At 39.9% G+C, this 72089-nt stretch overlaps 1 protein-coding gene and 1 long non-coding RNA gene across 3 annotated transcripts in view; both read left to right on the plus strand.

The window, feature by feature from the left end:
- Positions 1–34285: 34285 nt before the first annotated feature.
- On the plus strand, positions 34286–57235 carry Gm31130. Of its 2 annotated transcripts, none has more exons than XR_382857.3 (5): positions 34286–34405; positions 36265–36323; positions 48423–48513; positions 50771–50931; positions 56907–57235. It is a non-coding gene; the product is annotated as a predicted gene, 31130 (long non-coding RNA). The 2 variants fall into 2 exon arrangements; XR_873897.2 differs by having other exon boundaries at positions 50771–50866.
- An 11088-nt stretch (positions 57236–68323) lies between these two features.
- The window catches only part of Htr1a (5-hydroxytryptamine (serotonin) receptor 1A), a 4441-nt gene continuing 675 nt past the window's right edge, over positions 68324–72089 (plus strand). The window contains exon 1 of the mRNA NM_008308.4: positions 68324–72089. This exon is cut by the window's right edge and continues 675 nt beyond it. Coding sequence (NP_032334.2) covers positions 68885–70150 — 1266 coding nt within the window. The 5' untranslated portion in view covers positions 68324–68884 and the 3' untranslated portion in view covers positions 70151–72089.

Below are 72089 nucleotides of genomic sequence, written 5' to 3' on the forward strand. Positions count from 1 at the left end.
ACCAAGCAGAGCAGAACAGCAGCTGGCCTGGAGATTGCTCTGTGCTCCCACTTTAGAAGTTTGCAGGGCACATAGGCAATTTTTGATCTCTACGTCATTGAGCATGGTCATTCTATACTCTGTGGTAACATGCATAACAGAATCCTATTCAGTCATAAGGTAAACAAGCCCCTTCATCTAAAAGAGCATGGATGGAAACAGTGGCTCTTTTGTTAAGTGAAATGAAGTCGGGCATCATACCAGATAAGACACTATGAAAAACTCACGAGTGCATAAGCTTAGCAAGATTTCCCACTACTGGGCTGTGCAGGACTCAGAAGTATTTATCATAAAGAGGAAATTTATCATAAAGAGGAAATTCAGTTAAAAACTCTTACCCTGTCATTATCATCTACTATCTTGGTTTCTCTGGGACTGCTTTCTGGGTCCAGGCTCTTAGTATGAAGGTATGGAAAATTGACTATCAAGGCAACTGGGCTTACAAGTGCTGAACAGATAAATACTCTGTTCTGAAAATGAAGAAGAACTCTCAAAAACATTAGTTCATAAGAGAAATACATATATATTTATATTTTTAAATATATAAGAACCGCTTAGGCACCGTGGCAGACAAACAGATCCATCTTAAATAGTCCCAAACAGTTTTCTTCCTATTGTCATTGTTCCTTCAACTCTCTCTTGGCCAAAAAATGACTCGATGCTCCTGACTCTGAGGTGTCCCAGGTGCTGGGGCTCTCTGTGTGGATGACCAAACCTGATGCACATTTTCATATTAACTAAAATATATTTTGTTTTGCAGGGTGACAGTTCTTTTTTTTTTTTCCTGATAACATCTGCTAGTAAGTCTCTGTGTATATCATATAAAACTATTCTAGGCAATAATTTCATAGAGCTTTTAATCATTCAATTACAGTAGCTTTAGACATTTCCCCCTGAAAATGCTAACCAAAATTAATCTCATTCAAATATCCCTCTAATCTGAGAGAATAATTTTAAGGGAAGAATAATACCCCACCTCCCACCCTGAACATTCATCTACCAAACCAGCCAATACACCAATGTGTATAAATTATAGATCATCGTGTCCAGGTTTTATAAAGCAGGCTATGCTGTAAACTGAATTGTATCCCTCTTAAATAGTCCCAAACAGTTTTCTTCCTATTGTCATTTCCAACATTTGGATCCAAGCAGGATGGTTGTTTTTTGAGGTGTAGCCAAGTTTTACACAAAGATCCCATACAAAATCAAGCTCCTCAAATCTGAGAACTTATCTTCAGTGGTCCACCTGAATTGTTGGTTGTTAACTGTCAGTAGTATATTAAACAAATGTATACGCGTGATGGATCTGGGGCTGAGCCTGAGGCTCTGTTCGTAGACTGCATGCCTAGCAGGTCTAAAACCCGAGAAATCATCCTTGGGCAAGTTTTAGATCATCTTGGGTTCGATGGGACACTACATTTAAAAAAAAAAAAGATATGCCAATATTTACTGTGAAAAAAAAATCTGATCCCACAGATGAGAAATGCCAGTGTGATCAGGGTTTTCTCTGAAACGAGTTGAAATTTAAATGTAAAACTTTAGCTATTCCCCAGAAGTGCACTGTATTGTGGAAGGTATGAAGTGTGGTTTATTGAATTTCTATGTTCCTTTTTAATGTATTTATTATTAATTATAAAAAACCAACTGTATTTCATAAGTTTCCTTAAGGATACACACACACACACACACACACACACACACACACAGTTGTTCAGTTTAGGTCAATAACTGCCGCTTGTATCTCAGGAGGGAACCCGTTTCCTGAATGAGCAGTGTGGTATATTTGTCATGTGTGCTTACATCATTCCTGCAGAGGAGAACAAGCCACATTCTGTCCCTCATCTTTTGTGATATTACCCCCACCTGCTGGCACCTCATGGGATTGACCCTCAGGCTGCTGGCAGGAAGCACCCTGTTGTTTCTGGGGCTTTTTGCTCACCTCCTGGACTTTCTTATTTGATTCCCTGTGACACACTCAGCCAGACATTAATGGAACATGATTGTTTTAATTTTATCACTGGCTAATATTGTGTGCCTTCTTGTTTATAGTAGAAAAAGAAAGTGTCTTGCTATATTACCCACGCTGCCCCAGAACTCCTCCTGGGCTCAGGCAGCCCTCCTGTCTCAGCCTTCAGAGCAGCTAGGACTGTAGGTCCAAAGAGCATGCCTGGATTCTTTCAAAAGAAATTCTTGGGTTTGTCTCTCTTTCTCTGTTTCTCCCACTGCCATCTGTTTCTCCCCCTATCATTTCTCTTTCCAGAATGACTGACGGGCCAACTTCTTGTTTCCAAATCCGATAATCATCATTCAAGCCTTATTTAATGTGAATTACTTGAAAAAGTCAAGTGCTATCATCTTAAGCTACAAGCACAGTGCTGGGTATAGTGAGGTATTAAATAGTGGCCTTTAGCTAGCTATTGTAATTGTAAAGATAATTTTAAATAACATTTATGATGCTGAACGTATGCCTCTCACTCGGGAACATGGTGATTTTCAACCTAACGTACCCTTTTACTATTGCACGTTGCCACATACTCCGTAGGTAGCCTATCTCTCTATTGATTTTGCCCTGTGTTGGCAGAGGCACGTTAGTGTGATGTGGGTGCTATTCATCTCATTTGGCTTTTCTTGCTTGGGCTTCTGATGGGCACTAAACAAATAAATAAATAATTGCTCAAATCACTATAATGAACATCTACCTTTCTAAGAATTCACACATACATATTTCCTATGTACAGTCATATTTTCTGTTCCTAACTCATTTTGAGTTGATTTCTCTGGGTGGAGTGAAATAAAGGTTCAGTTTCATTCTTCCATTTGTGGATACTAGTTTTCCAACAGCCATTTATGCAAAGGTCAATTGATGGTCTATGTGTGAAGTCTAATCTATTGCAGGTGTCAGTTTGTCTGTCTGTATACCAGTGGCACATTGTTCTAAAGACTGTAGATAACAATAACATATTTGGAAATTAGAATGTGAGATGCATCCAGTTCTATCCTTTATCAAGAATGATTTGGGGCAATTTTTTTGTGATTCTATATGAATTTCACTCCTTTCTTTCCTATTCCTGTAAAAACTGCCCTTGAGATTTTTGATAGAGGTTACGTCTATAGGTTCCTTTGGCTAAATTGGCCTTTTATCTTCTGATGTGTAAAAAATAAATGCAGTTTGTTTGTTTTTATTATTTTTACTTCTTTTGTCAAGATTTGTAGATTTTATTCTCAGAGTTCAACTTTCATAGTTAAACTGATTCCTAGGTCTCTCTCCCCTTTCCCTCTCTCCCTCTCCCTCCCCCTCTCCTCCTCCTCTCCTCTCCTCTCCTCCCCCACCTCTCTCTTCTTAGCATACTTGATATTTTCTGCACATAGCCTGTGCCATTTACATTCTGGCACAGTCTAGGACTTCCACTGTGATGTCAAAAGGAACTAAAAACTGGGTATCCTTGGTTTGTTCCTGATCTTGTGTGTGTGTGTGTGTGTGTGTGTGTGTGCACACGCGCGCGCGCGCGCACACGCACACACACACACACACACACACGCTTTGTTTTTCTTCATTGAGCATCTTGCTACTTGTAAATACTTTTTATATGTGGGTTTCCTTATGTTAAAGTCTGTTTCTTTTGTTCCTAACTTGCTGAGAGTTTTTATTATAGAGGGCTATTGTAGTACATCAAATGCTTTTCTGCTTTGATTTGCAGGATTTTTGCACTTTATTTGTTGATACATTTTTTTCCTCATTACTTGCTTTTTATTCTCAATAGCACTTCAGGGCTAATACCATACATTATGATATATAGGCTGGCATTTTATTGAAGATTTTTCCAGTTGTTGTTGTTTTTAAACAGGAATGCTGGCCTTTAATTTCTTTCTTGTAATGGCTTTGGTTTGGGTATGAGAGCAGTGTTGGCTTCATAGTACATCTGCAGATGTTCCTTCTTTATTTCTGGAAGAATCTGAATGGGATTGACTGTTCATTATGTTTGGTGGAGCCTTTCAACAAAGGCACCTGATTCTTGGTTTTGTATGGGGAGTTGTTATTAGTAATTAAATATCATTAGTAGTTGTCAGTCTGTTCAGACTCGTTTTTCTTCATGACTCATTGTTCATAGGCAATGCTTTTGCTGACTCATTCATTTCTGCTAGAAGGTGCAATCTGTGGACATTAGTAGAATGCTTTGTGTGCTTTCTGATTTCTGTAACATCCACTATAATTTCTCCTTTCATATTTCTAATATTAGTTGGTATTGATAAAGATTTGCCACTCTTTTTCTTCTTGAGTGAGGTAACTCACATCCAAAAGATAATAACAGTAATAACAAGAAATGGGAATTGAGAACACAGGATAGCATAGATCCACTACTGAGTGGATATTAGCCAAAAAGTACAGAATACCCCAGGATACAACCTAAAGTCTGTAAGGAGTGTAGCAAGCAGAAATGCCCAAATGAGGAGGTTTCAACCCCACTTAGAATGGGGAAGGAAATAATCATGGGGGGAGGGGAGCAGAAGGAGGGAGGGACCTGGGTGGAAGAGAGGAGAGGGAGAGGAAAAGGAGAATAGGATCAGAATAGGGGTGTGGAAATAGGCGAGAAGCCCAGAGGGCCAAGAGAATAAATGGAAATAAGCATCCTCAGGGAGTGGGAGGTGGGGAGACCCTCTAGAGAGTACCAGAGATCCAGGAAGTGAGACACTCTCAGGACTTATTGGGAGTGACCTTAGCCAAAATCCCCAACATTGGGAAAAGGGAACTTGAAGAGTCCACCTCCAGTAGACAGACAGGGCCTCAAGTGGAAGGACAGGGTTACTAACCCATAGTCAAAATCCTGACCCAGAATTGTTCCTGTTTAAAGGAACTGCAGGGCAAAAATGGAGAAGAGTCTAAAGGAAAGGTGGTACAATGACCAGTCCAACTTGGGATCCATCTCATGGGACACCAAAGCCTGACCTGACACTGCTGTGCTATGATGTGCTTACAGACAGGAGCCTGGCTGGCTGTCCTCTGAGAGGCCCTATGAGCAGCTGACTGAGACAGATGCAGATACTTACACTAAAACATTTGATTTATGTCAAAATATGAGCTTTAAGGTGTGTGTGTGCGTGTGTGGTGTGTGTGAATGAGTGTGTTTGTGTGAGTGTATATGTGTTTGTGTGAGTGTATGAGTGTGTTTGTGTGTGGTGTGTATGAGTGTATGTGTGTGTGTATGGAGTGTGTATGTTTGTATGTGTGTGTTTGTGTGTGTGTGGTGTATGTAAATGTGAGTATGTGTGTGTGGTGTGTGTGAGTGTGTATGTGGTGTGTGTGAGTGTGTGTGTTTGTGTGAGTGTGTGTGGTGTGTATGTGTGTCAGTGTGCGTTTGTGTGAGAATGTGTGTGTGACTGTGTGTGTGTGAGTGTGTATGTGGTGTGTGTGTGTGACTGTGTGTGTGTGAGTGTGTATGTGGTGTGTGTGTGGTGTGTATGTGTGTCAGTGTGTGTGTTTGTGTGAGAATGTGTGTGTGACTCTGTGTGTGTGTGTGTTGAGAAGAACCACAGAAACATCATTCATTCTCCAGACTCCTATCAATTTCTTATCACAGGGCTTAGGAAAAATAATTTAGCAATAACAGTAACTAGCAAGTTCTCTGTGTCTTAGAATACTATCCTCTATTTTTATTTTAATAGGGGATCACCTATTATCTTCTGTCCCCTTCTTGTTCTTACTGTTATTATTGCACTAGGTATTGTTGCACAGTGTTGTTATACTATGGGCCTCATTTTGTCCATTCCCCCTTTACTACTTAATATAAATGTGCTACAAAGAGCTGCGTTTGCTGTCACATGGATCAGATACTAAGTTCTGTCTCATTAAGGTAAATTTAAAAAGTGGGGAAACCAAGAGTTCCTAACTCATAAGCTTGCTAAGAGTCTATGCAGCAATAAAGGTCTGCCTTGAAAACATACATACCGGGAGCGTTATACTGATTGAACAGGTAGCATTTATAAAATATATATGTTATATATATATATATATATATATATATATATATATATACATATATGTGCATATCTATATATCTATCTATCTATCTATCTATCTATCTATCTATCTATGCAATAACAGGGAGGGAGGGAGAGAGGGAGGGAGGGAGGGAGGGAGGGAGGGAGGGAGGGAGAGAGAGAAAGAGAGTGAGAGAGACAGAGACAGAGCATGAATTGAAAGGAAAGCAGGGAGGGGTATATAGGAGGATTTGGAAAGAGGAAAGGGAAGGGAGAAATGTTTCAATTAAATTGTAGTCTCAAAAAGAAAAAAAGGGTAAGTGAACTAAGATCGATCACTCCGGCATGGCACAGGACAGAGACAACATTTAAGGGAGAGGTGTGTTCAAGGAAGCAGGCCATGTTCCACTTCCAAGAAGCCAAATGTCTTTGTACTCTCCTAGGTCTCAACAGATTGGAAAGGATGGGTTGCATATCTACTCTGTTTTGAAAGAAGAGGGTTTTCTTACTTTAAAAAACGTATATGTGTGTGTGTGCGTGTGCGTGTGTCTGTGTGTGTGCACGCATGCAGTGTATGCCAGTGCATGTGTGCTCACACACAGACACACGGTCACTGAATCCTAGTCCAGTCTATTCCATAGGGCTTTCCACGGTTTGCTTTCCTGCAAGTAAGACGCCCAGGAATGATAAGGAGACCCTATAATGCTGAACTTTAAATTAAGGTGTGAGCTTCTCACTGACTGAGTCTCTATGGAAACATTGAATACCTGTTTGGTAAAGAATGGAGGGTTCCATTTCCATAGGCATCAATACCATGGAGAAAGACACCTCACAGATACCTGTCTTTTTGGCTGTGAGGTCTCTGCCTTGGCCTTATAAATGCTGCTTATTTTGTTTATCTGTTCTTAGCAGAAATCTTATTCTGGCCTAGACTAATTCTGCTTTTTTACACTAATCTCAGTGGAAAGTAAAATATTTGCACTAATCTCGCCTCCTCATGAGGCTCTTCAGAAAGTCTCCCTCCTGCTGATTTTAATGATGTTAATGTGTGCAGCATCAACACTGATAATTAGTGCTATACATAGAACTCCATAGGAAATGTTTTCCTTACCCAACCCCATGAGCTCCCAGATAATGGGATCTCCTCCAATGAACTTATTGTAATTTTAAAATATATACATTTCCTCCTCCTCCTTCCTCTTCCTGTTCTTGTTTTGAGGGAGAATTCTTCCTTCACCTTTATGAACACTTTGGAAAGAAAAGGTGACAGCATCCCACACCTCTCCTACCTCTCTATGCAAATCACTTGTTCCCTTTACTTGGGGCCCCGGAAGCTTGAAGCACAAAGGACAGCAAAGGACATGCTGTTATGCCTAGCCAAGTTTCATCCTTCCCCTTTCTATAAAGGTGCTCAACGTCCCTCAGCCACACACTCTGAGCTGACCCAGTCAAGAGTCAGGGATGGGAGGGTGGCTGGGAAACTCTCAGTCAGTAGTTATATCATTGAAACAGATGAAGCACAATGTCAACGAAACAAAAACAGGTACCATATTGCATATTTAGGGGAGCACAATTCCTTTTATGGGAAGGAAGCTCTATGGATTCTTCCGGGTTTGTTCTGATTTTATTTATTCCTGCCTTTATCCTTCTCCCCACTGTACCGCATTCCACGTCTCACCCAACCACATCAAGTGAAGGAACACTAGCTCGGTGTTTATTATGTCTACTTGGTTTCTTTCTCATTATGCTTGCTATGTTTGATGGTAATCACTTTGTTTATGGACATGTACATGCATGTGTATTGTGTGTGGGGAGAGGCATTTGATCCTCTTAGACTTGATGTTATAGTCAGTTGAACACTATCCAACATGGGTGCCAGAAATTGAATTCAGGTTGTTTGTAAGAGCAGTATATGGTTTTAACTGCTGAGCCATCTTTCCAGCCCCAACATTCATTTTCTGCTGAATATCGCAAAAATCCATTGCATCTGGAATCTTCTCTCTCCTCCTCCTCATCTTTCTTCTTTTCTCATCACTGTTTCTCCTCTACAGTCTTCATCATCTTTCACACACATCCCCTGGACTTGCTGTTCAGTGAGGTATAACATGATGTTACTATATGGTAACAAACAAAAACAAGTTTGATGTCCACACAGAGTTGCACAGACCAATGTGAGAATCTCAGGTCTCCCAATCTTTGTTTCCTAGAACTCTTCCTTTCTAGAGCAGGAAACCAAAAGAGGAGAAATGAGACTCTCCCATGGTTACCAAGGGTTACAAGAGCTTTAGGTAACAGTTGCACATTCTAGTTGATGGGCAGATTCTCGTTTGGCAAAGGACTGTGAGACTTCACTGCAGAACCCTTCTGGATGATAACCTTCAAATTATCATTGTGGCTTAGAGTAGCTGATGACGTTTTATTGCAGAGGTTCTAACTTGTCAGGAACAAATATTTTTTTTCTCATGGAGAAGACAATAATTAACAGAAGTCAAAATCTTGTTAGAATACTCCACAGAGGCTGCAAGAAACACTGACAGTGTATTGCTCGGGAAGCAGGGGGCTACAGAGACTCTTCCAGGATTGGTGGGTTCAGCTCTGCATTACCCATTGGTGCTGTTTCTTAACTGAGGTTTTCTCAGTAGCCTCAGGGAAGCTGAAATGCCTTCTTCCAATTCTACTTGGAGTCATTAGTAACTCTATCATGGATTTTGCATCTCATTCACGGGGATCACCTATTATCTTCTGTCCCCATCAGCCTGTTAATACTAAAAATGCCCCATTATCGTGCTGGGCATGGAGACAGCCTTAGTGTCTTCCCACTTAGCTTTCAGTCAAGTCGGATGGATATGTTGTGCCTTTTATGAGTATGTTGTGGATAATAGTGCAGGAAATGAACATATCTTTTTTTAATTACCAAGGGATTCTTAATAACTTTCTGATTTATATACACTAAACTCTCTAGATTGCTTGAAACATCCAGGCTATCGTCTTTGTCTTTTGAGGTTCTTCAGAAGAGGAAAATATATTGTGGTTGATAGATAAATCTCATGTGGCTTTGAGTTGATGGTTGGATTTGAGGACACCACTAGAGAGACAGGAATAGTATTATGTAATCTGGTAGGGAATCTGTCTAGCAGTACTGTGAGAACTTGCTAAAATTATGGTTGTGACATTTACAAGTTGCATTTCTGAGGTAAACTACTTTAACCTTTTCCTATTATCAGATGAAGTGCAATGGTAATTATTGGTGAGAGTGTTAGAATTTTTTTTCCCCACAAGACAGGTGAAGGTCTTAACACACGAGTAGCAAACAGTAGTAATATTAGTGGTGTGTTTCAGCAGCTGCAGATCCTATATTATAAGGTTATATGTGTAAGAAGATCAAGGCTCTGGTATTTCTTGGCTATGTTTTCACTTACTATCTCAAAGAATTATGTCTTAAACCCCTTCTCAAAGTTTTTTTTTTATTCTTTGTTAATTTATTACAGTTTTCTGATTGAGATCTCCAGGATCTCATACAAGTGGGCAGCAATACACTTTCAACATATTCACTGATGTTGACAAATGATAAGGCATGCAGGTTGAGAATTCTTATAATCCTTTTCTTAACATACTAATAAAAATTCACAAAATAGTGGAAAATAATTTCTTCCCCAAATCCTTCCACATTCCTAGTGTCTTCAAAATGAACTTGCACAATGTAGATGCAATTTATTTTTCATTTAATTCTGTGAAGAATTTGAATGATTTAATAGGGGAAAAGGAAATAAAAAGAAACTCTTCAATACTGTCAATAATGGAGATCTTAAATATTAACAGGGACAAAAAATGGAATAGAGACTGAAGGAAGGGCCATCTGGGGACTGCCCACCTGGGGATCCACCATGTCTACAGACACCAAACCTGACACTGTTGCCATGGTCAAGAGGCACTTGCGGACGGGAATCTGGTGTGGCCGTTCCTTGGGAGGTCTGTCTAGGAACTGACCAATGCAGATGTGGATGCATGGAGCCAACCGTCAGACTGAGCTCAGAGAACCTGCTGGAGGAGCTGGCAGAAGGACTGGAGGAGTAGACAGGGATTGCAACCCATTGGGAGAACAACGTAGACTGGCCTGACCACCCAGTTCTCCCAGAGACTAGAACACCAACCAAGGAGTGTACAGGGAGGGATCCTTGGCTCCAGATACATATGTAGCAGAGGATGGCCTTGCCTGACAGCAATGGGAGGGAAGGCCCTTGGTCCCGGGAAGGTTTAATACTCCAGCATAGGGGGATGCTGGAGTGCTGGGGCAGGAGAGGGTGGGTGGGTGGGAGAATCCCCTCATATAGGCAAAGGGGGGGAGGGAGGATATGGAATGGGGTTTTGGTGGAGGGGTAACTGGGAAGTGGGATATCATTTGAGATGTAAACGAATGGAATGATGATGATGATGATAAAATAATAATCACCTAGTTCTAAAGGTATAATAGCGACAGTCATACCTTAGCAGTAACCAACAGCTGAAAATTGTACTTAAGAGCCACTAAGTAGGAGGAAATCATGCCCTCTTCTAGGAATCTAGCTAACTGTCCAGGGCTAGTGAAGTCGTGGATCTTTAGAAGAAAACCTACAACCTCCACTTAGCTAGACCAGCATAATGTCTAACTATATTCTAAAACTTATCCTTATGCCCACAGATAAATGTAGCTACCATGCCTCATTAAAGAAGCTTGTCCTTACTACAAACAGGGATTATTGCAGAAGACCATAGTCATGGTTTTAAAGCAGTTAAATGTAGCCATAACGCAGAGAGCACTGGCCCATGATGCCAACCCCAGTGGATAGATCTACAATACAACAAGTGCACGTGAGTCTCAGGAAATGTTGTAGACGAGGAGACAAAAAGATTATAAGAAGTAGAGACATCTGATGTGAGGTTGCACCTCCTAGGAAAGACAGGGAAGCTACAGTCATGATACCTCAATGATATGGCTGCTTAACCTGAACAATGACAGTAAACATGATAATGTGAATGGGAACAACCCTAGATAATGAACTACAGGCAGGGGAGGTCAGACATATTCAGAGAGCTATGGCCAGAGTCAACAGGGCAGGACTATTAATGCGCATAGGAATTCACAGAGACTGAGAAGGCATGCACAGGGACTATATGGAGCCTAGACCTAACTGGGGAAACACACTAACTTTAAGGCTAGGCTGGAATCCCAGCAGCAGAAAAGACACTGAACTCAATGGCATCTTTTGAAGATCCTTGTCTCATAATGGCATGTCAGGGCTTTTTGTTTTATTATTTTACTTTTATTTATGTACCTTAAAAAAAAACCAAAACACTACACATCTTACATATATATTATGGCTTCTGGTTTGATGTTTTTAATGGAATTCCTCAGTGTGCAAACAGGTGTGTCTCTGTTTCTTGTACCTTTTATTGGACTCTTTTCCTTCTGGGTTTTGTTTTGTATTATTCTGATTTGTTTGTTTTGTTTTATCTTAGTATATTTTATTTAGTCTAATATTATCTCTTAGATGCCTGTCTGCTTTATAGAGACAGAAAGGGGGTGGATCTGGATGGGAGAAGAGGTAGGGAGGAATTGGGATGGGCGGATGGAGGGGAATTGTAATCAGGAGATGTTGTATGAAAAAGTCTTATAGTCAATAATAAAAAAGAAGAGATACAGGCAACAAATGACTGCCAGCAAGGGATACTAGCCCACCTTGGGGATGAGCCCCCTGATTGGCTGTCTAATACAATGAGGCCAGCTCTGAAATCATGTGCACCCGAGCTGCACTGAACAGAGAGACTCAGCAGGTTGCATTTCTATATTTACACATGTGCACACACATGTGTAACTATAATCAAAGAAAAGGAGGCCATTACTTTGCAAGGGCGTGTGGGATATGAGAGGGGTTAGGAGGAGGGGGGTATGGGAAGGTTTAGAGAAAAAGGGAGTGAGGAGGTGTGTAATTATAGTTTCATGCTATTAAAATTTTTAACTAGCTAATAGAAACTAAATAATAGAAAGCAGTGAGAGGTGTTGATCCTAGTAGCTTTCATTCTTTGTTGTTTTCCTTCTACAGGGGGATGGGCGTAGCTTTACTTCCTCCATGCACATCTTAGTTATTTAAACAGAGTCATTTCACTGCAGGAAGTTAATTATGCGGGTACAGGAAGGCAAGGCTTCAGTGCTGCAATGCTGCTCTGTAGGGAAAGCTGTAATGCAGTGTTTGGAAGCTGACTCCAGTGTCCACCACAGCAAGCTAGGCTGTTGGCACTGTTTCCCCTGAGCTTGAGGTAAGCCAAACAGCACAACCTCAGGACATGGCATCAGGGGTGAGGACACATACTATGGCCCAAGCCAGTAGCCACAGGCTATGAGGAGCTGACTGGGAGGGTCATAGGAAAAGATTATGGATTCTGGAGGACTAGGTGAGATAATATCTCCCCTTATTGTAGCCAACATTGATACAACTGATGAGATATTTTCGCTCTGGGATAGCAATGCTCATGTTTACGTTTTAGTAATCCAAGACCATTGGTACTTATCTGTAGCATACAAATATAGGCCTTCAGTGACCTGCTTAGCTTCTGTTGAAAAAAAAAGGTTTAATTATATAATGTTAACCCTTATCTTTAAGATTTTTGATAAAGCATCTCAAACAATAATAAAAAGATCAGTTAAGGAGTTTGAATGAAGGCCCTCTCTACGTGGGAAAAGACACTCCAAGAAGCTATTGATTCTCAAATGAAAACTCTAGTTCTAGAGGTAGGTCACCCGGGAGCACCACAGATCATAAAAGCTACTTTAATAGCTATTTGTGGAATGTCAGAACTAAATGATGAGCCTATATTGTTAGAGACACCACATGCTTTGGCTGTAGGATAAGAGGAAAGCAGGTCTGGATTGAGATGAGCAGGCCTTCTCAGCCAGCTGGCTCTGAGAGAGCCAGTGGGCACCATGTAAGGCCATTAGGGAGAATTTTCACAGTAGTCCTTTCCATCTATGGACCTGTGTCCTACATGCCAGGTAAGATGTGCTCAGTGCTGAAATGATAGCGTGCCTGTTATGTGTACTATCGACTGCTATCCAGTTGGATTGAAGACCCACTCCATAGAAAGGAACTCATGTTTTATACTGTAAGCCACGGCAGAGACTGAACAAAGGCTGAGGGTGCCAAAGACCTCAGAGGGGAAGATATATCTATTGTTTTGTTAAACAGTTGTGATGTACTTGTCAGATTTCCTTCTGAACATTTGTATTTTATACCCTTAGAAACATGAAATATCCATTTCAGTGAGAGACCCTGTATCAAGGGAATAAAGCAGAGAGTGTGATAGGACAGGACTCTCCGTGCCTTTCTCTGGCCTCATTGTGTGCACACATGGACACACCAAGGTGTTCACACCTGTACATATACCACATACACATGCCTATACACCTTACACACATACATGGACATCCACATAACCCATACACACACACACACAAACACACACACACACACACACACACACAATGAAATGAATGAACTGGTGAATTATTGTTCCAAATGTTTTTCATAAGGCATTTGAAAAAATACAGAAAGTGGATCTCATGATACAAGAATGACTTCCCAAGTGCTCTAGAGCCCAAGACAAGAATTAGTGCTGCTACATAGTTTGTTAAAATTTAGCTTACCTCACAGACTTTATTAGCACTATTTGTACTGTATTATTTTAAATTAAATTCTATCCTTTTCTAATACTTTCCACTAACACTGAGATTTCTTATTATCTCTGTTCCTCTTGCACTGTTGGAAGGCAACATTGTTAACTGAGCAAGGCACTCTCTTATCCTGACAATTGAATCATGCTAGCTAGCCATGCCAGATGTTTTGGCATTGGCTTGACAATGAAGCGTATCAAGTGATTGAGAGTCTTGCCATACCTGGAGAAGTTATAAGGCAGGATTGCAGTTTCTACTGACATGGGAAAGCAAAGATATTATTGGAATGAAATTCTTCCTAAAGTAAGAGAAACTTGATTGCAGGGCAGACTGATGTCTGTCAATAAGTGATTTTGAAGGGAGGATTGCATTTAACAGCCCAGTTTCTCTTTATTCCAATCCCAGGATACTGGAGGAAACACAAGGCCACATTGCTTACTGTTTAAATTGCACTGATGGTGGTGCTAGTGGACCTACTTGACCAAAGTAGCATCCTCCTCCCATCATGTTCAGGAGCTGCAGAGAGGGACTAGAATCCCCTACCACAGAGGTCCAAACCTTGACAAGCATCACTGCGGCAGAGAGGGAATTCCTGAAGCTCTACAGGTGCAGCAGCAGCAGAGGGAATACATACAGTTCTACTATCACTGTAGAGTTCATCTTTTAACTGTGTGGCCCATAAACGCCTAAGGTAATCAGATAGGTGACACAGTGAGGGACGCTATGTGGCCTTCACTTTATAGGTTGAGAAAAGCATGGAAGGTTAACATTTCTCACATACATGGTGCATTAGAAGAAGACTAAGAGCCCAGCTGTGACCCAGTTTCTTTCAGAACCAAAACCATAAATATTTGCCAAGCACAGATGCTGATAAAGCCTTGTATCAGACAGAGAGGGCACAACAGTTATACACGAAGACCCATTCAACTGACTCTGTTACAAACATGATTGGATTGCAAACTTCAAAAGAATCATTGTGTTTTTCTGAGGATGGAAAATCTCACTCTTCTTCCAATGTGATACTAACACTCCCTAACTGAGAAGTTAGGTTTTATGTTTCAGCCCTGCTCAATGCGAGCATATCTATCTATCTATCTATCTATCTATCTATCTATCTATCTATCTATCTATCTATACATATATATATATACACACACACATATATACATACATATACATATATACACACCACATATATATACATACATATATATAATCCTTGTAACAAAATGTAAAATATTCACTTTCTGACTTCTGAGTTTTGCTTGATTCTCCTCCAGGACACAAATCTCTAAATTCTTGAACTACCACGTGGGAATTCTGGCTATCCTACAGTGACAGCTGCTTTCTTGGAGAGACCAAGGGAAACGCTAGATACATCCATTTCTTTCAGACCATGTCCAAGCCTTGCCACCCTACCCCAATCATGTGACTAGCTAACACTTGGAGGATTCTAGTCCCAGCTGCCTTGTGGCTGCGTGCGTGTGAGACGCCAGGTTAGACCTACTCAGCCGAGCACTTTGAAATGCAGAGACCAAGTATTGATGCTTGACTGGCATATGTGTTAGGATGACTTGTCAGGGAGAGTTGTCACCAATGAATAAAACATAGGCAGAGTAAATGACTCTAGTGGTGACTCCCAAGTTAGAGGGCTGAGAACTCAAGTTGGGAAGAAACATAAGAGGGCAGCCAATAAACTACTCCAGAATTGTGTCTGCCTCTGTAAAGCTGCTAGACAATTCTGAAAAGAATTGTTTATACTATACCCCAAATTTCTACAAGAACCCAAATTCACATTTTGTAATACATAAATATTTTGGGAAGTCACGGGCCCAACTCTTTGTGTGTTCATTCATTGACAACAGACAAAAAACAGTCTGTAATCAATTGTAATTAAAAATCAATTTAAATTTTAAATTTAATTTTAAATTAACTAATTAAAAAAGAGGAAGAAATAGCTGGAGGCTTAAGGTATTTAACTGTTGGGTGCCAGGTGTGGGGGAATAAAGGGAGTGGGGAAAAAAACCAGTGTCCAGCCAGAGTTCAGGTTCTCTGGGTGGGCAGATACTGGAGGACTGCTGCATGCTTTCCACACAGCCCCAGGAGGGTATCTGGCTATGGGAAGCCACGGAACCCCAGCTTGGCAGGAAGTGGACAAGGGGCAGTCTGAGGTCTCTGGGCCTCACGGAGACCAGAGATAACAGGTTCTCAGTCTCAGGCATCCCAGACACTGCTGGAGCTGAGAACAAAATGGGGGATCCAGGGGTGACTCAGTCAGCTCTGGGGCCAAAGGGAGGAGAGGGCAGGGAGAAAGGGGGCGCTAGGTGGTTCCCATGTGGGTGAGAGTCCTTGGTCTAGTCCATGGCTGGAGTGCAGGAAGGCCTTCTGGTGGGAGATTAGATGTGGCTCTTTATGGGAAAGCCTATCCCATCATTCAAGCATGGTGGGCCTTGATGAGCAGAGACGGTCTATGCTTTTAGAGCTTTATTGTAGAAAGGCAGAGAGAAAGAGAGAAGGTAGAAAGAGGGAAACTAGCCATGGCCACATGGGGAAAAGGGGGGAAGGGAGAGAGAGAGAAGGAGGGCTAGAAATGATAGTAAGAAAGGTGAGAGCTTAAGAGAGTGAGGAGGGGCCAAGCAGCTCCTTTTATGGTGGGCTGGGCTATCTTGCTGTTGTCAGGTAACTGTGGAGAGGAGCATATAGCCAGGTAACTGTGGGGATGGAGTCTAGCCAGAATGCCAGAAGTTTTGGGCATTGTCTGCATGATTTAGCCACAGAATTATGGAGTTGGGGGCTCTGTAGTGTCAGGCACCTGACTCTGGGAATGTGGCTCATTGTTCTATCTCTTGTAGAGTTTCTACTGGGTTGGTGGAGCAAGCCTCATTCAACCAAAATAGGCTGTCTTTCACAGCCCCACATTTAACAACTGATGAAATAAATACCTGTAGAAAAATCATGAACACATCTCTTTAAAAGCAGACCCCAGTTGGGCTGTCATCAGTGACCCCACACCTCAGTGGACACTGATGGAGAATAGACTGAATTGTGCGCACTCTCAGCCCTTTTTCATTTTTATGATGAACACCTAGGCAGTAAAAGCTATTATGTTAACAGGCACAGAAACACCTGAAACATAAAACATCACCACCATTGCAAACTGCCAAGAGCAGGACCGAATATGAGATATTTTCAGGCTAACTCTTAAAGAACATTTTACCGAATCAAACAGGAGGTTAAATGACTTTTTTTTTTCTTTTACTATCCTGGAAACCAAATTCCACATCTAAGCATTGAGATTACTGAGGTTAGACTAATGAAAGTGCTGAGCAATCAATCATACTTAATGCACAAGTCAAGGGGCTGGAGAGATGGCTCAGTGGTTAAGAGCACTGACTGCTCTTTCAGAGGTCCTGAGTTCAAATTCCAGCAACCACATGGTGGCTCACAACTATCTGTAATGGGATCCGATGCCCTCTTCTGGTGTGTCTGAAGACAGTCGAGTCACATACATAAGTAATGCACAAATCTCATGTTCTGTAGGAAAGAAATCACCTTTGGTGTCTGTATCAGGCTAGTACTATTAACAGTTGGATTTTGTTTTGGGTTAGAGCTTATATAATCTCTCTCTCTCTCTCTCTCTCTCTCTCTCTCTCTCTCTCTCTCTCTCTCTCTCTCTCTCTCTCTCTCTCTCTCTCTCTCTCTCTCTCTCTCTCTCTCTCTCTCTCTCTCTCTCTCTCTCTCTCTCTCTCTCTCTCTCCAGTCAACTGAAATTAAACAGATCCATGAAAAAAAAAATAAGTCCTTCATTTGTAAACCCACCCCAAGTTAAAAAGTCCCAGGCATTTGCCTAAACAAGTGGTTCTCATCCTTCCTAATGCTGCAAACCTTTAATACAGTTCCTTATGTTGTGGTGACTCCCAACCGTAAAACTGTTGCTACTTAATAACTGTAATTTTGGTACTTCTAGAATTGTGAAAGCAAATATATGCTTTTTGATGGTTTTGGGTGACCATTGTGAAAGGATCTTCTAATCTTATGGAGTCATTGGCACTGGAAAGGACATTCATTTTAGTTGTTCCTGGTACATAAGAAAGAATCAGGGACATTATGTACAGGAATTCCAGGAAGGCCTCCCCTTTCGATAAAGCACGGACTAGTGTGGAGTCCCTGGAGACCAACATTTGTTTTCTTCTTCAGGGAATGAGATAGTGTAATTCCTAAGTGGGAACCAGGTGAATTAATTTCTCTTCTCACAGAAAAAGAACAAAAGGCTAGGAAAGAGGAGGCGTATGCTATTAAATACACATTATCTCGTACAGGGGCACAACCCAATTACGGAATCCTGTGTTTGTAGATTTAAAGTATGTGCTCTCTTCTCATTATGGTGAAAATAATAAAAGTGGAAAAGTTTAGAAACGAGGCGCAGTTGCTGTATGAATGTTAGTGCCAACATGCTGGGAACTTGTAAGAGATGACTTCATATATATTTCATTAAGATGCATGGTTGAAGGCTCTCTGGAGAAGAACATTTCAGAGTTGTTCTTTGCTGTCTGACCAAGGCAGCTTTCTTCTACCAGGTCTCATAACTGCTGGCTTTGATTTCTTCTTCAGGCTCACAGCCTGCTGGACAGGAGCCCTCCCATTTCCAGGTCTGCTGAGTCTTTGTTCACTACAAGCACTGAGAGAACTGAGGACCGAGCTGGACCAACAACACATGCTTTGGTATCTTAAGGCATGGGTTGTTGTATCTTGGCTCGAGTACTTGCCAGATAAGTGACAATGGCCAAGACAACTATTGTCTCAGAGCTGTAGATTCCTAACTTTATCAAAAGCAAGAATAAGCTGCTAGTGGTATCTAGGGAACATCAACAGACTTAAAACTAAAACAGTTTATATAGCTTAATATTTAAACTGATGCTAGATGTTATATCTACTTTTTAAAAATAGTTGCCCTTTTTCTATTAGTCTAAAGTGTTCTTTAGAGAGCGTTTATGAATTTTCCCTGGGTCTATCCTAACTCTTGGCATAACCATTCACCAGTCTTTTGGCTATGATCACGTGTCATAGTACTTGACTCAAAGTAGGTATTTAAAGTGTGAGGTCTAAGACAGCGAGAGCTACAAAGAGAAAGGCTGTTTCAAAAAGCAAACTTCACTTAAAGGCTATCTCCCTATTTATCTGTGTTAACAATAGGAGAGTTAAGAGGATTTTAAATTAAACTTGGGGCTCTTTGGTAAAGATGTTTGAGAAGATTGTTTTTTATTAGTATTATATGATTAATCTGATACCCCTAGTTTCTTGGACCAGATTTCAGGAATGGGTACTGTAGTCGCTTATAGATTATCTTGTGTTTTTCCAATTTTTACATGAAGGTTCAAAGGTAAAATCAGCAGTAATTTTCTAAGTAATTTGGAGGGGGCATAAATGTCTGGACTCATGGCTCACTTTTGTCTCAAGATTTAATGTGAGGCAGGGTTTGGGGAGTCTACCTTCATCTTTAGGTATTATATTTCTTAGTGTTGCCTCTGGAATCACAACATCAGCTTCTGGAAACTCATCAGATTGCAGGAGCTTGGGCTCCACTTGAGACCCACTCTGTCAGAACCACGAGTTGAGGAATCTGTGTTTTGATAAACACTCAAGCTGATTCTGAGCTGTATTGAAATTTGAAAATTCAACTTATAATAGATCACAGATGCTGCCCCAGCAGAAAGAATTGGGTATACCCTATGTTCTTCCTAGTACTTTCCCTAATCTGCTGAACTCAAATTCCTCTCTCCTGTAAGATCAGATGCTCTTGGCCCCTATGACCAGACTTCTTTCTCCTGTAAGCTTAGATGGTCTCCCCTCTATGACCAGAGACTCCCCTTACACCTTCACATCATGTCTATAAATGTGAGGGCTTTCCTCTGTTCTGTGGTTTGCTGTTGAACCTCTTATTTCAGCTTTCCCCTCTGCAAGTAGCCATCCTTACAAAGGAATATCTCTCCTGAAATCCATCTTACTACATCTATCTAGTTGACATGTAAACAATCTGTGTTATTTGAGATAGGAATATATTGATTAAGAAGAGAAAACCGTGACAATAGTCACAGAAGAGATCATGAGGTTTAGAGGAGCTGGAGGCTGAGAGGAAGATTCAAGATGATGCATATTGAAACATATTGATTTTCTTTGTGGGTTTTAATGGTAGATTTTTAAATACTGCAAAATCTATTATTCAAAAAGAAGTCTTTCTAAGTGGAGAAACTGAGTCAAAGAAGAGAATATGTTTCCACAAAAACTGTATTAGCCTGGGACAGCTAAGGTGTTTACATTAGTAAACTCAGAGACTACTTTGAAATAGGAAGTGTGTCACCTCTCTCTGGCAGTGTGCTGGAGGGAGACACAGTATGTAACTGAAATGGGTCACTCTAATGATGGAGCAGAGATAGTGTGGATCCTTGTGTGTGTGCATGTGTGAGGGGGGATTAATGTTCTTAGTGAGGCAGAGTGGAACGGGGACAATACAGGGAATGTGGGGATGGGGAATGGGAAGAAACCCCTCATTATGACATCTGGTCGAAGTCTCAGTGAAGAGTGAAGAATTCCAGCATGATCAAGTTTTTTTTTCATGTGAAGAATGCCTACATAGAGACAAAATTCTTCTTATAGAGATCTCTTTTAAACACAGACATTAAAATAGCCATTACTCATCCCTAAGGCCTAAAAGCATATGGCCTTTCTCCTTTACCATGTGGACCTGCCATGTTTCTGGGAATCACATATATAAGACTACAAACTTTGTTTACAGTAAAAATTTAAGTTTTCCCTCCCTTGGCCTAAGATTCCTTTGAGTCTTATAACCCATGGAAACAGACCCCATTTACTGAAAAAAGAAGAAATAAAAGAAAAATCACCCTATAGATCCCCTAGGATGTGACTCCAGAAGCCACCAAGCCTTATACAATGCATTGTCAACACACTGAGTGTGGGTCTCTCTTGAGAAGCCCAGGATCATATGGTAGTTATGTAAAATCCTTTCTCTGAGTGTCTTTCTATTAATGTTGTTCTTCATTCTACATTAAAAGAGTTTCTCAATGAACTCAAACTCATCCTGAAATTACTTCCTATACTGCAGGCAAGAATCTTGGCCTCACCTGGGCAGAGATCTCTGTAAGAACTACTAAGGTTGTTATAGTCAGCAACATGGACCTGTGATTCTGGCTCAGGCTGTGTCTGATGGTATGGGGACACAGCCATCTGGTTGTTCTGTATATAAGGGTGTTTTGATATTCTCCTCGGTGATATTATCCCATTGGACCAGTTATAAAATCTACTTGTGTTCCTGGCAATGGGGCTGGAGATGGCTTAGCAAACTCCATCATACATTTGAGATGACATTATTGACTATGGCAACTCTAAGCAAAAGCTGTGTTGAATATATGCTGTATTCACTGCCAGGATAGGGAAGGCAAAAATGATAGAAACGAGAGAGTTGTGGCCATTTTAGCTCTAAGCATCTCAAGTAGGACAGCAGATGAGAAATTGTGTGTATTCGAGCAAAATAAGGTGTCACCGTGTCACTGCAGAGATGGACACTTACCCGTCTTTCTTTTCATGCTTGAGTTCATACTGCCCCAGCTAAACACAAGGACATTTAAACGTTGTTTGTCTGCCTCAGACAAATGCACTGCTCTGAATTCCCTGTAATTGTTTCATTGCCTGACTTTCTTCTCCCTGACTAGAAATTTGCTGTTTGTGTTTGGAAAGGAAAGTAGATGCGAGACTATTTCAAAGTATCTGATTTTTTTTTCTGGGTGCCTTAGAGCAAGGTCCCACCTATGTGGCATAACTACATTATTTCTTATACTTTGAGGCAGCACATTTTGGCTCTCCTTGCTTCTGTTCACTTCTCTCCAATGGATTTTGAGTTGCAAATCTTTTTCCATTTGTCCTTATACACTTACCGTTTCACTGAAATGTGAACTTAAAGATTGGTGACTGCAAATGCACTCTTTCTCTACCTTGGAAGAAGACTGAAGGGTTTTTTTTCCATTACTTTTTTCTAACAGAGAACAGCTAACTTAATGTGAGATGTCATACTTACACATTTCTGGGTCTTCCAGTACACTGTGTGGTGTCTGACATTTAGAATGGGTGTAACAGTGAAATGATTTCCTACTGGCCTAACAACTGCTATTATCACATGGCAGAGATTGCCATGGTAACCTACAAAATACTTTTACCTAGTGACCTAGTAATCAGGCAGTGAAACCACACAGCAATACATAGGTTAATGGTTAATAATGCTAACAGCACTATTAATGTTCTCTCATAGAAGCAAATGAGGGAGGGTCACAAGACCAGTCTCTGAGATTCCACCATCTATTCTCCCCTCATGTTAGCTAACATTCATATTATGGCAAGATACTATGTACAGTGCTGAAGATTTGTTCCAAATGGTTATCTATGAGCAAACCAGGCAAGATATACCTTGCTGGTGTAACAGTGGCCAATAAACTAGATAGATAGATAGATAGCACAGGGAACTAATATTTATACTGCAATCTGACAGAAGACTTGGCTAGGAAGTGAGAGACCCTAGGCAGAATCTACTACCATTGTTTTATTAAGTAAATGTAATACTCCAGTCAATGCTTCCTAAAGTTGTGTTTATGTCTATATATTACTACTGATGTCTTCCTTTGTTCAAAGAAACTTTCCTTTCTAGTGAATGGACATACATCATTGGTAAAACTACTAAAAATAAGGGACTATTGCTGTTGTCAAATCTTCAGAAAAGAATCGCACATATATCACTCCTCTGAGGTAAAAGGAACATTGTGCAGAAGAGAAGGCAGAATTTAAGAGCAAGGGAAAAGGGTAAAGTGTTGTAGCAAAATTATTTGCTTTAGGCCTAACTTGACTGGGGTCATTTGAACATGGAGTTTCCCCTGTAAGGTCATACATTTGAACACTGGTCTCCAAGTTGGTGGAGCTGTTTGGAGAATTACAGAGACTATAGCAGGTAACAGCCTTGCTGAAGAAACATTTGCCACTCCCCCAGTCTGTTTTTTCTGCTTCTTGCATTGAATAAAGAAGTGATGTCTTAGCATCCTCCTCCACCCACATGCTTCTATTTTATTGTAAATAACCATCCAAAATAAACTCCCCCTTCCACAAGCCAGTGTTGGTCATAGTATTTTATTACTGTGACAGAAAATAACTGGTACAATGACCATCCACACCATGGAGCACGTTGCTCTTGTGACTCACAAAATGCCTTGGTCCTGTCGTCATGGCAGCGAAACAGGTAAAAGTAGGATGTGGACTTTTGGGAGTGAAAGAGTACAATGTGGAATGTGGAAGATGAGATAGGGGGCCATGGATGAATATAGTTCGAATTCACCATTTAAATTATGAAAGTGTCAAGCAATAATAAAACTATTTTATGAAAAAAGTAAAAATAAAATAGATGAGCACCAGAAAAGACAGGCAACAGTTGGGTCTATTGTAATTGCACCATACTCTTAGCAGTTCCTATAAATGAGAGTGGAGTGGTTAATAAATCTTACCTAAAGTTCCAACCATTCATCTTTCCTACTAACTCCTTTGTCCTTGAGTGACCTTGAGTGGCCCTCAAGTGACCTTGAGGGGTGGAAATTAACTGATACAACTTCTGAGAATCATTATCTATGCTTACTAAGATGGTACTTTTGTTTTGTGGACGCAGGTAATTTTGAATTACTTATACTCCTATATGAAAGCCCGCATTCTTGTTTCTGTAAGTAACCCCCAAAATCTCATCAGCCCTTTAAGCTGGAGTTGGATGGAATTGTTTCTTTGTTCTGCTGCTCGCTAGTGTACTTCTTGGGGTGAATAGATATTGTTCATACCTCTCTAGGAAAATTCATGCCAGGGATGCAATCTCCCAACACTTTACATCCCAGTCTCTGCTCCAGGACTCAATGAGGAGATTAGAAAGGTGTTAGTAATTATTAGGATATGTTTCTTGTTGATGGCTAAGAGAAAGCCAATTGATAGAACGGAGCTAAAGAAGCATAAGTGTTGGATTACTAGAAAGACAGAATAAAGAACATGAAGATAAGACATAAATCCTAAGTGTAAGGTAGGGTTTCTGAGTATCTTCAGTTGAGATAGACTTTCTAAAATAAAAATGACATAAAAATGATACAGATGAACAACTGCATGGTGATATTTAGTTCACCTAAGTGGTCATGTGTAGCCACACATTATATTTCTTAATTACTAAGAGACTGGAACTTTTGCTGGACCTTACAGCTGAGTTACTAATACACCACTGAGTCACTAAAGAGCAAGGCTGCCATCTTACTGGCATTGAATGGCCCATGGAACCAGCTTTTACAACTTAAGCTAAAGCATAGTTATTCTCCTAAGTTCTGTGCTGTTCCATTGCCTTCTCCAGAATAATGCAAATGTCTTCTGATATTTATTTGCTGGAAACAACAAAATAGCAGCTGAAAGCAATCTTACAAGATGAATAGCCACCATAAATGCTGAACACAACATTTAGATATTGCTTGATAAACAAGAGGTTGTAGTACTGTTTGTTATATGAGTCAGTTGAGATCAGATTGAGTCAGTGACTTAAAAAGCTGTTAATGATTTCTGGAAAGTATTGCCTGTTCCTTTCCAATGTGATGATTTCTATGCTGTTCAATAACAGGGAAAACACAGCTCTTTGTTAGAGACAGACACAGTGAAACATTCACAGACTTGGGGATAGATTCATAGTTTAGCCTCTAGGCAGGTACAGACTCAGAGTCACACAAATGGCAGACAGAACAGAAGTTGTAGAGAAGGAGAGCGAAACAGAGAATTCAATCTAGATTTGCTCTTGGGTAAATGACACCAAGGAGAAACACTTTGATTTCCTTCTTTAATATAACACAAATAATTTATTGGTGACTTAGAGTTTGCCATCCATTAATGTGTTAAATCTACACAATCTCAAAATTGAGTTTCCTTTGAGATAAAGAGAAATGAGTTGAACATAAGCTTAGTTATAGCTAGTCAAGAAACGAAATCAGCTGTATGCATGTATACTTGGAGAGGGTAAGATTCTTAGAAATTGTAATTATATTGTATAGTGTTATAGAATAGAATAGTGACCAAGAAAGGCATTTCTCAGATAATGTGTGCAAATTAAGTAGGTAGTGTGGAAATGTGGGCCATATGAAAAAAAAACTTCTTTATGTATTGATATATGTATCTTCTATAATTGAGAGTAAATAGGAAATGAGGTTGGCTCATGTTAAGCTAGGAGAACATTAATATTCCAGGATAGTAGATCCTAAAATCACAGCTATATGGGAGGTTTATCAACAGCACCATCCTAACTCCTTCTCCAGGAGCCATGTTCTCCTGGGCTGTGCATCTTCTGGAAAAGAGTTTTGTGGTGCCTCCTAAGTTGTCAAGTTCCCCAATGAAGTGCCTCTGAAGGACAGGACTCCAGGATCAAACATCTTGCCTGTCATCCTTGTTTTTTTTTTTTTTCCTGCAGATGCTCTATTATTTTCATTGAAAAGCAAATATCAGGTGGATACAGGCTTGGGCAATAGTTTTAGATACAAAGCTCTGCATGGAGTATGGGCAGTCATTACTATTGATGCACAATTACTAAGAGGCCAAAGGAGAGCACTGGAACTCATCTGCAGGCAAGGCAAATAATTGCTTCTGGGGAATTTCTAGGGGGGAAACAATGAAACATTGTAGTCTCAATTATCATATTCTCCTCTTCCTCTCCTCTCTTCTCCTAATCTCATTTCCACCTCCATCCTCACTGTTGAGGATTTGGCCCAGGGCCTCTTACATGTCAAGCATTCACTTTAGTACTGAGCAACACTGCCAAAACTTTTCTCTATTTTTTTTTCAAAATTTTGGTCATGCTAACAGGATAATCCAAGCAAGTAAAACATGCCCATAGGGTCAGGTCCCCAAAAAGCACAAGAGCCCAAACCCTTTTTTGTTTTTAAGATACATTCTAAATTCAGAGTCAGAGCTTTCCCTGACTTCTCCCAAGGTTGGGTCAAACTGATTCTTAGGGACCTTGCTTGAGGCTGGTGGCTGGAACAAGCTGGCTCCCAGAACTTGAGAAGACAGGGAGGCCTAGGTGCATCCAGAGAGGGTGTACGTCTCACATTTTCATAAATGACATCGCTCTTTGACTCAAATTGTAAAGAATGGACTCCTTCCACTACAGGACACCAGACCTTAGAGGATGAGGGACCTACTTTTTGTGCAAATTTATCTTTGATTCTGACCATGATTGCACTGAAAATTTTCTTTCTTTCCAAGCCAGATGTTTATATAATATCTTGTCCAATCTAGTTTTATTTCTAGCTTTTGGATCTTTCTTTCCTGGGATTTCTCTCAGTATTCTTTAAAAAGTAGCATTTTCACATTTACCTCATTGTCTATGAGCTTCATAATTTAGATTTTATTCTTGCTGATCACCCTCCAATGAAGTTGTTAAATAAGATTGCAGTGGTAGCACATTAAAACCCTGTTTGTAACTCAGTGTATTTTCATTTCAGAACCCTTTCCCCTGGTGCTTGAGGCAGTCTTTTATATTCAAGATCCTGCTCACATCTGAACTAATTGGAATTAATTTGATCATAATATGCTTGTGATATGGAAACTTAATTCTTCCACCTCATAAAGTGTGAATGTTTGAGGATGTGTTGTCTAAGGGGATTGAAACTACGTATGGAGTTTAGTAGCTGCAAAACTCCCCTTTTAAAATGGGACAGCTGAGTCAGACTGCCCAAAATTAGCTTGAAGGATCTGAACAAAATAAAATCTGTATAGCAAAGAGACAACAGCTGGGCTGTGGTGGCACACACTTTAATCCCAGCACTTGGGAGGCAGAGGCAGGTGGATTTCTGAGTTCGAGGCCAGCCTGGTCTACAGAATGAGTTCCAGGATACCCAGGGCTATACAGAGAAACCCTGTCTCACCCCCCCCCCCCAAAGAGAGAGAGAGAGAGAGAGAGAGAGAGAGAGAGAGAGAGAGAGAGAGAGAGAGAGAAAGAGACAATTACACTCCCATGTTCAATGCAGCACTATTTAAAATAGTCAAGAAATGAGAAGCTGATGAATGGATAAAGAAAATATAGTAATTATGATTCTACCACATTTTGGTAATATTACTCAATCATACAAAATTAAATATGTAAAAATTAAATGACAATATTTATTATTATGAACACCAGAGAGCTTCATTCTAAATAAAGTAAAAAAGGTACAAAAAGACAAAGTAGTTGAAGGATATTTGATCACACTACAAACCCTAACATTGTATTATTTACTGGAAAAACTGGTTTCTTGTTGTGGTGTGGCTCAGCCCTAGCACACAACTTTAATCTCAGAGCTTTCTATTTGTGTAAAGAAGATTAAATAAAGTGAACTGTTGTAGATCAAGAAACAGAGCAATCAACTACTTATCAGGGAGTGAACACTGGAAAACTCTATTGAGAGTGAGAGAAAGGAGGATGGATAGAGAGATGCACAGGAAGTAGAAGGGAGGGACATTTAGTTTGATGGCTTTTTGAGACATCATGGAGAAGGAAAACTTCTGTGTGGTACTCTCAGCTGTCGAGGAAGGTCAGCTTGGTGTTTCTCTGCCTCTTTTACCCCAGCATCTGGCTCTTGGGTCTTCATTGGTAAAATTGAACAATTGAGATTTTGTTAAAACACACACACACACACACACACACACAGAGTATTGTATTATTTCACATATCTGTGTAATCTAAAAGTGTTATTTTATGGAAATTGAGGCTAGCATAGTGTTTACCGGAGGCTGGAGCAATAAAGGGAACAGAATGAGGGAGAAGAAATTCTCAGTATACAGTTACAGTCAGGCAGGAGCAAGAGGTTCTGGTGTGTGGTTGCCCTATAGTGAGATTAGGGCTGATGATATTGTACTATGAATTTTAAAAAGCTGGACAAAAGGGTTTTGAAAATTCTCATCATTTTTACCATAAGTGTTAAAGGAGACAGATATGCTGAACCTAATTTAAGTATTATATAATGTGTTTATAGACCAACATTATTTGGTACCCCATTTTATGTATAGTTTGTATTGCTTGTGTACCAGTCAAATACATTTAATTAATAAGAAAAAATAATCCAAACAGAAAAGATGGCTTGGACAGGCAAGAAGTCACTTGTTCTGATGTGGGTGGCAACTGTGTAACAGACTATATAAAGACTTTGATAAAGGAGTTGTTCACAGTGGACATGAGTTCACTTCATTGTCCATCTCCCCCTCTTCCCTGCAGTAAATTTCCTTATTGTCATAAGACTACAGTAAGGCCACTACTCAGAAACATTTCCTTGAGAACCAATCGTTACCAGCACAGGTGGAAGGTAGGATTCTGTGGTGATTTGAATATGCTTGGCCCTGGAGCTGGCATTGTTAGGAGGTGTCACCTTGTTGGAGAAAGTGTGTCACTGTGAGGGTGAGCTTTGAGTTCCTCCTTTTAGCTGCCTGGAAGTCGGTCTTCTGTTTGCTTTTAGAGCAAAATGTAGAACTCTCACCTCTTTTTCTAGCTCCATGCCTGCCTGGATGCTGCCATGCTTTCCGACATGATGATAACGGACTGAACCTCAGAACCTACATCTAGCCCCAATTAAATGTTGTCTTTTATATGAGTTTTCTTGGTCATGGTGTCTCTTCACAGCAATAGAGACACAAACTAAGACAGATACTAACAGTGAGGAAGCACAGTAAAGACATTGGATGTTTCTGTAGGAGTTGTGGTGGTAGTAGAGATGGTGTGTGTGTATGTAAGAGAGAGAAAGAGAGAGAGAGAGAGAGAGAGAGAGAGAGAGAGAGAGAGGGAGAGAGAGAGAGAGAGAGAGAGAGAGAGAGAGAATAATTGGAAGCAAGGAGACAGATCATCAAGACATACCTTTTCTTTTTGCCAAACACTGCAAGATTTATTTTCTTTTCATGTACTTACACAATCTAGTCTGAAAGACTGAATACAATACAGTCAGAGAAATTGATGACTGAGCCAGACTTTTCATGGGAAAACTTGATGTTAATCAAAAATGACAAAACATGAAAAGCCTGAGGTACCAATTGCTTTGACTGTCTCAAAGACTAGGACAATTTACATAGAAGAGAATGTACCATAAATAACTGCCTGTCTGCAAGGCAGCTGAATGATTTTGCATTAAAACTCTGAGAGGTGGTCAAAATCACTTCTGGGAAAACTGAGCATTGTTGCTGAAACCTGCAGAGTTTTGTTTTTCAGAAACAGAATGCACGTTAGCATGAAGAACATTGACTGAAACAGGTCTGTCCACTTGATCCCTCACAGAGCAAGGCAAGACAGTAGATTCAAGCTTCTAAATTCTGCCTATTAAATCTGCACCTATACACCGAGAGAGCACTCTAGATCCTACTGCTTCCTCTGGAACTTCAGCTCCTCTTACTTTCTAGTCTGATATATAATTGGAGACGATATAGTGAGTTGCTGTCCCTGTCTTCTTTCTTGCATTCCATATATATATATATATATATAAAACCGAAATTGAACTCTCTGAAGGCTAACTTACAAGTCCATGATAATCATCATAGACTGTTTAACCTCCCTCACCAATTTGATGGGATTAAGAATCCCCTAGGGGACAAGAGCTCTGAACATGTCTGTGATGGCATTTCCAGTGAGATTAAATTGAAAAGGGAGAGCCCCCCTGGATGTGGATGGCATGGCCTCATTACAGGAGCTTGACCTGAAAACATGTGTGAAAGTGGGTGAAGAAGCACTGCTTATTCTGTTTCCCTGGGGGGGGGGTGTGCACCAGAGCAAGCTGCCTTATACCTCAGCACCGTGTCTTCCCTGCCATGGTGGATGGTGCTCACAGACTGAGTGAGAGCCAAGATAAACCCTTTCTTCCGTAAGTAGCTTTTGTCAAGGACTTTTGTCACAGCAACAAGAAAAGGAACCAGATACAGAGGCATTATCTTAGTTGCTTACTATATCCTTTTTTTTTTTTTTTTTTTTTTTTTTTTTTGGTCTGCTGAAAAATGCCCAGACAGGGCGGAGTTCCATCCTAGAAATTAGAAACATAGCACAGTACCGGGGTTGCTATTGATGGAACATCTCAGCAAGTAGCACGCTCATCGTCATACAAGAGGACTGGGAACAAGACAGGGCAGTAGATTTTGGAGGTGACATGAGAATGAATCTTACTCTGAAGAAGGATAAAAGGAGCCAGCTGCCTCGAAGCACAGCAGGCAGCATCTGGTCAAAGAGAAAGAGGAAAACTCATTTCCATCCATGCTTTGAGACCTACTCATCCTTTCCTTCTTCCCGAGAAGCTTTGTCTGCTGTTTGACCTTGGAAAAGAGCTGGTTCCATGAAAGCTTGCCTTGCCTTAGCCAGTTATCTCCCTCCCTCTGGTTGGTAAATAGCATTTACTACCTGCAGACTCCTAGACTCTTGCCACCACACACTTGACTCCTGACCACAGCCCCTGCCAGATCTTCCATTGACCTTCACAGCCTTCCATAGTTGCTTATGCAATCAGTACCCACTTGCTGTACAATGGAGGTTGAATTTCAAGTTTTGTCTTGAGATTTACTCCTGTCTCAACTCCTTTGTCAGAGACCAAATAGCCTATTGTCTATAGAGTGCAAATCAACCCTGGTATTTCTTCTTAAGAAGAGTCATGTGTGCTTAGGTTTAGGGTCTGTGTGACTTCCTCTCTCATCTGCTCTCAAATCTCGCTACTTATTCTCTCCTGTGGTTTAGTCCTGATTGTATAATTCTAGTTGTCTTCTCCCAGTCTTGGTAGTTGTCCCCTTACATTAAAGATAATGGCAACTATTTAGCTTCCTACCTGACTTCCCTTTATGATTTTAGTAGCCATCTCTTCCTTGCTGTATTTTTGGAAGCTGAATGGTTCGTATTGCTTAGTACTTTTGTGTAGTTTGAACTTGGAGCTTGTGGGGCCAACCCTTCACATGGTATATATGCTTCTCCCTTACAGGCTTAGTCGTTTGCATCCATGCTGATTCCGTGAATGCCAGGGTGGGCTTCGCTTTGAATTCCTACATGGAAATGTCTCTTTCCTTCTATTAGTTGAAGTGGTTGTGGCCTGATTCAGATTCTTGAAACCAGTTTGATTCTGTCACTGCTCAGGCACATTAGCATGTTAGCCTCCGAAATGACAGCCACTCTGTGCTCTGCAAGGACAGTGGAAACTCATGAAACATCCAGGGACTGAACAAGGAGCCAAGCTTTAAAACTTGAAAGCAGGAAAATAATGAGCCATCACCTCTCTCTTATTGTAGCCAGCATGGTCTCTCTGTTTTACTTGGGTTCACCATTCTTCACACTGTCTTCCTTTATGAGCCTATTTCGCCTTCATCACTTTGATCTGCCATATATAGGCCTATGGTTGGTTCCTAGTGGCTGAAGTATTCACCTGTGTTCCATGCAGATACACACAAGGAAAGGGTTCTTGTGGTAAGAAAATTACCCTCACCCCCTGCTTCAGCAGGTGCCATTAGTGAGGATAACGTCCAAAGAAACCTGCAGGGGATGAGCCTTCTCCAGACATCTCTAATAAAATTAACTCCAGAATCTGACTACAAAGTGATCAACCTAATGGCCCTGCATGGATAGGTCAATAATACTAATAGAAGCAAACTATAGCAATGTGACAGAAGTTATGTTAAATATCTAAAGCTAAAGGTTTGAACCTTGTCAGGTATGCAGGTTTGGCTAAGAAATATATGCTAAAAAGAGTTAACACATTAATGAAATCTAAAAAGACTGGACTGGAAACTGTGGTAAATTTGATTTGATGACTCAATTAATACTAAAAAATCTCCTGCAGGGACAGATGAGGCCAGGCAGTAGATTTGAATTTATTTGGGAAAAACACTTCTAAGTATTGGAAAGTATGCCCAGGGTGTTGTGTAGTTCTATTAAAATATCATTAAGAAACTAATTAGAGAATTATAATTAGCATCGATTAACTCCCCTTTGTCGGAAGAGCAGAAAAGCATAGCAGATATGATTATGTGGAGATGATTAATAAAGCAGATGAGAGCAGACAAACCTGCAAAAGGGCAACCTTCCTAAGACATCATTTCTTCCAGAGCTCTGTGTCCTCCAAGGGCAATATTTCAACCATCAGGGCTGGAGGGAGAAGACACTTAACTTTCCTGAATGCTTGTCTGGGCGACACTAAGCACTTGGTGAGGATGCCAAGACTGGTGTGGCACAGTAAAGGATGTTCAGCTAGAGGCTAATGGTTCATGCTTGGTTTGTATCCTGATGATTGCTAGGGTGGATGTAGGCATACTGTCTCAGCTTTTTATTCCTTGGTTTCCTCAGCTGTGAGATGTGAGACAGTAATTCCACTGAGAAGTTAGAGTAATCTGAAGGTAGGTAGACTTTAAGTAAGATAGCGAAGCACCATGCCTAACATGGTTTTTAATGTGGTGTTACAGTGGTAAGACATTCCACAAAGTAAAGATGCAGGCAGAAAATAGGATCTGGGGTGAAACACAACACACTGCAGTATATCTGAAATATTCCTCCTGGTATATGCTGATAAAACCTGTGGGTAAAGTTTTATGAATTAAAGAACAAGTGTTTGGAGCTGGAGTCTACAGTAATAAGAAAAAAAAGTCAGGATCTCTCTCTCTCTCTCTCTCTCTCTCTCTCTCTCTCTCTCTCTCTCTCTCTCTCTTTCTCTCTCCTCCCTCCCCCTCCCCTCTCCCCTTCCTCTTCCTCCATCTCCTCATTCCTCCCCTCTTCCCCCTACCTTCCTTCCCCTTCCCCTCCCTTTCCTACCCCACCCCTCCTTCCCTCTCTCCATCCCTCCCTTCCCCTTCTCTCTCTCCCACTTCCATTCCTTCTCCCTCCCTCCTCCTCTCTTTCTGCAGTTGGCAAATATTGCTGTACTGTCCAAGTCTTCACTTCATACGCACTTTATTGTTAGTGTCTACAAGTTCTTAGAGACCCTCTAAGGTATTCTCATTTTGTCATGAACATAATGGTCAACAAACTTTGCCCTTTCTTCCCTGGCTGTGTCATTTAGATTATCCATGATCAAAGTTCAGTGCAGAGTTTAAACATCTCATAGACTATTATGACTCTATCTAGATCTCTTCCCCTCCACATTTTTACTCTCTGACTGCCTGAAAGCTCAAAATAATACTCAGAGTCTACCCTTCTTTGAAGTTTAGTTAAAGCATGGCATTCACTTTCCTATGCCTATGTTCTTTATCTCTTGGCCTCAGATCCCAAATTCTTTTACAGGATCATGATGGGCTTCGAGGAATCCCTATATTGCAAAAGAAATCATAAGCAAAACTGTTTAACTGTAAACCGTAAATGGCATTGCCACTTAATGAACTCTCAACAAGTAATGGCATATTATGTTAAAATATTTTCCTGTATTTCTATCATAACATTCTCATAATCCAGGAATTTCATATGTATACAGTCATTTTTAACACACAGTCTACATATACCCATAAAATATTCTCTACAGTATATTAAATATGTCATACTCAATCTAGGACCACTGATTGCATTTGGTTGATATGGCATTTTATTTTGTTAATAATTTTTTATTTTAGTCTTTTATTTATTCCTCTTTCCTCTTGCCCCACCTGTATTGGACTCCCTCCATTTGTCTGGGTCAAATCCTCCTTCAGTTTTTCCCATTTCTCCCTGGATGCCACCTGTATCTTTTGTCACCAACTCTCCAGAGCTTCTTCCCCACCCCTCCTTCTTCAGTTCTTTCCCACTTTCCTGATTTTTGTGATTACTACAAGTTATATATTCACATTTAAAAATTAGTGACTAAGAAACAAACTAAGAGAGAGCACATGCTGTTTTGTCTTTTCTGGGTCTCAGTTACCTCTCTCACTATCATCATTTCTAGTTCCTACCATCGACCTGACAATTTCATGATTTTGGTGTTCCTTACAGATGAATAAAATTCCATCATCTATATATGTCCCATTCTCATGATCCATTAGTCAGCAGAGGGGCATTTAGACTTTTCCCATTTCCTAGCTGTTGTGAGTAGAGCAGCAAGAAGCATGCTGATCAAGCATCTGGAGGAGATTCTGAGTGCTGGGAGCACATGCCATGGAGGGGCATAGCTGGGTCGGGTGTGTAGGAGATTGGTTTCTTTGTGGTTTAGATTTTTGAGAATTCTTTATTTCCAGAGTAGTTTGCTTGTAAATGAAGACAGAATGAGGGGGTCCTCTACCCCATACAGTGTTCAGAATTTGTCATCAGTAGTTTTCTTTCTTTCTCGTAGCCATTCTCATTGAGGTAAGATCAAATCTCAAAGTAGTTTTACTTTGCATTTCCTTAGTTTTTAAGGATGTTGAGGACTTTTTGAGATATTTCTTGGTCAATTTATTTCTTCTTTTGAGAGCTCTCCAGGTACATAGCCTCCCCCTGCCCTTTTAAAATTATTTTATTTTCTCTTGACTATGGTTTTTTTTCTTTTTTTTTTCTTTTAGATCTTTATATATTCTAGATATTGATCCTCTATCAGTTGTGTACCAGGCAGAAGCATTTTATTTCTACGGTCTCTGCAATGGTACTTTTAAAACCCTTTGAATGATTAGATGAGCCTTCCTTCTGCTTTTCTATTGAAACCCAGCAAGGTAAGAAGACAACTCTACTCTCCTCATACACAAGTGTGACCTTTAGAGCTGTAGTTATAAAGCAGTAAGCAAGAGCATCCAATAAGTTTTATTGTTTTCTTCAGTGGAGTCTGGAAGGGTTTGATTATCTGAGACGGTAAGACAAAGATTCCATTGGGGTGAAGGTTTTCAAATTAATAGATCCTTGAGAGACATTCCGACTAGGCTGGGAAAATGAAAGAAGGGCTTTGGCTTCAGAGCATCTCATCTTCTCCCGAGAGAGTCTTCTCTTTCTCTGGGTGACATGATTGTTTGTGTTAAATCCAGCCATACATGTCATACAACTGTCAAGTAGATCTCCATAAGGAACTAATATTTTCTGTCAATCATGATAATGTGATGGATGAAAATGACCCAAACATATTAGTGTTCACTCAAAGTATAAGTTAGGCATAATAATTTATACTATGAAAAAGTCAGTTCGCTATGCTTTATGGTGTTCTTGGGAGTGTTGAACCTTTACTCTTCTCTTTGATGTTTCAAAGTGTGCTACCATTCTTTCTACTGTTTTACCACTATGTGTTGTAAAGAGATAGTCTCCCATCCTGAATGAAGGGCTCTGAGGAAGACGCTGGGCCTGGCAATGTACTCAAAAGCATCACAGATGAGATCAGCACTACACCGCAGAAAGGCTACTTAAGCTATTATTCAATTACCTTGTCAAAAGAGATTTTGTTGATTGGCAGATAATTCCTAAAGTGAGGTGGTTTTGAGAGCAGTTCTAGGAATTGTCCGTTCCTCTGCAGCCTTCTCTGATATAAGATGTAGGAAACTGAAGTGTTACTGCCGTTTGCTTTTCTTTTATCTTGACCCGACCTTCCCCTTCTGTGCACTGCTGGTCTTATCTCCGTTGCTTTTAGCCCCAGAGTCTCCCTGGAATGAATAGAAAGATGAAGCTGTTCTGATTTGGCTGGATACAGGCAGTGAGCTTTGAGCTTTTTGATTGTTAATGTTAGATTTCATCGAAATCAATGGTACCTTGTTCTTTTTCTTCTGCCTCTGGCTAATAGAGACTGTAACAAATGAAGCACAAGGTGACATTCTTTCCCTTGGACTTTGGGTTAATAGAACACAGCAGGCCATGGTGGCCATGTGGCCAATCTTATAAGATGGAGCTCTAATTTTATTGTGTAGCCTGGTTCCCAATTCTCATTCCACTTGCTACTTTCTTCCAACCTCTCTCTTACCAATATTTACCTGATGTTCCAAGTTATTGTTCTGGGTAGTACCTGTGGTAAGATATAATACAAAAAGCACAGGATAAATTTCCCTCTGGAGATGACGTTCATCTTACTTGAAGATCTTGGACTGAAGTTGGTTAAGTTTAAATTAGTAATGTTAAAATATTATTCAATCTTATAGAAAATAAGAGTACATTAATAGAATGTAAAATTTCCATGATTTTGAAAGATAAGATTTAGTAAACATGTTTTCTTTAAAATTAAACTATTCTATGTTATGTAGTAGTTCAATCATAGGGATAAATAACAGAGCTATAGGCCTTTGTAAGATCTCACAGCAAATAGGGCTATGCTTCTCCAGGCTGTAGATGACATGGAGAGGAGAGTAACTCCTCACTCAGAGGAGCATGACAGTACTCAGAGGAGGCTGGTGAATGGAAAAAAATGGTTGCCAGTCTGAGGAGAATTGTGTGTTAGCATAGCATGTCTCAAAGTTACTGCTTTGGAAAAGATAAAAAAAATCATTTAAATAAAAAATTCTTATATGATTTTTTAAAAATGCAACTTTGCAAGTTAAAGTTCATTTTACCCTGCAAAGAACATGGAGCTAAAGTACTGTATTTTTTTTTTTTTTGAAAGCAAGAAGAAATTTCTTTCCAGTTTGAACTTCCAAGTGGCATCCTACTGGCTCAACTCTGGTAAGGGCACACTTCCATTATGTTATAATGGTTTTCTTGTTCGGTGTTTGGAAGGCTTCAAGTTATGCTTCATTATGCACTGTGGGTTTGAAATGTTCTTTTCCATCCTAAATAGTCGAATAGCATCCAAAGAGACTCAAAAGTTAACATAAACTATGTGGCCTAATGTTTTAAATTTCAGTATGTGATTATAGAATGAAATGTTTCTTTTTCCTTACCACTATGGAACAATGGAGCATAAACATCTAAGATGCTCCTGGATGCACAAGTAGGCCATGTTTAGCTATTCCTGAGAATGTCCCGGCCTAGCCTCAACTCACTGGCTCGTGTTGAGAGTACTGAGTCAGCTGTACATTCCACCCTCCCCCTTTTTTTGGAACGAGGAACAAGCCACCTTTTGTGTACTTCTTTTTTTCCTGCTCCCATACTCCTTTCACAGCTCTCTGGGCAACACTCCCATATGTCCCTGAATTGATGCTGGTCCAGCCACACATCACACGGCTGGCTCCGGTTTTCCAGTTCGTCTCTGAGCTCTCTCCAGCAGCACGCAGATTGCTTGCCAGGTTCATTGCATTTGTCTCTTGTCCCAAGTACCGGGTTAGTGCATGTTCTCTTTTAACTATCAAATTCCCTTGGACATCCCAACCCTCACGGGATACTCCCTCTGTTCCCATTGCCAATGAGAAGTCACCATGACTCGCAACTCCCATTTTAGACTGTTTTATTTCATTATCTGTTTCCCCAGGAAGGGAGTTGATCTGACAGAACCCCCCTTTTAATTTCTCCCTATCTGTCAATCAACATTGAGGTACATATTCCCCTCCCTTCTGTTCTCAAATCCACATGCTTAGGCTAGCCTCCCTTTCATGTTGAAGATGCTAAAAAGCACCAGCTATTTGATGCTATGTTTACTTCCCTGCCAGCACTGCCATTATGTGGAAATTGAAATTGTTCCCTAACATCACTTATCAGTTAGAGTCTGGAGTACGCTGTATTCAGACAGCATTGTGTTTCTTACTTTGGGTCATGATTTCCATTGAGATACTTAGCAGCAAGGTTGTCTGGCCAGCGAGCCTCGGGTATTCTCTGGTCTGTGCATCCTGAGCACCGAGTTTACTATAGCACAGTGCCATCAGGTACAACTTTGTTTTTTTTGTTTTTGCTGTTAGGTGTTTTGGTTTGTTGGTTGGTTGGTTGGTTGGCTTCTTTTGGATCTGTGTAGTCCTAGCAGTCCTGGCACTTGCTATGTTGTCCAGGCAAACTCATAGATATCTGCCTGACTCTGCTTCCCAAGTGCTGGGAATAAAGGTGTGCACCAGGTGTAGCTTTATATGTGAGTGCTAGAGACTAACCTCAGGGCCTCATACTCACACATACTTACACATACTTACACATGCTTACACATACTTACACATAATTACACATACACATGCTTACACATAATTACACATACTTACCCAGAAAGGCTTTGACACACTGAGCTATTTCCCTACGCCCAGGTTTTCCCTCTATTTAACTTTGTAAATATGATATTAAAACTTGTCTTCACATAGAAAGGAAATTGAGGCTCCGGGAGGTTAAACCATCTTTGTCTACGATCACACAGCTAAGTGACTGAGGCAAAATTAGAAGCTACATATATCTTATTTTATTTTAAAATCTGATTTATCTACAATAACAGGAGAACTCTTCTTAGCCACATATGTGTTTGGACTGCATCTTCCCGGCTTTATACACACAAATACAATGAAATTGAACATATTTTCTGACAAATTGGAACACCCTTTTCCATGTAAGTTCTGATTTCTCTTACTAGTGTTCTTTTTCTACTTGTGCCAATGTTAGTCATGTGTTTGGCACATAGCTGGTAAAATTGACCAATGCATCACTTAGGCAGCTGAGTCTGCTGTATTGGTCCTCTGTAGCCCAGCAGCTCTGAGAGTCATGAACTGTCTTCTTAGACAGCTGTTACAAGTAGAAAGATCTGTTCACCTTCATTGTTAGACCCACCTCATGTCTTAGTGTAACTTTTAATGTCAAATTCTAAATATAAAGAATGGTTATACTTAGTTTATGCTTTTCAAACAGTAACAGCAGTTGTTAACTTACTGTGTTGATTTGGCTGATCCAGCTCTAAGAGGAAGCAAGGATGTTAATAACAACCTAGGTAGGAGGCTAACATTACTGGTACCTTCCACATGGAAAATTAACATCTCTTTGTTTCCTTTTAACTTTCTTTTCTTTTCCTTGATTTTATTCCTTTCCTTCTCTTTTTTCCCTTTCAAAGTTGAGCTTTACTATTAAAAGGTGTGATTTTAAAGATTCTTTATTTTAATTTGTACAAATGTTTTATCTAGATGAATGTAATGCATAGCAGGTGTCCATGGAGAAAAAAGATCCTCTGGAACTAGACTTACAAATGTTTGTGAGCCACTAAGTCATCTCTCTGGCCTCAAGGAAAGGTACTAATGTAAGATAAAAGGTTAAAAACAAAACAAAACAAAACAAAACAATGGGATAAAGTGGCAGCCTACAGATTGGGAAAAGATCTTTAATAGCCCTACATCTGACAGATGGCTAGTATCCAAAATATACAAAGAACTCAGGAAGTTAGAGTCCAGAGAACAAAATAACCCTATTAAAAATGGGGTACGGAGCTAAACAAAAAAAAAATCAACTGAAGAATCTTGAATAGCCAAGAAGCACCTAAAGAAATGTTCAACATCCTTAGCCATCAGGGAAATGCAAATCAAAACAACTCCGATATTCCACCTCATACCAGTCAGAATGGTTAAGATCAAAAATTCAGGTGACAGAAGATGCTGGCAAGGATGTGGGGAAAGAGGAACATTCCTCCATTGCTGGTGGGATTGCAAGCTGGTACAACTACCACTAGTCTGGTAGTTCCTCAGAAAATTGGAAATAGTTCTACTTGAGGACCCACCTATACCACTCCTGGACAAAATTCCCAAAAGATGCTCCAACATATACCAAGTAAACATGCTCCACTATGTTCATAGCAGCCTTATTTATAATACCCAGAAGGTGGAAAGAACTCAGATGGCCCTCAACAGAGGAATGGATACAAAAAATGTGATATATTTACAGAATGGAGTACTACTCAGCTACTAAAAATGAGGATTTCATGAATTTTGCAGGCAAATGGATGGAGCTAGAAAATATTATCCTGAGCGAGGTAACCCAGACCCAAAAGAACATACATGGTATGTACTCATTGATAAGTAGATATTAGCTCAAAAGTTTAGAATACCCATGATACAACTCACAGACCATATTAATCTTAACAAGAAGGAAGGCCAAAGAGTGGATGCTTCAAACCCACTTAAAACGGGGAACTAAATAATTGTGGAAAGCAGAGGAAAGGAGGGACCTGGGTGGAGGAGGGAAGAAGGAGAAAAAGGGGGGCCGGATAAAGTATGGGAAGAGACAGGAGAGAAGTCCAGAGGGCCAGGAGAATGAATTGAAATATATAGTGGGAGGGGGACAACTAGAAATCCCAGGCACCAGGGATATGAGAGGTTTCCAGGACCCAGTGGGATAACATTGGCTGTTGAATGTCCAACAGCAGGGAGATAGAACCTGAGGAGATCACCTCCAGTAGAAAGAGATAGACCCCAGTTGAGGGATGGGGCAATCAATTTATCTCAAAATCTTTAATCCAGAATTGTTCCTGTCTAAAGGAAATGTGGGGACAAAAAAATAAAGCACAGACTGAAGGAAAGGCCATTCAGAGACTGCCCTACCTTTGGATCCATCCCATTCACAGACACCAAACACTGACACTACTGCTGATGCCAAGAAGCAGGAGCCTGGTATAGCTGTCTTCTGAGAGGCTCCAACAGCACCTAAGAAAGATGCAGATACTTACAGCCAACCACTGGACTGAGCTTGTGGACCCCAATGGAGGAGTTAGGGGAAGGACTGAAGCAGCTGAAGGGGATTGCAACTGCATAAGAAGAACAATATCAACTACCTAGAGTTGCCAGAGCTCCGAGAGACTAAACCACCAATCAAAGAGTACACATGAGTCAGTCCATGGCTCCTGCTACATATGTAGCAGAAGACTGTCTTGTCTGACATCAGTAAGAGGGAAGGCGCTTGGTCCTGTGGAGGCTTGTTGTCCCAGCAAAGGGGGATCCTAGAGGGGTGAGGTGGGAGTGGGTAGGTGGGTGAGGAAACACCTTTTTAGAGGCAAAGGGGAGGGGAGATGGTCTGGGGTGTTTGAGGAGGGGAAATCAGGAAGGGAGACAACATTTGAAATGAAAATGAATAAAATAATAATAAATCTAAATCCAATGTGCTTAGATTCTGCTAAATTTTAAATAAATTTAATTTATTTCCTTTGTTCTAGCTTGCTTTGATTGATTCTGTGTCAGAATCTCCCTTGGATCAATATGTTCTACTCATGAGAAATTTGTTTCAAAACATAGTTTCTCAATTTGTATCAGAGAAGAGGTTTTTCACTGAGAAACTCTCTCCTGTGACAACTTACATGTAGGGTAGGGTTTTTCAGTGTATGCACTTATATTGATCCAAGTGTCTGACTCTTGTAACCTAAGAATAGCACAGTGTTTCTGGGTGGCTAGGTGAAAAGAGAAATCTCTGCTTAATGATAAGGAGAGCTTCTAAGAAAGACCTATGGAGAAAATATGTGCTGCATTACAGATCCCATAGACCTACTTTAGAACCATAGACTCAAGAAGCCTTACAGGTGGACAGCTGCTCAGAGAGCATCTATTCCAACTTTTTATTTTATTGCTTGGGGCAACTGAACTTAGAGACATGAGGCAGCTTTGTGAAGACTACCTATTGCACATTACAGTTCAGATTGGCATTTCCTGAGTACCTTATTCATGTCCTGCATATCTTACCCCACCTCAGCTCCATCAGTCGGATCCATTTCAGAACTATCTTCATGGCTTCCAAACATTTACGCATTTAAGTTTTTACAGTTGTATGTATGAGACATACAGTCTAGATCAAGATCCTTTTTCACAAAACCTGATATCCTTGAAGGCAAAACTACCCTCTCTACCTTGAGAGATGAATTGTAGAATACAAAGTTCTATGGATTCACAGAAGTGTGTGTTAGGATTGGGTTCCGAGTAAGCAGATTCTGAGACAAAATTTTAAACAGGAATAATTTCTTTTACAGGTAATCCAAGAATGCACTAGCTGAAGAGTAGGACTGTGGGCTAAGGAAAAGTGCTGTATTTCTATGAGTACCCAAAACTCAGGACCAGATATGGACCCCACTCAGGCTGTATGGGGTAGGTCTGAGTTCTGCTCTGAGAATACATCTCTCATGGAAAAATGCCTGCTCTATGCACATGACCAGACGAGCACTCAGCTAGGAACACGCTTTCAGGAAGAAACCATTGGCTCTAATTGATATTGTAAACGTTGAAGGAACACGTGTTAGGTATGGTACTGTCTTCTATACCAGGAAATAGACAGTAATGGGCATGGGAATAACGCATACATACTCAGTGGGGTTGTCATCAGCCATCATAATGCTGAGACCTTTTAATATAGTTATTCATGTTGTAGTGACCCCAGCCATAAAATTCTTTCCATTGTTACTTCCTAACTGTAATTTTGCTAGTGTTATGAATCCTGATGTAAATATATGTATTTTATGATGGTCTTGGGCAACCTATTGTGAAAGGGTCATTTGATGACCAAAGGAGTCTGAACCCACAGGTTGAAAACCATTGGCTTATCCTAAAGATAGTGATTGTATAGACTTCCTTTGGCACATATTGCCTGACATGGAAGCTTCCAGTTACCTTCTGCAGAACTTGCTTTGGTTCTACCCAAATATTCATGGCAAAATTTAGGCAAGAATTTATGAGCAAAGCCTTTTTTTTAAATTTAGAAACTCATTAGTTCTGAGGACTAAACCACCTGGAGAAGTATGGTCAAGAGTGTTATTTGGCTTTTCATTACTGCGATTGAAGTACCTCAGCAAAACAACTTAAGGAAGAAGCACATCCTTGGCTCATGAATGGGAGAGATGTTTCAGCCCATCATGGTAGGGAAGGCATGGAATAATAGAGTAGCTACCTTGTGTGCTCAGGAAAGGATGGTGGGAAGTGGAAACATCCTGCCCTTTCCAGTTTTCTCTCTTTCTCTTTTATTGCATCATGACCCTCATCTAGGGGACAGTGCTGCCCAGCTCACATTGAGAGGTGTCTCTCCCCTTCAGTTACTCTTCTCCCGCCATCACCACATAGGGTCCCCAGAGTATTTTTACTTTTTACAATTATTATTTGTTATTGGATATTTTGTTTATTTACATTTTAAATGTTATCCCTTTCCCCCGTTTCTCCCCCTCCATGAAGCCCTTATCCCCTCCCCCATCCCTTTGCTTCTATGACGGTGTTCCTCCACCCATCCACCCACTCCCCACCCTCGAGTCCCCTACACTGGTGCCTCTATTGAGCCTTCATAGGATCAAGAACCTCTCCTGCTATTGATGCCTGACACGGCCATCCTCTGCTACATATGCAGCTGGAGCCATATCCCGAGGACTCTATAGTCCATCACGTTGACGGTCAAGATGGACCATCACAGAGCCCATGGGGGATATCTACAGAAAGTAAGGGTTGATCTTTGTGTATCTCAGCAATGTCTGCATAGCTGCCCTACTTTAAAAGACAAAACAAAACAAGACAAAACAAAACAAAACAAAACACTGGGGTATTTCTTACCAGCTTGGATTTTGTGGACCTGAGTTGGAGTTAACAATAAAATATTAAAATCCTACAAAATATCATAGAAATAAATATTTAAAGAGGCATGTGTCAAGGTTATATTTTAAAACCTTATATTTTTTCTCTAGCGTGGAGGTTTAAAGAAGTCATGAATGTAAAGAGATAGCCAATGAATAGGATCCACTTAAGTCTTAAAGTCCTAATATATCCTCTAAAAGCTACGTAAATCACCAAATAGCCTATCATTCCAGCCATACAAATCCTATCCTTTGCATGACTGTAGGCTAGGATACAGCATACAAGTCAATTTTCTGTAAGCAGAAAAATAAATATGAATTTTCAGTGGAATTATTTTTGAACCTCTCATCCCAGAATTCCTAGAAAACAAAGAATAAAAATTGTAGAAAAGAGAATAGTAGAACTTTAGGGACACATCTATGGAGAGGCAAGAGGAAAATAACAGGAAGTGTCTGGACAATGTGAGGTATGTAACAGTAGTAATAAATATATAAAAAAAATCTTTCCTGTTAGGTGTGGTGGCTCAGACCTTTATTTCCAGTACTCAGGAGGCAGAGGCAGGAGGAACCCTGAGTTTGAGACCAGCCTGTTCTACAAAGCCAGTCCAGGATAGTCAAGGCTACACAGAAAAACCTGTCTCGAAAAACAAAAAACAAAACAAAACAAAACAACAACAACAACAAAGTTTCTCTTATTGTTGCAACACTAAAAAGCCACTCTTTGATTGTAAGGGAACAGTTATCTAGGACACTGTAATTCCCAGGTAGTAAATGTAGAAGTATAAGCCAACATAGATATCATTTATACAAGGAAGAAAACAGAATTCAATGAAATTCTGATGAAAATTATTTCCAACACAACTAAAAACATATAAGCCTACATAGTAAACTAGAGACACTCAGATAAATATTTGGCAATAAGGAAAAGATAATATGAGTTACTTTGGTAAGACTAGTGTATATTAATAACAGAAAGAATGCTGTGTTCCAGTCTCTTAGGTGTGGGAAAGTACTCTTCAGGCTACCAAAATAGAGAGGTGGACACCAACCAAGCCATAAAAGGCTTGACCTAAATTGATTCTGTCTGAAAAATATGCTAGGATAACGGTGGCACAGATTTTATGGGAGTAGCCAACCAATGTTTTGACTTAAGGCCCACTTCACAAGCGGGAACCTATATCTGGTTTGGGCAAGCAAGAACCAGAGATGAGATAATCCAGAAATCTAGGTTAAAAACAAACACGACTTCTCTAAAAAAGAATCAAGAAAATTTTTTCTAAAGATATTCTGCTATACTCATAGATCAGTGGCTTATTCAGCCATCATCAGAGAGGCTTCCTCCTGCAGCAGATGGGAACAAATATAGAGGTCCCCAGCCCAGCAAAGCATGGAGAAAGTCTAAATTAGATGCCTCCATCAAATTCCTCCTCTCAGCACTCAGGAAATCCTAATGAAGAGGAGGCCCATAGAGTGTAAGAGCCAGAGAGCGTGGAAGACACCAAGTAAAAGGCCCTCTGAACCAACTAAGCAAGGCACATAACATATAAGCACACAGAGACTGAAACAGAAAGGACAAGATCTACATGGCTCTGCACCAGGTCCTCTGAGTATATATTATAGCAAGTGACTAGCTTAATATTTTTATGGGACTTCTGGCTGTGAGAAGAAGTGGGCCTCTGACTGTATTGCCTGCACTTGGACTTTTTTCCTCTTCTTGAGTTCTTGTGTCCAACATTGATATGAATGTTTTTGGTTCATCTTACTATATTTTATTTTGTAATGTTTACTTGCTATCACTTACTTAGAAGCATGTCCTTTTCTGATGTAAGATCTGAGGAAAAGGAAGAGGAGGAGGAGTTGGGAGGAGTAGAGGGAGGGTAAACTAGAATCAAGATATATTGTATGAGAAGTGAATCTATTTTCAATTAAAAATAAGGAAAAATGAAATAGGTATTGTTTATTCCATTAAGGAAAGAAATATGAGACTAAACTATCAATGACTTAATGCTTAAATGACTAAAAGCTTAAATGGTTGAAAGAAGAGTAGAGGAACAGCCAAAAATGCAGCAGAGAAAGAAATTGCAAAAAGCACCAGAAGAAAGTGCTTGGAACAGAACAGAGGCGAACAGCCAACATTTGAATAGCTGTTTCCAAAGAGAAAACACAAAACGATGAACGAGAACAAATATTTGAAATAGTCTGTGACAGTCTTACAGAAGTGAGAGATAACTCGCCTCTGCATTTTGGAAGCCCACAGGGGACTTGGAAAGTTGACACAGTGAGCAAGTCTGAGGTTTGTCTCAGTTAAACCTTTTCATTTTAAAATCAGAAAACTTGCAAGTGTCCAACAACAGAATAGTGAGTTCCAAAAGCAACAGCGAGGCAGCAGTTCCAGAACTCAAGGGAAGAATGTAAAAATTCATGAATTTTATATATAGCCAAGATATCCTTGAAATACCAAGGCTAAAAGAAAATTTAAAAAGAACACATCTGAGATTGGGAGTGAACATGAGGAAGTCTGAGCAAACACTGATAGAGAATTAAAACAATATGATCGGGAACATTCATGCCATAAAATGGCAGCTAATATCCAACCTCAGCCATGTTAGTGTGTGTGACTGTTTAGTAGTTTATTACAAGAAACAATGTGTTTGAAAAGAGAGCAAGATCTAAGTATATACTTTATAAAATAGATACATCGAAACCAAAATGACCCTAAGTACTGAAAAAGAGGAATAACAAAACCCAGCAAAAGAATCAATGGAAAGCTGGGGGCAGGACACTGAGATTCCTACCTACCAGAGATACACAGTGTCTATGTATCACAAGGAAATAGAACACACATTCAACATTTTACTAAATAATTTTTCTGTTTTCTTATGATGAACCTATGGTAATAAGCATAAACAAACTTGGAAATATTCCAGGATACAGTAATTTGACAAATAAATCAAATACAAGATTCAAATTTGACTGTGTGCCAGATATTGATGTCCTCAAATTAGCAAGATGTTAATGAGGTTCCTAGGCTACATAATAATATTGTATCGGTGTTGATATCCTACTATCCATACCAAGGGTGGATTTGATTGCATAAATTAATCTCCTTGTTCTTAGGATATGCACATTGAACTATGTAGCATCAAAAAGACATCATCATATCAATTCCTTACTGCCTGATGGTTATGAAAAATTTTAGGTATGTTTTCATGTAGGTAAAATGCCTAGGAATTCTTTGTATTGTCCTTTCAATTTCATATACTTGTGAAATCATTTTAAAATCAGATACAAAGATAACATTTTGTGTGAAATGCAGAATAATGAATTAGTCATGTGTAGCCATTGGGAAGAGCTGAGGATATTTTCTAAGGCTTTTGTTAGATAATAAACTTCCTTATTCCTGGAGGAGTCCAACTTCAAGGGTTTTCTCTGCCTTCACTTTTAGAATATAATGGGCTTTGGCTATTTTTACAAAAAGATTTTCACAGTTGTTTATTTGGTTTGCTGTGTGTGTGTCTGTGTGTTTGTGTGCATATGTGTGCATGTGCATGCATGCAGTTGCCATGGCCAATGTGTAGAGATCAGAGAAAAGATTGTGAATTTGTTTTTTCTCCTTTCACTATGTGAGGAGTCCTGGAGATCTGAGTCAGGCTGTCAGGCTTCGTGGCAGGCACCTTTATCTAGACAGCCATCTTGTTGGACCCAAGTACTGTTATTCTTAGTGAGAAAAATGTATCTTTAAATTTCATTAACCTCACTTAGACTTTTCTAGAAAGAATACTCTAAAAGTGAAACCAGAATACCCATGGGAGGAGATACAGAGACAAAGTGTGGAGCAGAGACTGAAGGAAAGGCCATCCAGAGACTGCCCCACCTGGGGATCCATCCCATATATAGTTAACAAACCCAGACACTTTTGTGGATGCCAATAAGTGCTTGCTGACAGGAGCCTGAGATATCTGTTTCCTGAGAGGCTCTGCCAGTGCCTGAAAAATACAGAAGTGGATGCTCTCAACCAACCATTGGACTGAGCACAGGGTCCCCAATGGACGAGCTAGAGAAAGCACTGAAGGAGCTGAAGGAGCTTGCAGCCCCATAGGAGGAACAATATGAACCAACCAGTACCCCCAGAGCTCCCAGGGACTAAACCACCAACCAAAGAGTACACATGGAGGGACCCATAGCTCCAGCCACATATGTAGCAGAGGATGGCCTTGTCGGTCATCAATGGGAGGAGATGCCCTTGGTCCTGTGAAGGCTCAATGCTCCAGTGTAGGGGAATGCCAGGGCCAGGAAGTGGGAGTGGATGGGTTGGTGAGCAGGGGGAGGGGGGCTGGAGTGGGATGGGGGCTTTCAGAGGGGAAAGAGGGTAAAATTTGAAATGTAAATAAAGAAAATAGCTAATTAAAAAAAAAAGTGAAACCAGGGCAAAAATGCTAAGAGAGCAAGGGCTCCTTGGAAATGGTTGCTTTGCATGGTTTCTAAGAGGCTGGTGTTTCCAAATATGAGCTTTAAAAAGTAGGAGGTGCTCCAGGATTTCTAAAACCAGCAAGTACATCTGCAATGTATTATAAGACCTTTAATGACAAACAAAGTAGAGTTAGTAAGTCACAGGTCTTGAAAGTAACTGTTTGTGAGGCGGTGGCTCACGGGTGGCTCGCTCACATCACAAGCTATGTATCTGCCTTTGCTGGTGAGTCAGGAAAGAATCAATAGATCATAAAATGTATGCAAATATTATAAGTCCCGTAATGCAGCATGAAAATGTCTTCAGGCTGTTCTAACAGAGTTATACTCAGCCATGGAGGAAAGGGACATAAAACATACAGAAATTTAATTGTGTAGCCTTTTAGTTTTTCCTATTTAGTTGAAAAGTACATTTTAAATGGCAGAACATTTAAAACTTTTTCAATAGCTTTAAAGATATTAAAAGTGTTTAGAACCTAGCTTAATAAATCTACATGATTCTACCACCCAAGCTAGCAAATATCAACTTTTTCTTATTTTTGCCTTAGATATACTCTTTTTATTTCTAAATTAAATTTCTTCCTTCCTTCCTTCCTTCCTTCCTTCCTTCCTTCCTTCCTTCCTTCCTTTCTTTCTCTCTCTCTCTCTCTCTCTCTCTCACTCTCTCTCTTTTCTTTTTTTTCTTTTTCTTTTTTTGGTTTTTTGAGACAGGGTTTCTCTGTGTAGCCTTGGCTGTCCTGGAACTCACTTTGTAGACCAGGCTGGACTGGAACTCAGAAATCCTCCTGCTTCTGCCTCCTGAGTGCTGGGATTAAAGGTGTGTGCCACCACGCCCAGCTTTTTTTCTTTTTTTTGGTTAAATTACATTTCTTTTTCAGAATATCCTGCCTCAAACAAGAAATACTGTTAAATTGTCTGCTGCATTTATTCCTTTGTGGCCCCAATTTCTCCACTTCAATCTTGAATTTGGTAAGTATTTTAAAGTCTATTTGTATTACATATCTTTTTCCATTAATAATATATGTATATATATAATTTGATATGTATTTCCCCATAACTTCTGAATTTGGTAATCTTCTGGTCTATGGTTACTACCTATTTAACTATAAATAACACATACATGCACAAATCTATAATAAATAGGGGTGTTCAAAAATGTATTAACTCTGTCTTTAAATAAATAGTGTTTTGCCCATTCAGTGAGACTATATTTTAATGTAGTTGTTTCATTTTAATAGCTACATAGTACTACAGTTCTTAAACTACAATTCACCACTGTTCATATAGACAGAGGTTAATTATCCTATTGAAACCTTTTCTATTATAATCAATATTATAATTAACACTTTGTACACTTTAAGACTAGATGTTTTAAGTTTTCATTTCCAGTATTTTTAAAAGTAGAATCAACAACTGACTAGATATTGCTTCTTTTCAAGCTTTCATAGTCCTGGAAGCTGCTGTGCACATTACTGGGTTTGGAACATAATAGTCTTAACAAGCTTTGACCTATGTGAGCTATAAAACCACAATACTAGCAAGCTATGCCTACTGTTGCTGTAGTAGGTGATATATTATACAAGTTGGTTACTCACTTTCTTTTTGGATTTAAGAACTACTGCACAAGCAAAAACTCATGCCTAGTACTGAAAAATGGGCCCTAAACCCCATGTTGGATAGTTGTAAGCCCTAGGGGAGAACTTAACACCCATTTTTCTGCTAAACTGTCATGATATTAGACCTTTCCCCTAAGAACTTATCTTTAAATTCACATAAAGTATATACGCTTCTCAGTCCTCATCAGAAAGTTTAATTTTTGCAATAAATGACAATTAACATACAGACCAACAATTGGTCAACATAAAGAGAATGAAAAGCTATGAGGTGCTCAGTCCTAAATGGATATCTGCATCACACTCTGTCCTCCAAAGCCTGGGGAATCATTGCAGAGTAAAGTGCAAAAGGACTATAAAAGCAAGAAAAACAGTATTGATTGGATACATATGAAGTGACAAAGTTGTGGCAGCATGCACAGACTTGTGTAAGTTTAAGAAAAAATGAGGAAGAAGAAAGGGAGGCAGAGGAGAAGAAGAAAAAGGAAGAAAGGAAGGAAGGAAGGAAGGAAGGAAGGAAGGAAGGAAGGAAGGAAGGAAGGAAGAAAACGAACAAGAGAAAGAAAGAATATCTCAGACAGAGAAGGGAGGTGGTCCCAAAGTCTCCATTCTAGATAGGAGCTCTTGGGAGGGAGAAAGGGAAGGTCAACTCTCTCTCTTCCTTCCTTTCTTTATTCTATCTTCCTTCCTTCCTTCCTTCCTTCCTCTCTCTCCTCTCTTTCTTCGTTTCTTTCTTCCTTCCTTCCTTCCTTCCTTCCTTCCTTCCTTCCTTCCTTCCTTCTTTCTTTCTTTCTTTCTTTCTTTCTTTCTTTCTTTCTTTCTTTCTTTCTTTCTTTCCTTTTTAAAGAGAGAGACTTGAATAATTTACTAGAAGTTTCTTATTGTTTACTAACTAGAGTTAATGTCAATGGGTGTAAAGTATTGAACTGTTTTCAAGTTTACCAATGATAATACAAACATGAAAGGTAAGCTCTAAGTCACTTCATGATTAGGAAAAGCTGTCATTACTGATTTGAGCATTGCAATTCACCAACTCTTGGAAAAATGATTCAGAATATCAAAATACTTGTAAGTCTGATTCACCCCAGTGTTAAAGCTAATATGTAGAAAAGAAGCTAAGATTATCCATGAACTATGTGGATGATCAGGCTGTACTTACATTTATGCAATGAACAAATGTAATAATTAACTGTTTATAGGCTTTAAAAGAGAATATCCCGGTGTTGATACTCAAATAAAATTTGCTTAGTTTTGGGAGAAGAAATTAATGACTGCTATTAAATTAATGATAAAGCTCAATGTTACTTTTTTTCTTTGCAAACGTCAGTAGTAACTTAACCCAGATGTGGGTTGCATTCATGACAATACATTGAAACTTTGGATTCTACTGGAAAATCAATAATGTTTTTAATTATAAGTCTTTTAGACAGTGTTCTGTTTTATTGACAAACATGATGTTAGGCCTATCTTGTACTTTATAAATTGCATGGTAATAGTTGTGCTCAATTTATATTTGAGAGAAAAGTTTTGTTTTTTTATTAAAACAGAAAGGGGGAAGTGTTGTGGATGGCCCTGGTGCTGCCTGTGTTTTGATGTTAATTCCTCTTTTCTAGGAGGGGATGTCTGGAAGGAGGAATGAGTCACATACTCAGTTGACTTCTTGTGAACCTTCCCCCAGTGAATAAAGGGACCAATGACTGGGCATGGAGGTGGGTCTTCCAGGTTGGACAGAGGAAGAGAGGAAGCAGAAGAGAGTTGGGGACTTTTTGGACAGGTTGGCTAAAGGTTAATTTTCTTTAAGCATACATGCACCTGCTATAGTAGTGACCATATACTTATTCATATATTGCCAGCACTAAATAAATTCAATAGCTTTAAAAAAATAGAGAGCACAAGAAGTTAACAGGGAAAAGTAGAAGAAAAAGAGTGGGAATGGGAGCTAGATTTGATTAAAACATATTGTAGGAAAGTATGAAATTCTCCAACAATAAAAATTTCCCCCCAACATTTAAAGATGCACCTGCTCTTGAAAGTGGTCATTGGTTTTTTGGGGGGAGTACTAGGTAGTGAGCTCCAGCCTTGTTCTTGTTAGGTAAGTAAACATCTCACCACTTAGCTACATTCATAGTCCTAGATATTAAGTGCATTATGTATTTGCTGTTATTGTAAAATATTTCCATTAAATTTTGTTGCTGGTAGATATGAATGGTCTTATCGTTGAATACCAAGGCACATTGATAACTCTGTTGAAAAGTTTTACTAGTTCTTATGATTGATATTTGATTTTTAAGTTTCTGTATTGATGTCTTCTGTTAATGCCTTCTTTCCAATTAGTTTGTACTTTTTACCTCCATTGTTTTTCTCTTTTATAGTTTCTATTATTTTTATTTTATGTGCATTGTTGTTTTGCCTGCATGTATATTTGTGTGAGGGTGTCATACCCTGGAGTTACAGACAGTTGTGAGCTGCCATATGAGTGCTGGGAATTGAACCAGGGTCCTCTGGAAGAGCAGCCAATATGCTTCACTGCTGAGCCATCTCTTCAGCTTCCTTGTTTTTTATTAGCCTGTTTGTTGTCTTTAGTGTAGTACTGATCTATGAAACCTCCCAAAGTTTCGGTGAAAGGAACTGATTTATTTAGAAGAGAGTCTGATTTGGCTATACTTATTTTATTAGCCAAAGGATATGGTTTCTATAACTGAAATCTGAAGAATACATTTTACCATAGATCAGTGCTGGGTTTGATCCTGAGCTTGTTTAAATAGATTGACTAAGGAAATTCTATGGTTGTCCTTCCAACGGTGGGTATGTCATAGGGGCTGGCTTAGTATTCCACAAGAAAGACTTTGGTCTGTACTTAATGAAGTGTTGGTTAATATATATTTTTTAAACTAATTATTATTATTATGATTATGCATGGAAAATACTCCCCTACTGTCTAAAAGAAGTAATTCTGAACAATAAATGAGTGCACGAGGACTTAAATGTGAACAGAGAGTGAAAAAGGGCTTCTTAATCCCTAAGGTCTTGAGTCTGAGGCCCACCCACATTAGCTCTCATTAGTTCTTCCCTTTCAGCCTAGTTTTAGGTTAAACTGTGACTGCAAAATCTAAAAGTAGTATGGTTGACATGCCTTTTCACCACAGCTTGAAACATTCAGAAAACATGTTGCCAACATTTATCAAAACTGTCCATAATGATTTTAAAGACTTAGACTCTCATACTATAAATCTGTAAATACAATACCATACAATACAAAACAAAACAAGACCTGCTTGCCTTTCTTTCTCAATAAAGAAACAATATTTTTCTTCATCTGAGACAGCATGCCATTGGAGTCATTTAATTATTAAATGGTCGATGGGGATTCTTTTAAACTGTCCTGACTGGTGAAGGCATACACACCAGAATATCTACTTGCTGTGATGTTGAAGAAGGAATTTGATATCTTTAAGTCTCAGTCTTCTCACTTAATCAACAAAATAATGTGCCAAAAGTGTTTAGCAGTGCCTGTCATGTGACACTGGTTCGATAGGTTTTAGTCATTGTGGTTGTTATTGAAAAAAAGAGAGTATTTTTGTTAGCTCTTCAGATGGAGAAATTTGAAATATAATTTACTCCTGTCATAGCTACTGACCAATTTTCATTTAAAAGGAGTTAAATTTTATTTAGTACTGAGGCTTTTCTGAAGTTTGGAAAATCTTTAATAACTCCATTATGTAAGTACAAAATAAAAACATCAGCTTGAGGTAAAGAAAACAAGGATTTAGAATGGCTCTACTTAAAAATAAAGGAACAAATTTGAGAGCAATTTGACACTGTCCCTAGCTGTGGCAAGCTCTCTGCAACTGCCAAACAATGGGAAAAGGCATTGAAATGATGCCCAGGGCCAGACCATTTCAGTTCAGGTAAGGACCATAACTTGGTGCTTGTTTGCTGATCAATACATCAGTGCATTCTTCTCTTAGAGACTGCACCTCAGAAAGCCAAAAGAAAAGAAAAGAAAAGAAAAGAAAAGAAAAGAAAAGAAAAGAAAAGAAAAGAAAAGAAAAGAAAAAAAATAACAAAAACAAAAACAAAACAAAACACCATTAAGAACAAAGTATTTTGACTAAGTGAATAGTTACAAAAGTACAATTATGAGATACTTCTTTAAAATAAGTATAATTCTTAAGCAGGTAGATCTTGCTATCCATGAAAAAAATGTTAATGATTGAGACAGCAGTCCAGATCACAGCTTCTGGAGTCTGGTCTGTAGGGCCGCCAGTCCTTTATATTTTGCTTATTAGGAAATAGGACCTTGACAAGTAACATGAATGAATGTCCCAATTTCTTCCTCTTCAGAGCACGAACAGTCTACCTTATAAAGTCAATGGAACTAGAAAAAAGTCTTTAAAGTATGTATGTTAGCTAGGGTTTCTATTCCTGTGATAAAGCACCAAGACTAAACACAACTTGAGAAGAAAAGCATTTATTCTAGTTTACAAACCTTAGGGGTCATAATGGGTTAGTCAGGGCTGGAACTCCAGCATGGCAGGAACCTGGAGGCAGGAACTGAAATCAGAGGCCATGGAAAAATGCTGTCTTGACCCCCATGGTTTGCTTAGCTTTCTTTCTTATATTATCCAGGACCACATGCCTGGGGAGAGCACCAATCACAATAAGATGGGCCCTCTCAGACTAATTACTAATTTAAAAAATGCCCTACAGATTTGCCTACAGGCAACTCTTACAGAGGAATTTTCTTGATTGAGTGTTCCTCTTCTAGAGTGATTCTGTATTATATCAGGTTGACATAAACCTAGCTAGAACTGTCGATCCTTGTCAATTTGACTCACAAATGAAAACTATTAAACAATAACCTTTCCTTTTTTATTTACCTCTAAGATCTTATATCAACAATAGTACTACAATATAAACTTTATGCAAAACATTTAGGATTGTGCCAGGTACACAGGATTAACAACTATATTGCTATCATTATCAGAAGGAAATGGAAATGGAAATGATGATTGGTTTTGGGGGCTTGATCAGTGAGGACTAGACCAGTTGTTTCAAGCCTTTCAGAGATGATTGACCTAATGCAAGCAGCTCATGGGGACAGTGGTTGTTCAGGGCAGTCCACATGTGAGGTCCAGATTCTCATACTAAGTAGAATTGAATCAGATCCCAATTCTTCAACAAGAAATTTTATTTGAGAAACAGCCAAAAGAAAACCTTTAGACACTTTAAAATCACTCTTTTGACTTACTTCTGGACTCCTAATAGAGAAAGGAGGAATCTTGTGTAGACGAAGTAGACAAGTAGATATTATATTATCTTGTTACCCTCTTTCAGTTTTTGATTCACTTTGCCAAGGGTAGAATACTATACAGCAAGTACATGAGGACACACTTTGGCTCTTACCATAATTAGAAGAAAGTTGGCAACATCAAATGTCATTGGTTTGAATACACTATTTCCTTTTAAAACATGAAAAAATTAAAATTTGGGAAGTCGTTCATTTACACCCTTAGACTGAACTTTTTAAATTTGAAGGGTTGAGGAAAATTCCAAAATGTAGCAACAGGCACTGAAGGCTGAAGAAACTAGCGGCACAGGTAAAAGTACAATAGAAGAGAACTTCTCAGGAGCAGAGGAGAGGAAAGAACTCAGCAACAAGTACCCTACTTGAGTTTGCCACTGTCCCCTATACTGCCATTTATTCATGCTTCTTTCAAAGAGGTGCACTGTCGCCTTAGACAGTCTCCCTTAGAATGCTTCAAGTCCCCATTCCAGTCTTCCAACTTTTAATACAGGAACACTTGTAAGTACTCAGGAAGTCTTCAAGGATCCCAGAAGGATGGATAAGGGGCTTTGCAGTACATACCTGCATGCACAGGTAGAAAAGCACCAACTGTTCTATAGTACCGGGGCTGTCTCTCCTATTGAACACCAACCTACTCGTTGACAAGGACTGTGTTACCAGTGTGTGCCTGGCACCTGGCATAGTCCCTGTGCACAACGTATTCTTTGTGAAAGTTTTCTAATTGAACAAACCTCTGGGAACTAGTTCTGTGATCTTGTCTGAAGGTATGCCAAGCATAGAAAGAACTCCCTTGAGTTACTCCCCTGCTTAAACCTCACTGACCCTCCTGATTTCAGGATGAGGCTGTGCATCTCCATCCCCCCTATTTCTCCCACATAATTGTCAGGTTCATAAACTTTTCTCAATATCACTTCTAGAATGTATCTTACTTCTGAAGGAATACACTTTTACTTTTCCCCTGCCAGTGTCTAAGAGTCTTCTCCATTCAGCTTACATTTGGTTAAAGCTGTTTCAACTTCCCTTTCCCTGGGGTTCCTTTCATTTCTCCAAATCACCCTTCCCACTAAAGTTTTCCCCCTCTCTTTCTAATATGTGGTGTTTCTGTGTCAGATTTCTTACTGATGCTACTTCTGCTGTGTTCCCTATCTTAAAAACACAACTTGTAGAAAGCCCCAATAAACATGACTTATTCATTCCTGTACCTCAGTGGAGAGGAACATATTACAGTAGACATATACATGTCACAAATAAAAAATTTTTATACCACCTGTGAGATTAGCTTGCATAGGGTACAGGTTTAAAGTCACTCCAACTAACCTCCTCTCATTCTGATTTCTACCCCAAGTTCCTTGAGTAACTTAGACTCTGGAAAAAACACTGGGTAAGAGCCAGAGTTTGGGGAGTGTGGAGAGCCATACCGCGAGCAATCACTGTGGAGAGCCGTGAGTGCCATGAGCAATTGAGCAATCAATCGCCATTATAAGATGGCGCTGGCCTCCGCTGTGCCTAACTAGTAAACAAGCCTTGTACGCAGGTGCGAGAGTGAACTCACTCCTAGTCACTGCCCATCTCGGGGCGTAGTAGTGGGGTGATGGGCGAGCAACGAATCAGGAGCTGTCATGCCACATCAGGTGCTGAAACCTCACGCTGCAGGCTATATAAGCAGCGCCATTTTCTGGGTTCGGGGTCTTCCTCCTGAGAAGTAAGCAATAAAGCTTTTTGCTGCAGAAGATTCCGGTTGTCCTGAGTGTGTTCTTGCTGGTGGGGAAAAAAGCTTGGGCAATAGGGGAGGAGGCAGTGGTAGTTTCCTTAACCTGAATGCATATGAGAGAGTGGGGTGGGGATTGTTAGAAACATAGAAGTTAACAAGCAAAGGCTTCCTTTCCAAAAGGCTTACTGTTATTCTCAAATCTTGCCTCTTCTGCGCCTTGGAAAGCTGATTTCAGGAGACAGTTTGATGCCTCAGTTCCTTGAGGACTAAGTCCCATGTTTAAAATGATGTCCTCAGGAACAGGCTTTTATATTGACTGAATTTTACTACTTTTCTTTTTCCATGCCCTTGTCTCATATCTTTGGTGTGGCATTCCACTGACATTGGTTGTGCCCAATTATGTGACTTAGATTCTTCTTTTAAGATATATATGAAAGTGTAGTAGATCATTCTGGAATGAAAGAATAAGTGAATCAGTAAGACAGCACTATCCAACGACTTATGACATTGAATTGAGAGTGGCAATCAACAACCCATTTTCTGGTTAGTCATATAACTCGCATTGCCCCCACTCATCTGCAGCTTCACAGAGGGGTGAGTGCACGCTGGACTTTCAACATCTTGCATTTCCTAAACTTGAAGCATTCCATTTCAGATAAAGATGGTAGAACTAAAGTTCTGAGCTATGACCATATTCACCCTTCACCAACAAGTATTATATTTTCCACAGATTGATTAGAAGAGCACACATTTGGAGAAGAGGAGGCTTGTCCATCAGAGTTGCAAGAGAGCAGCTGAATGGAGTGATCTCTAGCATATTCACAGAATGTGCTCGTGTTGACAGCCACTCCTTCCCTGTACTCCAACTCAAATTTGGCCTTCTTGCCCGGATGCTTTGCTACTGTGGGATCCCCAGTTTCCCAGGTCTCTCCAATCACCACCTGAGCTCTTTTCTCCCAAGTACTTCTCCCTTCATCTAGAGCAGTGGTTCTTAACCTTCCTAAAGCTGCAACACTTTAACACAGTTACTTATGTTATGTTGACACCAAACATAAAATTATCTTAATTGCCACTTTATAAATGTAATTTTGCTTCTGTTATGAATTGTAATACAAACATCTGATATACAGGATACCTGATATGTGACCACTGTAGTGAAGAGGTCATCCAACCCACAAAGGGTCTCAATACACAGGCTTAGAACCATTGATCTAGAGGGATTCCGCTGTGAACTTTAAACTTTGCCTTCGAAGTTCGACTTTGCTACATGTTTTTCTTTTCAATTAAGAAATGACCAAAGGGGCTTTAAGTTTGTATAACAATCATGAAAAAGCATTTAGTTAGACATTCCAGGAAAATGGGATGGTTCTGTTTGTTTGCAGGTTCCATCTCCACTGGTAGGTGGCACACACTATCAGCATCATATAGGGGCTCGCTAAACAGACAGATCCCTGGGTTACTTCAACAGTCACTGGTCTGGAATCTGCATTTTCAACATGTTTTTGTAGGTGGTTTTTATGCATAATCTAGTGTAGGAACTACTTTAATTTGTCCCTTTTTGTAATCTTTTTATAAGGTCTTCTCTTTCTCAACCAACAACAGGAAAGGACTTGCTAGAGTGTCTATTTCTGTACAGCTTTTAAGCAAATGCAGAACCAAACCAGATTTGTTATGCAGTCTTTCTCATTAAATCCAACGTCAAGGAGGAAATTACTCATTTTCTTACCCTCCTCGTAATGATATACATGTTCTAATTGGTGGAATATTCTGGTCCAGTCTAATGGATTTTTTTCCTCCTCTGTGTAGAGAAAGACTCCTGATCCAGGAGCAGAGGGGTGTCCTGCCTCTGGTTAGGAGCCAACTATATAATAACTAGCCTGGCACAACTACTCTTAACCCTTTCTTGTTAGAATTCCCTGGAAGAGATTAAAACCTTTAGGAAAGGTCTGGTGTGGGTAGTCTGGTAGGTATATAAGAAGAAATGAATGCATTAAAGAAGAATTAAGGTTTGAATTATTAGATACAAATTTTAACTTCAAAGTGTTTCTGTTTCTTTGGGCATTTTCCAACTATGGTTAGCCCATTTTCTTTGGAACCTAGATAATAAGCAAGTGCCTTGAATTTATTAACATGATATGAAGCCCTATTGTATGGGCTAGTGAAAGAGTCTTTAATTTTCTTTTATTTGAATACATTTGCATTATAAGAGCTCCACAATCTTTATTGCAAAGGCTACATGAGGGATATTGAGGAGCTCTCAAGCAGTTAACCAAGGAACTAAACAGGATCCTGGGCTAGGAGGGGCTACTAAGAATGATGTAGGTAGCCATCAATAGATCTTTTCAAGGATTTGGGATTTCTAGTAGAATTTGATTTTGTTCTCCTTCTCTGACCAATCCCAGCTGAACATCTCCTGCTCATTAGCTGATGGTCTTTAATGAATCAGCAACGGGAGCTGCTAAAGTCAAGCTTTAGTATGTGGAACATAGTTTTCCAGGTCGTGAATTCTATGTTTCCAATGTATGCAAACATTTAAGAAGCAAATAAACAACAGATTTTCCCCCTTATGCATCCATTCCTTTTTTATTTGAAAATTGAAGAGATCCAAGCTGTAGTGGGGAAAGAATATTGTAGAACACAGGACAGACCTAACATGGTGCCTGGACTCTACCATGCAGTGTCTCATTGCTGTTATATTATACAAATGGAGACTCAAAGCCAAAGTATTTAATAATGGATCCTGGCACTTGATAGAAGTTGGATCTAAAGTCCAAATGACAAAGTGCAGAGATACACACAGTGGCCGTTTTCTTATTTCCCTGGAGTATGAACAAGTGCGGTTGTTTCCTAAACAATGAGAAAAAGCTTAAAATCTGGAAAACTGGCCAAAGCAAAGAAATAATCTGTCTGTAAGCAAACTGTAACTTAGACATTCCTTGTAGAAAAGGGTTTCTATGATTATATTGGACATTATACTAATGGTGCATTTATTGACAATCAGACACTCTGGTAAAGTCATTTTCCCTTTAGTGTGGCATGATGAACATGGATGCCTCTGGGAATCATTGTTTTTGCTTGATTTCCCATTAAATGATAGACTGGGTATAAGTGATTTCTGTTCACAATAAACATATTGAAAGGTGTTGCTCATACTTAAAACTGTTCTTTGATCACTTTTGGTTTTCAAGGTGGCTTATTAAAAGTAATTTTAGAAAATAAACACGAAAAAGATGCCATGGATTTGAAAGAGAGCAAAGAGGGATTTATAGGCTTGGAGGGAGGAAAGAGAAGGAAGAAGTGCTATAATTATAATATCAAAATTAAAAATTAAACCAAGAGACTGTTATCCAAAAATATACAAATAATATGAAAAAACTTATTAATAAAAATAATTTTAAAAGAATTTTGAGGTCTGTGAATAGGTCTTAGTTTATTTTCCTGTTGCCAGGATACAAATCTCTGACAAAAAGGAGAAATTCTTTTCTCTGGCTCAAGGATACAGTCTATCCAGAGAGGTTAATGCATTGGGAGCATAGACCAGTTGGTGACTTTGTATTTATAGCTGGAGGGCAGAGAATGGTGAACTCATGTTGTTTATTTACCCAACTCCCTTTCTCTGCTTACACACTATAGGATCCCGGCCAGGGGATGGTGATGCCCACCATTGATGCATCAACCCACCTCCATTAATACAATCAGGATAATCTCCTACAAGTATGACCAAAGCCCATCTCCCTCACCTAGTCACAGAGATGTCTCACACAAACTTCCATTCTCACTCCCAATCCTCTCCCAGTCCACATCTCCTGATACCCTATCACCATCCCCGTTACTCCCTCTCCCAACCAATTCCTTCTTTCCATCCACCACAGATGACTCTACTACTACTACTACTACTACTACTACTACTACAAATATCTTAACTGTAAAGGTAGTTGACTATACTCCTCTATTCCCCATTGGCAGCAAGAGAGAGAGAGCACCTTATGTTTAATATGCCTTAAACAGCTCAATGGTTAGGCATTTCCAAACCTCCTTGTGGCTGACACACTCTCCCCTCCAATATTCCTGAATTACTCTTTACTAAAACCTATATTCCATCTTGCCCATCCTGGGCCCAGGCCTGCAGCCTTCCTGGGCCATGATCCCTGACTCTTTGGGATGTTGGCAACCTCTCTGTCTCTTTGTGCTACACTTCTCAGGTCTTGGCCTTCTCCTTCCTCAGGATGCCACCTTCTCCTCCTTCAGCATTGTTTGCCCAGGAATCCTAAAAGTCCCACTTCTGTCTCTGTCTCCTTGCCCAGCCATTGGCCACCAGCAACTTTATTTATTAACTAAGTGTCCTACACACAGGTGTGCAAATTCCCATGTAATTTCAGTGATGCAACTTACATAATACAAGCAATTGATGTTATCTTTAACATAAGTGTTGATTTGGGAAGAGCAATTTTTTTTTTTTTTTTGGTGATAGGGACTCCTCTCTCTGAACAAGATGTAACATTTCAATTGTTTAGCTCTGTTATGCTTTCCATAGAGAGTATAATTCTTTGTATTAATGACATAAACCAACTTTGGCGAATGTTTTTCCCCTTGACACATTATTTGCTATAGTTGCAATGCTACAGTTGGTACCTGTTGTAAACATGACATGGTGATAGGTAGAAGAATAATAGATAGATAGAATATATGTTTTATTCACACTGCTATTAAAAAGAAGAAACAGAGAATTTCTCATATACCTTCCCCAACATGTGCTCAGCTGACCAAATTATTACTGTCTCCTACCTCAGTGGATTTGTCATGCCTGATAAGCTTACATTGACACCCCAATACCAGGCAAATACTATGGTTTACATCCTGGTTCACATGAAGCAGGAACCTATGACCCCTCAGTCGTGCATCTTTCATGCCTCAAGTGCCACATGAGTAGTACCGTCATGTTCTTTTGCCAGCTTGGGTTGGAGCCCGCTCTACCTTGGTCAGTTGAGTCAGACTCTGGGTGCTGATCCCAAGGGAAAACACTCTTCTATGTACTTGCTATTGAAGGAGGAGCACCCCTGAAGCTGGTTGTTCAGGTTTTCTCTTTTCACATAAATTTGCATTTTAACACATTGGAGCCTTTGATAGGTGGACCCTTCCTTTTAAGGCAATGTTTTTGTTGTTTCCTGTAGAATGCCAGGTTTCTCTTCAAAGACACCTATGTTAACAGTTATAAACTTTGTTTTTGGTATTCTCCTTGTCCAAATGTGTAAACTTGCTCACATACCTTCCTTCCCTGAACAAATCTTTCCATTTTTTAAAAATTAAATTTCACTAAAGTTCTTAGGACATTGAAGAATGAAGCCAGGTTCTGTGCCAAAACATTACATGATTGGCTCCTTCTAGTTCCTGATAGAGTATTTCTTCCTCTCTAAAACCTCCTGAGTGGATATCCCGAGAGTCTACATTTCTCTTAGCTTTATCTTCTTCCAAGCATTCACCAGGATGGTCCCTTAAGCTCTGTTTTCAATGTGCTATCATGTTTCTAGCCCAAAGTCTCAGACATTCCAGTCACAAAGCACTTCCAAAGGCCCCCAAACCCACAGTCAGGTTTATCACAGATGTGATTCCACTTCTTGGTACTGTTTTGAGTCTTAGTTTCTTTTCTTGTTGATAAAATACTCTGATAAAATAAATTTATGGAGTACAGGTTTATACTGGCTCAGTTTGAGGAAATAGTCCATCAAGGCAGGGAGGCAAGAGCTTGAAGCAGTCACATTGCATTCATAATCAGAAAGCAGAGAGCAATGAATGCACACCGATGCTCAATTCACCTTTGCTACTTGTATGGTCCAGGATCACAGTCAAAGAATGGTGGATCTTCTGAACTCAGTGCTAGTAAAACCTTCCACAGCTATGCCCAAAGGCTCATCCTCCAGGTGATTCTAGACTCTATGAAGTTAGCAATTACCATTAATCCTCACTGTGTAACTAGTCTATATGATAATAGTGTGATATGTATAGTGTGATGTGTGCAATAGTAATTAGATTTCATTAAATAAGTTGTTCTGAGTATGAATTTCATTTCTATCATGATAGTTAGACTGGATTCCCTATTTTACACCTTCTACTTACAAGCAAATTTAGACTTACTAATGAACTAAGAATGGAACTAGGAGAAATATTGGCTTGTGCATTATAAGATTGTTTCAGTAATAACAAATAGCAAAAGATTAATATTAGTAAAACACTCTTAACTTGTGAAATTAGTAGGTCAAAAACAACAGTAAAGAATCTGATATAAATACAAGGAAAAGATGTGATCAGATTCACACTGAAGCAACATTAAAACATCATTAAGCCTCAGTGGACATACAGATGTTTTTAGTAGTTATATTAGCTTCCTATGGCTTTAACAAAACATAATAACCAGAGATGCTTAAAACAGCAGAAACTATAATAAGTCAAAAATGAAAGCTCCAACATGCACAACCTCAGAGGGTTCTGGAGGACCTATCCTCTGAGTTTGTTTCGGTGTCTGTAGCTGTTGACTGTCTGTGTCTTCCTTGACCTACAGCTTTGTAACTCCCATCTTTACTTCTGTTCTCACATGACATTCTTCCCTGAGCATATGCATCTCAGCATCTTTACATGGTGTTTTCTGTCTGAGGCTATGTCTAAAGTTCTTTCATGTTCCAATGATACACATAAGTAAACACTTATGTCATTGTGGTATTGAATTGGATGGCAATCTAGAACAAACTTGTTCTAACTTGGTTACAACTACAATGATCCTATTTCCAAACAAGGTCTTATTCACTGGCTGAGTGAATCTTTTATTCTTTCTGGCAACAAAATTCAAACCCATGACTGTTATTATGAAACTTAATGTATACAGTGTGGAGATGAATATGGCTGTGTCCAGTGAAAGTGAATATTGGTATATTTCAGAAACCAACAATCTACTTCTAGAAGCTTAGAGTTAATTATAATCTATTAATCAGCAACATCACCACCATTTGAGAGCTAGTAAAACTGCCACATAGTGGGTCTCACCTTAGACCCACTATATAGGAATTTGCACTTCAGAGCAAGTTCCCAGTATGATTTGTTTAAGAACTAACAGGAGCTTGAGAGATTTGCTTGGCCATTAAGAGGGCATATTGCTCTTCCCATGGACCTGACTTTTGATCTACTTCACTCAGAACTTCATGCAAATCTAGCTCTATGGGTATCCAATGCCCTTGGCCTGTACCACCTTCCTTCATTTGCATGTACACATATAAAGTTAATACAGATACATCCTTACAAAACGAAGAACTACCTAAATTCTGCAAAATGACGTACATCTTTTAATAGAAGTAATATCAAGAATAGAAAATTTTTGGAATGATTAAAATTTGCACTTAACCAAAGCATGGTTAAGTTGTTACATCATTCTCACAAAATGAAATCAAATTAATTAAATGTTTTTGTATGATCATGAGTATATGCCACAAAAATATTGATCAAAGAAGAGGAGGAAAAATAGTGATCTCATTTCTTATGTATGATATAGACATATAACCATTCATGAAAGAGATAAATACCAAATTTAAGAGTAAATACAAGTCCAATTGAATTAAAACTACCCTTTCTATTAAGCTTTTCTTAAATACATAAATACCTATTACATTATTCCTTTCAATTTTATAATTTGGATGTAATGGATAATGAAATGGTAAAAGTTAGAGGCTTGATTAATTAATTTATCATAGGACTGCAGCCCTTAACCACTTCCAGCTAACATACTACTGCTTCCATAGACCACACGGTAGTAATAGACTACTGCTTCATCACCTTATCTGTTGTGTTTAGACAGTATTGTGTCTAAAAATATTAAACCAATGCATTGAAATGTAAGCTTTAGTTTTATATGAAAAAAAAAAAAAACTTGCCAAAAGAAATAAAGATGTGGGCATTCCCCCAATTTTAGATTAACAGAGTAAATTTTGTTTCCAGTAACTATTTGACAGAACTGGACCCACAGCTGGATTTCCAGTCTCCTCAGATTAATGATTGTGATGTTCAAATCCATGACATCTGTCTCCTCTCAACTGTGCTCTGACTCTTTCAAAAGTCAACAATGAACGTATTTCCAGATACATTTCTCATTTGAATAACTTAGGTACTATTCTAGATGAATTTAGATCTGAAAAGTACAATTTTTAAATAGATTTATTTATTTATTTATTTATTTATTTGTTTATTTAATGTGTATTAGTGCTCTACTTGCATGTACACCTGCATGTCATCAGAGGGCATCACATGACAGATGGTTGTGAGCTGCCATGTCGCTGCTGGGAATTGAACTCAGGACCTCTGGAAGAGCAGTCAGTGCTCTTAACCACTGAGCCTCTTTCCAGTCCCCTGAAAAGTACATTTATTAATACAAATTATTATGAATCTAATAATTTCTCACAGTGAAAGCACTGGTTAGCATCTTGTATTTTTTTTTTTTAAAACAACAACAAAAATGTACGTTTTTGGCTGGCAGCTTTACACTTAAATTGTTTATTTCATACTTTGAAATGAATATGGTTGAGCTCTATTTAAACCTCATTTTCCTAGTGATTTCCAGTCAACGTTTATCGTTTTGGAGCAGCTAAATGTCTTGTTACTTTGCTATTTAAGGATAAGAAAGCGTTCAGTTTAGAATAGTATTTTAACTTCAGATCGTCTATCCCAGTGTCAAGGAACTAAACTTTTTTTTTCTTTTCTTTTCAAAGAGGAACTTTAGAAGTCACCTTTCTAAGTCAGATTTTAACTAGTTTTCATACCGTTTCTTCCCCCTTTGGAGATGATTGGGGGTGATGGCTAAGCAATTACTGATGAACCCTCAACTTCAGCAATGACCACAGCAAAGCTTCAACTTAAAATCTTTTTTTGTTTTATAACCCTGGTCAAAGAATTACATTAACATGCTAGGCTTGGATCAAATTTCCTGTGAAAATGTTAAACAATATTTATCTCTCATAAAATATCTCAGAGAAATTCCCCATGATGGATGACATATCACACACAAATCTATAACCTGACAAGTTTTGGCTTGATTCTAGTAAGTTCAAGCTAGAAATAAAAGCAGAGTGATTAATATCTTTGTCTGGAAATCATCTCAGTAATAACCATTGGAGAGTAAGATTTTTCCCTATGTTTACTTTGGAAGTCTTGAAGAATGAGCTCAAGTGTGTCTGGGGAAATTGGACCATTTAATCAGTCTTATTTACTTCATTACTTCAAGCTGAATGATGATGATGATGACGACGACGACGACGATGACAATTTTAAATATCCTGCTTGGTATTTAACTCAACAGGCTTGCTTAGAAATCTCAAATATCTGCCTGCCTCTACTTCCAGAAGAAAATGCTGAGATTAACGATTTGTGCACACCATTCCTGTCTAGCTTCTGTGTTATACAGAAAAGAATTGGCTAAATGTGGGCATGAAGAAATGCAACACTAGTCTGCTTTTATTATATATCACAGTATTATAAGTTTAATAACAACAAATAATCATAGTTATTAGGTACCAAAAAGCTGCAGAGCCATAACACTGCATGTCCATTCTTCCTAGCATCCAGAATTCCAGAAAAGTGTCTACAAATCTACATTTTAAGAAAGCAAATGTTTGATATATCATGTACATTAATTTGAGGATGAATATGAGCTACTTGGGAGTTTCCTAAACTTGAATGTGACACGGTACACTCTGTCATATTAAGATATAAAATCAAATCCCAGACTTTATAAACATAAGCTTCAGACTCAAAGCCTCTTAATTTTACTGAAAAGGAAAAATGAGTTTGTTAGCTATTAACCGAATTCGGATCCAGTACACAAAGAACAATTGCTGACTGACATGTTTCCTGATTAGTGACTTATATATTTGCATATGCTACGTCTGACCCATTAATATTCAAGTTGGATCTAGATATGAACATATTTGCTTTTTGAATATAAATGTTTCTTATTTTTACTCTGTAGTCTTAGCTACATTCTTAAAATGTTGTCCTCGGAAATTTTAGATGTTAAGTGTCCCTTATAATTTCTGCAGTTGCAACTATATTTTAATAAACATTTTAGCTCTGTTTTGTGAGAGATTTTATCAGAATATCTTACATGTTTACATGCCTTTAAAAGCATTTCTCAAAGTCTGTCTTGCTGTGCATACTTGATGCTAATTTTTTGTGTTATGAATGGCAGCTTCAGTGTTTTCCTATCCTGAAATGATGGGGCCAATCCATCTTTGGGCACATAGCCCTGTATTGTATATTGTATATGTCTGTATTGTATATGTCTGACCAACTGGACTTTCTTTGATCCTTTTAGTGATTACTCTTTCCTTTGGTTTTAAGATTTCAAAACTATGACATTCAAAGCTAAGATTTGAACACAATTCGAGTTCTGTACACAGTAAGACAATTGTAATTTGTAGTGAGTCCTTGCCTGTTATCTAGAATTAGCAGCTCTGAGAATTGCATCATGACTATGTCACTTCAAGAATGTAATCAGAATCTCTAAGCACAACTTTTTGTGTGCTGTTTTTATTCTGATTAATTAGAAGTGCCATTCTTTGTGTTCAATTGGGATTGATTTTTTTTCAAAAATAAAGGCAGCTTAAAACAAACTCTTAGATGTCTCTAATTTTAGTATCAAATTATTTCTTTATGCAAAAGGTAATACTGTCACCATCCCATAATAAAACACTTGAGTTCTAATAACACAAGCTGCTGCACCACAACATAAGTAGCTGAAAGTGTTTTCTGCCACTGTTCCTATAGATTTTTGTGAATGATAGATGTCATAAGCTTTCAAAGGGAGCTAGAAAATATACTTGGCTTGGTATAAAAACCCAAGGGAAAGAAAGAGAAAAGAAATGGTTGAAGAAAAAATTTAAAGTGACATTTAAGGATTTTATTTATTTTATAATATTCTAGCCTTCCTAATGCTGTGATCCTTTAGCACAGTTCCTCATGTTGTGCAGTGCTCCCCAACCATGATATTATTTTCGTTGCTACTTCATAAGTAGTAATTTGCTACTACAAATATTTTTGGAAGTATAGGTTCACAGATTGGGTTTTGATACATTGGTTGTAAATAGATATCGTAGAGTCTTTGGGTTTCCTTAATACTTACTTAATTTTTTAATGACAAATATTTCTAAATGGCGCTCTGAAGCACTTGCCGGAAGGTGGCGGCATAAGCAAGCTCTTACTACACAGAGCTGTCCCGGGTGCTGAACCCAATTTCAGAGAGACTCGCAGTTGCTGGAGACAGGGATGCCACTAAGTTCCCTGGAGGGCTGCAGACTCCAGTGAGAGAGACATAAGTCCAAAGACCAGTAGAAAAAGAAAGCCATTGTTAACAATATACAGGCAAACAATTTCTTTCCATGAATTTATTTGCTTCAAATCTATGGGAAATGTTAATATCATTGATATGAAGAGAGTGACTGAAGAGTGTGTGTTTGGAATACACACTTAAGTGAATTTTTAATGTTTTCTTTGAGATTAGACTGTTTTCAGATCCTGTCCTCCAACCTGTCCTTTCTAATTTCCCTCCAATACACAAGGATAATATGAAAAGGTCACAGGCACCAGTGATAGGTTAATATGGTAAATGAACCTGTTTCTTAAGAAGCTGAGACCCACATTCTCTACCTGATAATGTAGAGGGTAGAGTTTAGAAGGTGGTCGACTCAGCTTCCCATCCTTCAGAGTCTCTGAGGGTTTTCCTCGTGCCTGATAGCCACACTGTGAACCTGGCTCTATTTAAGAAGCTGACAGAAATAAAGGGGATCTGCGGTGGGGAAATATATCTTTCTATCTCTTTCTTTTATTTTATTTTTTCCTTTTGTCTTTTTTCCCCCTCTAGTTTAATAGGTAAGAGGCGGGGTTTAGTATGTTAAAACATTGATCTGACTAGCAGATCAGAGTAGATATATGAAGTGAATTCTGAGTGTGGTGTGGACTGGAATGTAAAGACTCCTGGCTACAGGGAGAGGAGGGCGGGGACCCAGAAGAAGGAGGCACTCGGGACTAGGGAAGTGTTGGATGGCGGTGGGGGTTAACGTGGGAGGAAGGGAGACTAGCTGTCTGAGCGACACACAGGACTAAAGAAAGAGAGGTGAGAAGGAAAGGGGAACTGGAAGGGAAGGCCAGTGGGAGGAAGCCGGGAGAAGGAAGCTGGGAAAAGAGAAGCAGACTGGAGAAGGCAGGAGAGATGGAGAGACAGAGAGAAGGAACTAGGAGATGAGGGTCATCGAGTGACCCGGGAGGATGGGGTTTCTGGAATCCAGAGACTTCTGAGACTATTAGTTACTCGGGAGAGTCCGGCCCCCACGCAGCCAGTTGGACAGCGACAAAGTGAAATGGACAGCGCGAGACAGATATTACAGCCATCTCTCCAGCACCCAGAGATTTGGAAGATGCTTTCAGCCCAACTACAGTTTCCTAGCTGGAGCCTCTGAGCGCTCAGGACCCGCGGGAGCCAAGCAAGAGAGCGCCGGTGAGTGCTCCTCTCAGATGCCTTCGCCAGAGCAAGTAAGAACTTCCCGCTCCAGTCTCTAGATCCCCTCCCTTCGAAACTCCCCAGAAAGGAAGGAAGACCCTAGGGGGAGGGGCGAGGGAGATCCCCTTGCATTTCTTTTTCCCTCCCTTCCCCCCACCCCAGCGGGAGTGCAGGCAGGCATGGATATGTTCAGTCTTGGCCAGGGCAACAACACCACAACGTCCCTGGAGCCCTTCGGGACAGGCGGCAACGATACTGGCCTCTCCAACGTGACCTTCAGCTACCAAGTGATCACCTCTCTTTTGCTGGGGACGCTCATTTTCTGCGCGGTGCTCGGCAATGCCTGCGTGGTTGCTGCCATCGCCCTGGAGCGCTCCCTTCAGAATGTTGCCAACTATCTCATCGGCTCCTTGGCGGTCACCGATCTCATGGTGTCAGTGCTGGTGCTGCCCATGGCTGCTCTGTACCAGGTGCTCAACAAGTGGACTCTGGGTCAGGTCACCTGTGACCTGTTTATCGCCCTGGATGTGCTGTGCTGCACTTCGTCCATCCTGCACCTGTGCGCCATCGCGCTAGACAGGTACTGGGCAATCACCGACCCTATAGACTACGTGAACAAGAGGACGCCCCGGCGCGCCGCTGCGCTGATCTCGCTCACTTGGCTCATTGGCTTTCTCATCTCCATCCCGCCTATGCTGGGCTGGCGCACCCCGGAAGACCGCTCGAACCCCAACGAGTGCACCATCAGCAAGGACCACGGGTACACCATCTACTCCACTTTCGGCGCTTTCTATATTCCGCTGCTGCTCATGCTGGTCCTCTATGGGCGCATCTTCAGAGCCGCGCGCTTCCGAATCCGCAAGACGGTCAAGAAGGTGGAAAAGAAGGGAGCGGGCACCAGCTTCGGAACATCGTCGGCCCCGCCCCCCAAGAAGAGCCTGAATGGTCAGCCAGGTAGTGGGGACTGCAGGCGCAGTGCTGAGAACAGGGCGGTGGGGACTCCGTGCGCTAATGGGGCGGTGAGACAGGGTGAGGACGACGCCACCCTGGAGGTGATCGAGGTGCATCGAGTGGGCAACTCCAAAGGGCACCTTCCTCTGCCCAGCGAATCAGGAGCTACCTCCTATGTCCCCGCCTGCTTGGAGAGAAAAAATGAGCGCACTGCTGAGGCAAAGCGCAAGATGGCCTTGGCCCGTGAGAGGAAGACAGTGAAGACACTGGGCATCATCATGGGCACCTTCATCCTCTGCTGGCTGCCCTTTTTCATTGTGGCCCTGGTCCTACCTTTCTGTGAGAGCAGTTGCCACATGCCTGAGTTGTTGGGTGCCATAATTAACTGGCTAGGCTACTCCAACTCCCTGCTCAACCCAGTTATTTATGCTTATTTCAACAAAGACTTTCAAAACGCTTTTAAGAAGATCATCAAGTGCAAGTTCTGCCGCTGATGATGATGATGGTGGTGGTAGTGGTGGTAATAGTGGTGGTGATGGAGAAGGAAGAAGTGGAGGAAGAGTGTAGGGCTTACAGGACCCTTCCTGTTCACTCAATATCCCCGCCCTGGAAGCAACACCTAAGAAAACTTGCTTTTCCTAGAACACGCAGCTTCTTAGCCCATGGCTTTCAGATCTTCTCTCTCTATCTCATTTTAAGGGGACAGTGCTTTTTGCAGAAATCTTAGAGAACCCCTAGCATCTGTTTGTAAAATTATTGGCTCGGTCTTTGGCCCTAGGATCAGTTTTGATAGTTGCAATAACCTCCTCTCTATTCGAAATCCCAATTCTTCACGATGGAAGTTTAAACCTCGGCGATTCAAGGAAGAAAACCCAAACAGAAAATATAAACTGTATGGACATCTACCATGCCCACTAGGACTGCCACCCTCTGCCCTATATCTGGAACTTTGAGGTTCAAGACTGCTCTGTCTCTCCCTCCCTCTTGCTCTAGAAACATCTGTTCCCTTTGGGTGTCAATGTACACTGCTGATTCTGGTCTCCATGCACTCACGGCTGGTCTGGGAAAGTTGGAACTACTTTGGGTTATGGTGCCCTGGAATTGTTTGCCTTGCTGAATAGCAAAAGATCCCTTTCCCCAATGCACAGCACCCACTTTCTGTATTTTGTTTGTTTGTTTGTTTTAACTCAAAATCAAGTGACAAAGATGTCTGCTGGAGTGGACTTATAAGCAAGAAGCCAGGCCCAAAAGGAAGAGCCAAGAAGGCCTGCGGATGTTTTCCTGTCCTGGTGTCAGCACTCACCAAAGAAATTGACAATCAGACTATTTGGAAGGAAGAGTTTTATTCCTGTAGTTTGTTGGCTTTTCTGTAAGTTCTGGAAAGGCCTTGTGGACTGCAGAAGGCGCCCACTGCTGGCCAGGGAGGGCTCATTGAGGGTGCTGAGATGCCCGGGATGGCTCACCTCACCCTCAGTTTCTTTTCTAGGAGTGAGCTATGCCAGAGCAGCTCACCTTGAGTTTGCAGCCTCCGGGTTCCTCCACTCACCTCTCACAGTATCCAGGAGCTAGTAGAGAAGTTTGAGTTTGTGCAAGAGGTTGGAGACTTAGAATTTCTAAGGAAGTGTGGGTGTGAGGCACGTAGAGGAGGTAAGGAGCAAAAGGGCTCCTAAGTGCTTCCAACTCCTGCGGCGTGCCCAGGGGGTGGGGGTGACCTAAAGGGGCAATTTTAAGCATAGGATGCAAAGTTTCTCAATCTACCCCTTCCCCCTTTCAAGGAACAGCATTGTGTAGCATTTCCTAAAAATGCCCGGATTTATTCTCCGGGACATTCTGTGCTCACACAAATTTCGCAGATCTCTGGGCTCTCATTGTGAAGGGTATCAACACCTCACCATTACCTACCTAGGATCTTGATCTCAGAGACCTAAAAGAGAGAGCGATCTCTGTGGAGTCCCAGCCAAGTCAGCCCCCAAATTCTGAGGGTAAAACCAGTTTTGTGTCCTCTCAATTTTTAAAGCATTTTTCTCCGCTAGGGGTTCTTTTCCTGCTGTTATTTTTGCTGTCCCACCCCCACCTCAGAGAAGAAAATTATTTAGGTGCTTCCTTTGAATGTACATTTCTAGCTAAGTGAGAGGGCATCAAATGGTTTTGCGTTATATCTGAACTTCGAATTTTCTGTTGAATAATGGTTTCCTTTTCAAGCAATTATACGGAGATTTTTTTCACCCCCCATCCCCTTCAGCTGTATCTTTCCAATGTCTGCACCTGCTGTTTTGAAAACCCGTGCTGCATTTTTTTTTAAATTGCCAAAGTTGCTGGTGAGATCTCCCCCTTGTGTTTATAAACAGGGAGAAAGGACTGCCCTGCCACATGAAGCCATTGTTTTTATTTGTTAAACTGAGCAAAGTTTCTTTTGCTCTACTCTAAAGTGGG

The sequence above is a fragment of the Mus musculus genome, chromosome 13, assembly GCF_000001635.26.
Source record: "Mus musculus strain C57BL/6J chromosome 13, GRCm38.p6 C57BL/6J".
In the NCBI taxonomy this organism is placed as follows: Eukaryota; Metazoa; Chordata; class Mammalia; order Rodentia; family Muridae; genus Mus; species Mus musculus.